Raw genomic sequence first — 72089 nt, forward strand, 5'->3', positions numbered from 1 at the left:
AGTATGTTACTTAAGGGGGGACAAAGCACTGAATGGCAGTGAATGGTGAAATGTTCTAAATTGGCAGAGGAAGGAAGAGACGGGTTATGTTGAAACTGACAAAGTGATATCGAGTCGTCTAACAAGCAGCATTAATCAGTTGTATAAAATTGTGTTTGTATAAAATTAGATGCAAAGGAAATTGTGCTATTTTATTGATGCCCCACAGCAGTAGCACTAAGCTCATTATTTAACAAAACAAACACAAAACTTAAAAACATGCATTTATATAGTGTATAGCACAGAAAGAAACCAACGCAAGAAAGAAGCAACGTTTCATTTTTAACAAAGTAAAATTAGTTCCCATTATTTTATTTTCAAACATCATTTTAACACCAAAATTAACTTCATTTGATGCTGATAGTTAATATTACCATTATTGCTAAAACAGTCCCTTAGATCTTATATATTTCTCAGTGGTATTTATTCTAACTGATATTCATTACATCTATTACCGTCTGCTGTTGGAAGATGATTTTATTAGTTGTTTTCATCTGCCTGTCCAAAACTTCAATTATAAGGGATGATTAATAATGATACTACCTCTAGTGAGCATTAGGACAAAAAGGAATTCTACTTCTAACTACACTAGAAGCAGGAGACTCTTTTCACTAGAGACCTTTAAAAATAAGCCACTTGCCTGTCATCTCCTCCAAGCAGACCAGTCAGTTATCACCCTGATCTCAGAAGGTACAATGAGGACTAAGTCGTCTCAGAAGGCTTTGTCCAGCATCTGCTGTCTGCAGCTGTAAGATACCTTGTTTGCTCCTATGCTCAGCCTCCACTGTTCAAATAGCACACTTTCAGTTAAGAACACTGCAAGAGTGTCGGCACAGCCAAGAATTGAGCCGCCGGTCGCCAATGTCATTATACTGTTAGGTATCATTTATGCTTTATGTGGGTGCCTGTTAAAATGCACAAGGATCTGATTGTCATCAGCCCTTTTCTGATTTATGGTCTTACTTTCAGAAATGTTCTCTCTTCTTTCTAGTTGAAGGTCAAATTAAAGGATTTGCAGTTATTCAGATTTTGAGTTTCTTAAAGCCCAGGTCCCAGGTGTCTTTGTGGGTTACTCTCAGTCGATTTTCGATCCCTGAGCAGACGTAGATTCCTGCAGGGAGCTGTTGCTCTTTCTTTGAAAGAGCCATGTAGTAACATTACCTTTGAAAATGATGAAACAATTTTAAAAATAAATTTCTAGCACATCTATTTTATAAGTTCTACTTTTGCTTCTGTTGATATCTAGCCAATCCGTATAGATTTGCTCTGTTATTTAGGTTAAGTAGGATTCAAATTCAAATGATACGTTATTTCTTTGAATAACTTTTTTCTTCATATTATCTTTGGAGACACTCCCCAGGCACCTAATATCCTCAAAGACAGAGCCTTCTTTTGAAGAATGAGGCGATGAATGTTCTCTGTCAACATGTATCATTCATATGTTCATTCCACTATTCATTCACCCTGTGAAATCTTGTTAAATTCCTACCATTTGTATGATACTCCATGTAATGCTCTAGTAAGAGGGTTAATTCAGAGATAATAGGACATGATCCTTGCTCTCACATGTCTCACCAGGTCAGCAGGCGTGGGTTTTGAGTCCTAGATGAAAATGAGAAAACAAATCTAGCTAAAGTCTTGTAAGTCATCTCTGAAAGGCAAAGTGCAGGTGTGGGCTATTATTTGAAACCATCCCAGATGACTCCTTCTCTTACATACTCCGCATTTAATCTGTTGAAAACCCTATTGGATGTATTTTGAAAGCATTTAAGGGTCCCAGCTCCCTCTCCCCCCTCCACTGCTACGTGTGGTCAGAGCCACCATCCTCTCCTGCCTGGATTAAAGCAATAACCTCCTAGCCGGGCTCCCCGCTTCTATTTCTGCTCCTCTATGATCTTTTTTTAAAATAGTATTTTATTTATTTATTTTATTTTTGGCTGTGTTGGGTCTTCGTTGCTGCGCGCGGGCTTTCTCTGGTTGTGGCGAGCGGGGGCAACTCTTTGTTGCGGTGCGCGGGCTTCTCATTGCAGTGGCTTCTCTTGTTGCGGAGCATGGGCTCTAGGCATGTGGGCTTCAGTAGTTGTGACTCACAGGCTTAGTAGTTGTGGCTCTTGGGCTCTAGAGCACAGGCTCAGTAGTTGTGGCGCACGGGCTCAGTAGTTGTGGCTCGTGGGCTCTAGAGCGCAGGCTCGGTAGTTGTGGCGCACGGGCTTAGTTGCTCCACAGCATGTGAGATCTTCCCAGACCAGGGCTCGAACCCGTGTCCCCTGCATTAGCACTGCACCACCAGGGAAGTCCCTGCTCCTCTGTAATTTATTTCCAGCATAGCTGGGCTGATTCTGCTACAAGATAAAGTCAAATCATGTCACTCCTCTGTTCAGGTCTTTCCGGTAGTTAAATCAGAGCAAAAGCCAAGAGCCTCACAAGGGCGACAGTCTGACACCCCATCACCTCTCTCACCGCCTGACCTCTTCGTCCACTCTGTCCCCTGCTTGCACTGTTCCACACACAGACCTCCTTGCCATTCCTCAGATTATCCAGGTACACTCTGGCTCCCCCCTCTGCCTGGGATGCTCTTCCTCTAGGTGCTCACGTAGCTTACTCCACTTATCAATATCCTATCCTGACTATCCTCCTTCAATCTGCCACCTGCCACCACACAGCCATCCTGGCCCTACTGTCCACTCATCTCCCCGACTCGCAGTTTTTTCATACCACTAATCACCTTTTAGAATTAGTTACTAATTAATTTGCTTATTATGGTTTTTCTTATAGTCTGTCTCCTACTACTAAAATGTAAACTCTACAAGGAGTTTTTATTTGTTTGCTTAGTTTTGCTTTTATCTGTTTTAGTCTGAGCTATATGCCCAGGCCCAAGAATAATATCTAGATTCTAATGGGTATTTAATAAGTTTCTGTTTAATGAATAGACTCATACCTTTACACTCTGAGAAAGACATTCAAAGAGCATATCGCTGTGATTTGCAGAGTTACAACACTGGAAAAGAACCATGAGTGCACAGTGGAAAGAGCAATGAAATGGAAGGCAAGAACCCCAAGTTCCAAATCCTCCTTCAGAGTTTTGGGCCTTTAGCAAGATACTTAATCTCTGGAGCTAGACCAGTTTATATACATTACAAAAGTATAAACCAAAAATAAACGCAGCAATCCATTGCAGTAATTAGTTTTCAGAAAGTACTTTCTTAAATTATTTACTTCTTTCCAGGTGAGGCTTATCCTTATGGCTACACATCAGAGCAGCTTGTATGTCATATACTAAAGTTTGGCTCTAGCCTCAAGATGACTTTTTTCTTCCCAGGTTAGCTTTAAAAATAATAATCTACCAAAACTTATCCTTCTCATCCCACTCCTAGCTTTTAGACTCCAGCCTCGTTCTCTGCATGTTCCTTTTCATCAGTCATCTGTCACTTTAAATTCTAAGTCCCAGAAGAAGACTCAGTAGGGCCCAAGGTTATAATAAACCATTCACTCTTTGTAGTGAGCTCTATGGGAACCCGGTATGTTGACATTTTAGTTAATGTCTTAGACGACTTCTATCAGACCCTTCATTCTACCAAGGTCTGTCTGGGTTGAGTGAAGTGTTAGTAGATCTGCCTCTCTGCTTGGACTTGTTTATCAGAGACCTGTCACAGCACAAGCAAATGAGACCAAAGCAAATGTTTCCAAAAAACAATAGAACATTTCTCATAGCTGCCACTTAACTTGTCTTACACTTAGAAATTAACACTGCAGTGTCTTTACTTCTAGTTTATGACAGCAGGGTGTTTCCTTGCTGAAAATTAGCAAACTTTTTCCACATGATTGTTACTTAAAATTGTATAAGATGACTCTTGTTCTTACTGATTAAGCATATAAGCAATTTAGACTTACAGGTTTTTATTTTTAGAGGAAAGGAAAATTTCAAGAAAGGGCAACTTAATTACATTAGGCTTTATTTAGTGAACTGCTGACAGAATTTATAGTAGTATTTGTTTGCTAGGGCTGCTGTAACAAAATACCATAAACCAGTAGCTTGAACAGCAGAAATGTAATGCCTCCCAATTCTGGAGGCTAGAAATCTGAACACAAGAAATGATGGCGTTGGCAAGTAGCTTCCTTCAAGGTCTGTGAGGAAAGGAGCTGCTCCAGGCCTCTCTTTGTGGCCTGCAGATGGTGTTCTCTTGTTGTCTTCTAAGTGTGTCTGTGTCACAATTTCCCCTTTTTATAAGAACACCAGTCATCTTGGATTAGGGACCCACCCTACTCTAGTATGACCTCATCTTAACTAATTACATCTGCAGTGACCCTGTTTCCAAATCAGGTCACATTCTAAGGTTATTGGAGGTTAGCACTCCAACATAGGCATTTGGGAGGAACACAGTTCAGCCCCTAATAGTACACTGCTGTCAAGGTTTCTAATGTCCTCCAAGGCAGAGAGCAAAAGTGTGTTTTACTTTTTGTACAAAATGAGAAGACTGAAAGAGAAGTGAATTAATTTTTTTAAGATGGTGGACTCCCCAAGAGCTGAAAATCATACAAAAAGACGACTACTCCTTTGCTCTACCCACTGAACCAGACATCATCTTCACAGAGTTGTATCTTTGAACCTCATAGTATCCTATTCTGTAGAAATGTAGACTTTTAGTCTTAGAAGGGAACCAGAGAGAGGAAGGATGCTTCTTACCATTACCCAAGTAGTAGAAGAACCAGCCTAGAGTGTACACCTCTTCCCACCAGGCTTACATTCCTTCAGCTATACTGGTGGTTGCCATTGTTGGTTGTTAGTAATTCCTTTTCTTCTGTATTTGAAAAATAACTGTGGCTACTCTAAAAATGAATGTTATCACTGATTTTCTTTTCTTCGTGGTGGAAGGCACGTAGCCGATGTGTTTGCCTGAATTCCTTTGTTTATCCACAAGTATTTATGTACTTATTCTCATCTCTCATTTTAAAACCTGCCCTGATAAGGACTGGATTTGAGGCACCCTGGATTTTCCCAAATTATTCTTGACTCAGCGCCTACGTCAGAATAATCACAGAAAGATACGAGCTCCTTCCACTTTCCTATGAGCTGATTCTTCAGATGAATGAACTTGACTTTGTTCCCAGTCCACATTTGGGGGTGTTGTTGTAGATAAGAAAGGTCCACTTATGAGGAACTGTTGTTTGTACACATGAACTGCCCATCTGTGCCGTTTTAGTGTTACTGTGTAGAAGAGAGCTGATAATTGAACCTTGAATATGTCCCATAACCCTACATCCGATTAACTCACAATCTTTTGTGTTTTTCCTCCCATTTTAGCAAATTGATGGAGAAGCATTTCTGCTTATGACCCAGACAGACATTGTGAAAATTATGAGCATTAAGTTGGGCCCTGCCCTCAAAATTTTCAATTCTATCCTGATGTTCAAAGCCGCAGAGAAGAACTCCCACAATGAACTTTGAAGGTGGTGAATTTTGAGCACCATCAGCTTTCTGCTTTAAAGCTCATGTTTTACTCAAAGCACAAAGACAGCAGTAACTCCTAAGCGAGAAGTCTCCAAAACTCTAAAGAGCAACGCTGTCAGATTGTTTATATTCCTTAAGAGACAATATATACGAGTTCTTACGAAAGTGCTTGAGCTTTTAACCAGGTACTGTCTAACAACAGTACAACAGTCGTCTTTCGGTTCTGTTCACTGAGCTAAATTTATCTTTGTAAATCTTTTTGAGGCTGGGGGGGTGGGAGGGAAGGGGGACTTCATTAATTATTTATGGAAAAAGCGGGGGTGGGGGAGGGCAGAGTAAGAACTTTTGGCATTTTGTAAACATTGTTGAATTCTCTTTCATGTACACTGTTTCTTTTTCAACACTTTCAGGAACCTTTTTATATAATCAAACTTCAACTTAAACCAAATTTGTGAAAACCTGGCTAACTTTAGCCAGTGGGACTGTTATCTGTCTTGTTAATTCTGTGCCATATTTTGAATTGCAACATTATGCTAAGTATAACTTTGCAAGTCATGATATTGCCTAACTGCTTGTCATAATTTGTTGGGGCTGAATAGTTGTAAAAATTACCTTTCTTTAAATCAGTGTTTTTACTTTTGCACGCAATTATGAAATGTTAAACAAATTACTTTTCACCAGCATCTTGACTTAATTACCAAAAACATGTATATAAATAATGGAATTGAAAAATAAAATATATAAACATAAATGAATTAGGTGATGTATTTGAATGACATCAGTCTCATACATCGTGGTGCCCTGTGTGTTTACAGGACTCCAGTGATATCAAAGGAATATGCAGTTATATTGGGGGGCTGTTTGTATGATCTTGAACTATTTATGAGATGATCTTGAGCTTCTAATTGTCATTGAAATAACTGTGGTGCTCTTCAGAGATGAAGGGCTCATTCTATTGATATAAACACTAACCTGGAAAGAGCTCTGTCTCAGACCTTGCAGTGTCCTCCAAACCCAAAGGTTTTTTTTAGGATTGGCTGAAGAGAGAGTGTATAGATTTTACCCAAGAGGCAAGATTTGAGGGAGCAGCGCCAGTCAACACAAAGATTCTAAATGCTCACAGATGAGGGAGGCGACCTTCCCAGAGCAGTTATTCAAGGAGCTCTGTTTTGGAGAGACTCTTTTCTCCTCAGTATAGAAGCATACAGATGCACTTTAAATGAAAGCCCTTGATGACCTATAAACTGATAGCTGGTAGTGTTACTTTTGCAAGAATGCATCTCCAACGCAAAAGGTAAATTATTTTATCAGCCTATGTATGTAACTTTTAATTCCAGGATTGGATATTTATTTAAGAACTATTTTAAAAGTAGAAAGTAAGTTTGTAGCATGTTGTCTGAATTCTGGGGAAAGGTCCACCTCTTTCCTTAGTTGCTTTCATTTTTTCTCATGTAGGATTCCCTTGATATTCCCCCCTGCATTGGAAGTCTATGAGTGGTCCTTTGCTTTTGTCATAATTCAAGGTAAAACAGGGCCCATGACCCCCCCACTTCATTTCTTTGCATAAATCTGCTTTAAAAAAAGTTTTTTGTTGTTAGTTCTTTTCTCCTTTTTTGTTCAGAATTTGTACATTCAAGTTGCACTTGTTATACCTGACATGAATGAAATAAAATCTTAATTGCAGATACTTTTTTATATATGTATGATTCTTAAGAAACCTTGTCAGATAGGAGGGGCGTATGAGAGCAGGAACAATATCAAACATATGGGCACTAGATACCTGTGTAATGAATGAATCTGTAGGATTTGGAATTGTTTGTCAAACTATGTCCCAGATGATGTGAAGAGTGACAAAAAGGAAAAAAAAATCAATTTTATGGTTATGTCAAGTAGGATTCACACGCATTGAGAACTTTTCCCTTCTAGTTTAAAGCACATATTGTAACAGAGGAGCCTTTTAAATCTTACTGAAAACATCTACTCATTCTAAGAAGCATGTTGTTGTATGTTAGAGGCGAGGCATTAAGCATCCCTATTAGGGTGGAAGAGTCTTCCACAAGAAGAGGAAACCTTTCACCATTCCATCCCTGGGATATAGTCTAAGTATAGTCTAAGTTTTAACAGAGGAAACAGGGAGCCGTGATGACAGGGAGGTCCCTGAAATGAGAGAAGCAGGCTTGGAGTAAGACAAAAGGGAGGGATGGGGAATGTGGAACTTGACAGAACCTTCCCATCTCTAAAGGCATTTTAAAAAATTACAAACACTCTGCAAGCCAAAGGAGTCCGTCCTGTCTACCGGTTGAAATATTACCCCAGGTTGCTATTTTGCAACTTCTAGATTCAGTGGACTCAGCTTCCAAAGAAAATAGGATTAGGTTGGTCAAGAAATATTGAATATTTGCCAAGTGGCATGGCCATGCTGTCCACTGGAGACAGATACACCATTGAAAGAGACAATAAAGCTCATGGTCAGCGCATGTCTGAGCCAAACTTCACTGCAGTTACCTTGCAGCTCCACCCCTATCTCTCCGCCCCCGCCCCCGCCCCCTGCCCCCCCCCCCCCCCCCCCCGGTCCAAAGGAACAAAGAGAGGCTTTCTTTCAAGGCTAACCCTAAAAAGAAAGATGATACAAATGAACTTATTTACAAAACAGAAACAGACTCACAGACTTAGAAAACAAACTTATGGTTACCAAAGGAGAAAGGTGGGGGGAGGGATAAATTGGGAGTTTGGGATTGACATATACACACTATCATATATAAAATAGATAATCAACAAGGACCTACTGTATAGCACAGGGAACTCTACTCAATATTCTGTAATAACCTAAATGGGAAAAGAATTTGAAAAAGAATAGATGCATGTATATGTGTAACTGAATCACTTTGAGGTACACCTGAAACTAACACAACATTGTTACAACTGTACTCCAGTATTAAAAAAAAAAAAAAGCCAGCCGTAGAGACTGTGGACCTCCAAGAGAAAGGACTCTTTAAGAACTTGGTAAATTCATTTGGGAGAAGAGAAGTAAGATTTTGAAATTTAAAAAAACAGGAGGGGCAAGTGTAAGCTGGGACGAAGTGAGAGAGTGGCATGGACATATATACACTACCAAACGTAAAACAGATATAGCTAGTGGGAAGCAGCCACATAGCACAGGGAGATCAGCTCGGTGCTTTGTGACCACCTAGAGGGGTGGGATAGGGAGGGTGGGAGGGAGACGCAAGAGGGAGGAGATATGGGGATATATGTATATGTATAGCTGATTCACTTTGTTATACAGCAGAAACTAACACACCATTGTAAAGCAATTATACTCCAATAAAGATGGTTTAAAAAAAACACAAAAAACGGGAGTGGGGAGAGAATAATTGGAGGAAATAAAAGAAACTTTTTTTTGTAAGGAACTAAAGGCACATTGTAGTGAAAGGGAAGAAATGGAAACTGTAGAATTGGGACTAGTTATTCGAAAATGAAATGTACCAAATTGTTATTGCCTGTCCATTCTCATGTAAGGAGCGAATAGTCATTGCAGAGGTGGGCAACTGATCTTTCATTTTCTATTATCTCACTGACTTAAGCATTTTAATGAACAGTTAGATAGTATTTTGCAGTATTTCTAGAGACGTGCTATAAAAATATTTCTTCAGTAATTCATATGAGCCCTTTTCTTATTAAACTTCAAAAAACATTTTATTTGATGAAGTAACCCAGGAAATGTCCATCGCATTGTGGTGCAATATTAGCATACTTAAATTCTTCAGTCTCTAAACCCACCAGTTCTGGCAAAACTAATGTTGAGATTGTGATGATGACAAGGGGCACCTTAAAACTAATGTTGGATGAATTTCAACATGGGGCTTTGGGCTGGGTGAGGCACCAGGACTAGGGCTCCTGAGAGAGGCTGGAGAGCCAGTCTAGGAAGGGTCCTAACCTGGAAGCTAGAAGCTGGGGCCCAAGTGGTGCTGGGAGTGAAAAGCAAGATCCTTATCACAGATCAAAACAAGCCCAAGGGGCAACTAGGGCAGATGAGGTCAAGGTGAAGGAAAACCGGAAACCGTGTGGGGAGACAAGAACCAGGCACATCACTGTATCTCAAGGGAGGGAAGCAGAGAAAGATGAAGACGGGTCACAGATGATCAAAACCTGTGCCAGCGAGATTGACCAGAAATGAGACCTCAGGAATGCAGCAGCCCGGGTTCTCAACAGGTATGAATGAAGGAAACCAAAACACTCCCCAGGGCGGGTCAGCTGAGGGAAAGAGGAACTGGGGAGTGTAAGCATCTTCTTAAAATGCTCAAAATGTTTCCAAGCAATGTTCAGACCAGAGGCAGAACCACAGGCCCCAAGTGTGCAGCTCCTGGACATTAAGTCTTTCAAAAGTGGGCACGTTGACTTAAGTGCAAGGTCATATCCTAATCTGAAGGATTTAAGAAAATGTGAAGCGTAGTGTCTTTTAAAAACTAATGCACCCTTGAAAGTGTTAACTTGGACTGGAATTGCTTAGAACTCAAAATAAACATCTCTTTAAGTAGTATTTTATTACAGAATTTCAAGAAAGAAAGTATTGAAGATGTAAAGATAGAAGGCATTGATATTCATTCAAATCCTAGAGACAAGATGATTTTCTAATACCTACCTCTACTAAATCAAAACAATCTTTAATAGTTTCAGCCATCCCAGAGATCAATTCTGATAAAATATTTGGCATGCTATTAAGTGACTGGGTGTTGAAATCCTACTTCCTTTTCCTTTCCTTTCACAGAAGGAAAATATGGACTGTGCGTGTCAAAAATCAGTGTCTCTAGGAAGTTGAGGGTTTGGGACAGTCTTCTTGGACACTCGATCCCAAATACATGGAAGGCAGCTATGAGAGTGGCCAAGGCTGTAATACAGTCATCCACCTTTGTGAGTCTCTCTTTTTCTAAATACAAAGAAAATTCACAGACATCCATGTTGAAAGCGTTCTTAACCTCTAACACGGGTGTGGACACTTGCACCTGAAAAAAAAAAGATTACAGTAGTCACCACCCCATGATGTGTAAACTAGCTAAATAATACAAGATGCCTCAATCTAACCATGACATTACAATATATGAGCTTGTTGCAATTTAGCATTATTTGTAAATATGACAAAACATAACTTCAAAATAGGCCACCATCCTGCTTCAAATAAATAATCATATAAAGATATGAAATCTCAAACCAGTGATCATTGAAATACCGCATACCTTCTCATTCACAATGACAAAAAGGCTGGGATCCTCCCCGAAAACATCTGGTAGGAGTAAACAGGTGGCTGTCATCTTCATATCTGTCAAAGCAAACAGGCTCACAGTCCAAGTAAAAATAAGCTCTTACCAATTGTTGTAAGTAAAGCCAGTATCAAAACATGTGGATTATTTTTTGTTACCTTCTACAGAGAACAAACGAGACTTCTTAGATCAGTGTTTCCCTACCATTTTTTAAACCAACATCCCCTTCTAATAAACATTCAAGATCTCCTGTTCTACCCTCCAGATCACTGCCAGGAGAAGATAAGAGTTCTGTACTCTCTGTCCCTCAGCCAGGGTGATATCATTGTACTCTTGTGTACCTTGTGGCTTGTAAATTACCTTGTGTATGAAATTAACAGGTTACTAGTTTCCTAAATATAATTTTACAATATCAAGTGTACTTTTAAAATCTACACCTCAACTCCTCCTAGTTGAGAAATTCTTTTTTCTTTCCCACATGTTGTTTCACTGAATTCTACAAAGCATGGCTTTCCTAATTACCCTGAATTACACAGATAACTGAGACCAGATCACCCTATCCCTTAGGTTTACTAACGTTTCAACATGTCTTCATCCATGTGCTGTTTCATTTTTTCTTGCAATGCAGTATTGATTGGATTGTCCACCAAAGAAAAAGAAGCCAGTATATTTTCTGAATAGGATTCCAAAATGTGCCTTGTTTTCTTATAAATATCTGTTCTTGTAAGAAGTTGGAATTCTCTGAACAGCTGAAAAAGATCACAAGAAAAGCTAATGTATAGAATGTAAGGAAGTAAATTACTCTTTAGAATTATATTAAGCTCTGAATGTTAGTTTATATACTAGATATTTGATTAGCTTTAGTGGAGAAGTATAAAGACTTAGGACGGAGGAGGAGAAAAGAACGAAAGCTGTCAGATTTCAGGAAGCAAACCTTGAAAAATTCCTGACCATGGTATCCTAAAGGGAAAAGAGCTTTAGAAACTCTGTAAGATCAGACAGAAATAAAGGGTGAAAACCAAAATGAGTCTAGGAGATTTGACTACAAGGTGAAAGCAAAAACAGTTTACCTGTGTGGAAACCCCTTTACTCAAAACCACCTTTTCTTGCCACTGCCTAAGTTCTTCCCTGCGGAGAAGTCCACCACCACTGTCCCCCTCCCAACTTTTCTGACAGAGTGGCATTATAAGAAGACTGTTCGTCACCCACACTAGTAGGAATTATGTAATTATCACTTTCCTTAAAACACTGTAAGGAACAGTTATATGCTACCCACTGGGTCTCATCATTTCCTGAGTATCTTGGTGGATCCTAAATTGCCCAAAGATTAGGTCCAAAAGTTAAGTTATTGGAAAACTGGCATTCACATTCTCATAAAGACACAGCGGCTCTACTATCAGGCAACACTCAGTGGACGACTAATTTAGATTAATACCCTACAAAGAACCTCTCTCAGCAGGGAGATGTGAAGTGAGGCATGAGGAAGGTAAATATTGTCCACTTTCCTGGGCGCACAGCTTAGGAATTTTTTTAACCTTTTTCAAAAAAAAATAATCTCAGGTCGACCTTAAAGTTGCAGAAAGAGTAAACAGAGCTCGCAACTTCCCCCAAGGCTAACCCTTCTGATCCATTTGAAAGTACGCTGTACATATGACGCCCTCTTACCCCTTAATTCTTCATTGCATATTATTATTCCTTGTACTTAGCTAGAAGTACAAGGATGCTTTCCTATATAACTACAGCATAACCATCAAAATCAGGAAAATCGAATCCATTCAAACTTGCCAGTTGTTGCAGTCATGCTCTTTATAAATCCAGAACCTAATCCAGGAACACGTGAGATTTAGATGTCATGTTTCTTTAGTCTCCTTCAATCTGAAGCAGCATCTTGGTTTTCTTCAATTCCCTGACATTTTTGAAAAGTAGAGGCCGGTTACTTAGCAGAGCGCCCTTCATTCTAGGTTTGTACGATGCTTCTTCATGATTTATGAATCATGGCAAGAATGCTGCCACCCCTCCATCAGAAGGTGGTAACTGGTGCCAGTACTGACGACACTAACTTATCACTCGGTGGAGATGGAATCTGACGGGTTAATTAATATATGTTATTAACATATAGTTGTAAGTGTTTTAAGGGGGGTTTCCCTTGAGTTGATGTAAATATATTGTTTTTCCTGTCTTTCAGCCATAAGATTTCACATCCACCAATGATTCTTGCCTGAATCAAGTATTACTATTGAATATGATAGTTGCCAAATGGTGATTTTCTAATTCCATAATTCTTTCGAAATTTATTGGCTTTCTACTCTACAGTGTAGCTTTCTCTTCTCCTACATTAATTTATTCATTTATTTGTATCACTACAGAATAATAAATCCCTCTTTACTCAAATGATCATAACTCTAATCCTTTCATTATTTACATTAATGCTCAGATTGTCCACATTCGGCCAGTAGGAGTTGACCCCTGAATCCTCTTGACACAGCCTCTTGGTCTGTGAGCACTTCCTTAGTTTCTGGCACTACACAATATTTCAGGCTCATCTCGTATTTTTTCTGCCTCAGCCTTGGAGTCAGCTATTTCTCCAAAAGCCCCGGGTTCCTTTTAATGGAGAATGATATTTAAAAACTAAGATTTCAGCCCTTGATGTGCTCATTGCTTCACTGGTGTTCTAGGATTTCTTACAGAACAAAGCTAGGAAATACATATTTGTATATACATGCACACATACAGACATACATCTATCTGTTTAAATATCTATATATACGTATTAAAAACCATGAGTTCACACTGATACCTTCAATTCCAACCCAGCAACACAGGCCTTATTCCAACCTCCCTGCTTCCCATACATCCTCTCTCAACAGCGAAATCCTGGCTCCCATTATCCCGGATGTACTGATATTTACTTATTTGCCCAAATCTTCCCCAAACATCATGTAGCCAAACCCCCAGCCACGAATGGTCAGTCACAGAATGGCCAACCCGATATTTACTTATTTGCTCAAATCTTCCCCAAACCTCATGTAGCCAAACCCCCAGTCGTGAATGGTCAGTCACAGAACAGCCCCTCTTTCTACAACCCCAGGTTTTGTCCCAAAGGTTATTAACCTTAATCATTTTTCCTTTTCTATTCAGATTGGATCATTTCTATCTTCAAGTTCACAGACCCTTAGTTTGCATTTCCCAATAAGCATTTCCCTATCCAATGATGTTTTCATTTCAGATAAATGTTCTTTTCAGTTCTGAATTTCAATTTGGTTCTTTTAAAATATATATTCCATTCTCTGCTAAGATGCCCCGCAGTGCTGCTGCATGGAATTCACTGGTTTTACCGTGTTCCTACCACCCTGAAGCAGCTGGCTTGATAGAACGGTGAAATGGCCTTTTGAAGACTTCGTTACAGCACCAGTTAGGTAGCAGTTCCTTGTAGGGCTGGGGAAAGGTTCTCCAGGAGCTGTATATGTGCTGAGTCAGAGCCCAATATATGGTGCTGTTTCTCTCATAGCCAGAATTCACAGGTCCAGGAATCCAGGGATGGAAAATGGAGCGGCACCACTCACTATTACCCCTAGTGACCACTAGTAGGGAGTCTGGATTAAACTGTGTTCCTTTCAAGGGTGTTAAATTTTGTTGTGGCAGGCAATTAAATTTCTGGTTGATCCTTCTGGTTCTGTCAGACTTAATCTTATTGTTTGTTTGAATGAGTTTGTTTCGGTTTATTTTGGGGTTTGTCCTTAGTTCTAGTCAATGGCCCCAACTCAAATCTAGGACATAAAGTATGGACTTCCTGGAGTCTCAGATGGACGCCCAAGACTCTCAGCAAGGTCTTCCCACTCTGACTGGGCCGGAATTCTTATTTTTCAACACCGTGTCACCTCTGCTTTCAGGTTGCCGTCCTGTGGCAGCCCCTCTTCGCAGCTTTGTGGGGTCTTGTCCTGTGCAGTCCAGCTCTCAGCCGAAGACCTCTGGGGGATCCCTCCATGGACTTCTGCCCTCCATCTTTCCTCTAGGACCTTCTCTCGCAAATACCAGCTACTTCATCATTCCCAAACTCCCACCTCTAACTATTCAACTCTGTGAGACCACCATTCTGCTTGGCTTTCACCTTTTTGTGCCATGATCTAGAAAGTAACCCCAAGGAAGAAAACTGAGGCATATCCTGTATGTTCCCCTTTAATCAAGATCAGAGTCCTACGGATACAGAGAACAAACTAGCGGTTGCCAGAGGGAAGGGGATGGGGAATGGGTGAAACACATGAAGGGGACCAAGAGGTAAAAAATTACTAGTTATAAAATAAATAAGTCACAGGGATGTAAGGTACAACACAGGAAATATAGTCAATATAATTGTAATAACTTTCTATAATGCATAATCTATAAAAATATCGAATCACTATGTTGTACGCCTGAAACTAACAATGTTGTAAGTCAACTATAATTCAATTAACTTATTAAAAATAATCAATTTCATAAAACAAACAAAAAAAAGAGCAGAGTCCTGCGATGCCTACTCTCCAGTGCCTGGAAGCAGTTGCCTCATAGATATTTTTCCCAGTTTTATCCATGTTAATGATGGGAAGGTAGGTCCAGGACCAGTTTCTCCATCATGGCCAAAAACAAAACTCAGATTCTCTTGTTTTCCTTTGAAACTTTATATTAGCTGGTGATTCTTAGGCACTTCACTTAAGTTTTAAACAATGATTGTTGAAAGTTTCTCAGTAATGTGAAAACTATAGCATTTCAAAGGATTTACTGGAAATTTGAGGAATTATTTAAATTTGTGTTTGGTATTGTCCCCTCTTCAACTTTTCTTACTTGTCTTGTGCCACATCCACCAGGTCCCAGTAACAAATTCCTAGTTGATAATATTCTACTCTCAGGAAGTACATTTTAAAAGTTTAAATTTTTAAATTTTCTGTTGAGAGAAAGTTTTTTGAGAGGAGGACGTTGATGAGTACAGGTGGTAATTGAGGGTCCTGGGACCAGCTTCCCACACTGGCTGCTTCTCTTCAACCAACCTGCGTCCACCAGCTCCCTAAGTGCCAAGTGTTTTCACATTGGTAATAGAAACAAACAGGTGATGAGGGAGGTCTGAAGCAGAGGCAGCTGTCCTACTATAGGGATTGTTTGTTAACCGGGTATTTGTAAGCAAGGTCGAACTTGCTTTTATTTTCAGAAGCACCACAAGGATTTTATGAATTGTTAATCCCAGCTAGCTACCCAAGGCTGAGTTAGGGACGTACTTCCTGAAGAAGCCTAAAATGTTTAATCCTTTTTTTTACAACAATAAATAGGGCAACTTTATTCAGTAAGTACAGCCATTACCAAAACTATACCCCAATCCACATTTTGAATATAAAGGTGAAAGACCTGAGGGAATAGGAAGAAAAGACTTACAGATGCCACAATGGGAGACTTAAACAAAGCAGGAGAGATACAGCCTTAGGTCTGAAATGTCTCTACTCTTCATTAGAGCTATAATGAACCCCAGATTTACTATCAACTATAGTTCTTTGAAAGGCCACTGAACCATAGCTCATCTGTTTTAATCACTAAAACTTTGTAGGCTGCAGTCCAGTGAAAACCTCAAAGGTTGCAACATCAGTGACCAGAGCAGCCTTACCAACCACTGTTGTAAGTGGGGAATGGGGAAAATACATGAAGGGGACCAAGAGTCCCCTTGGTTTGTGTCCCCCACCAAATGTTTGTGTTCCCCACCAAATTCATATGTTGAAACCTAGCAGTGTGATGGTATTAGGAGATGAGGTCTTTGGGAGGTGCTTAGGTCATGAGGGCAGAGTCCTCATAAATGGGGTTAGTGCCTTTATACAAAAGCCCCCAGAGAGCTAGCTTGCCCTTCAGCCGTATGAAATTACAGCTAAGAAGCACCATCCATGAACCAGAAGGTGGACTCTCACCAGACACTAAATCTGAAGGTACCTTGATCTTGAACTTCCCCGACTCCAGAACTGGGAGAAATAAATTTCAATTGTTTATAAGCTACTCAGTCGATGGTATTTTTTTTTTTTTTTTTTTTTGCGTTATGCGGGCCTCTCACTGCCGTGGCCTCTTCCGCTGCGGAGCACAGGCTCCGGACGCGCAGGCTCAGCGGCCATGGCTCACGGGCCCAGCCGCTCCGCAGTATGTGGGATCCTCCCGTACCGGGGCACGAACCCGTGTCCCCTGCATCGGCAGGCGGACTCTCAACCACTGCGCCACCAGGGAAGCCCCGATGGTATTTTTGTTTACAGCAGCGAGATTGGACTAAGACACCAACCATCTACTAACTCATCCAGCATTCAAAAAAATCAGTACTTCATTTGTATTTTACACACAGTACTCTGCTAGGTACTTTGGGAACTACTACAATGTTCAGAACATGCTCCTTACATTTAAAGAGTTTACAGGCTATCAGTTTAACAGTTTTTTTGCTTTAAAAGTATATTTTGTACGTGTGTCAATCTGGCATACTCTTCTAACAGCTAGAGGCTACCGTATATTACTGTTCCTAGCAACCCAAAGATTAAGGAGAAAGCAAGCAATAAATAAGGTAGGGTTGCTGAGAAAAAATTAAATAAAATAATCCATGTAAAGCACTGAGAACATAGCTGCTATGTAGCAAACACTCAGATGTTTGCTATAGACATTATGTTTAAAATAAAGCATGTAGGCAAATTCTTATTTCCGTTTCTTTTGGAAGAAGAAAAGCCTGTAAAACTTTTCATTTCCAGTTTGGTTGACTGCACCTACAGAATTCCTCCATGAAATGTATTCTCAGATAAAAACATTGAAGAGTCTTTCATTATACACTACAGCCAAAATTACACTAAAATTGTACCAGGACCCTTTAATGTCCACCTTAAATAAACTAAATGGCAGGGTGTCTGATCTACCCATAAACTTTGTGTATTTTAAGACCACTTTATGAAATGATTTAGGATCATAAAGGAAATAGATTTTGAGTAATGTTGCATGCTAACAGTTATCTCATAAACTATCTTGATTGTCTAAATGCATGCAAAGGGAGAATGTTGCCCACTGTCAAAATACCCCAAAGTAGTGGTGCCCCTGCCTCCACAATGTGTCCAGTGATGGAGAACGCTTCAAAGCTGAAGGCAGCCAGTGTGCGTTATCAGAATATGATTCCAGAAATTTTTACCAAATGGTCCTACTTGTACCCCTTGGACCTCGCACATTCTCCTGAGATTCATAACCACCATCTTGCTGCACAGTCTTGTTACCACTCCAAGAGGAAAGAGACAAAAATCAGTTTGGACATTATAATCAGACTATGATAAGCAAATAAAAATACCTGATAGGGGCACTTCAGGAAAGGAAACATTTTAAGGATGTCCTTGAGAGGTGTTCTGCCGCCGATCAACTTTCTTCTTATTTCCAAAGTCTGGCTCATCCTCTTATCAATTTCACTCCAGTCCTTTTCTGTTTTCACATATTCTTGCTGGAACCAGTTAATATGTTCATCTACCTCATAATCTAAACAAACAGCTTCCTCCTACAAAATATTTTCACAGTATTAATATGTTCCATGTTTCAAGTGGCAGTATAATGCTTCATGAGAACCTGAATTATGGGCTGTATGACACACTCAACGATTCACTCATGTGGTGAGCACTACTATGTAGCATTACGCTTGGCTTTGAATGTGGTTAACAAATGTCTTTGATGCTGTGAACAAATCAAAGAGTTAATTACTGACTCTGGAATTATAATCTGTTCTCTTTTTTAAAAATTTTATTTATTTATTCATTTATTTAATTTTTGGCTGCATTGGGTCTTTGCTGCTGCACACGGGTTTTCTCTAGTTGCTGAGAGCAGGGGCTACTCTTTGTTGCGGTGGGTGGGCTTCTCATTGCGGTGGCTTCTCTTGCTGCGGAGCACTGGCTTCTAGGTTCACGGGCTTCAGTAGTTGTGGCACATGGGCTTCAGTAGTTGTGGCTCGCGAGTTCTAGAGCTCAGGCTCAGTAGTTGTGGTGCACGGGCTTAGTTGCTCCGCGGCATGTGGGATCTTCCCAGACCAGGGCTCGAACCCGTGTCCCCTGCATTGGCAGGTGGATTCTTAACCACTGCACCACCAGGGAAGTCCCATAATCTGTTCTCTTGACAGATCTAAGAGTTATTTCATTTCCTACATATCTTTTTATGTGGAAACCTAGATTACCCAGAATGTTCACACTGAATAGAAATGTCATTTATTCCTATGCATTTAAATTTTAGAAGACAAAATATTAAGAAGAGATAAAAGGTTTTAAATTAAGTTTTTGTTATTGTTATTGCTTGTACTTTTCCTTCTTAAATGCTTTTTTAGGGCTGCAGTACCATGCCATATAATCCAAGTTCAAAATAATTATGGTGGGTATTTTGTGATGCTGAATCATGAAGCTGTCAATTATATTCGCTATGCATTTGGGTACACTGGATGGGGTGGGGTGGCTAAAAGTACCTCACATATTCTCATTAAAAATCTAAGGTAGGGACTCCCCTGGTGGCACAGTCGCACCTACTGCCCGCGAGCCGCAACTACTGAAGCCCGTGCACCTAGAGCCCGTGCTCCACAACAAGAGAAGCCACCGCAATGAGAAGCCCATGCACGCAATGAAGAGTAGCCCCAGCTCACCGCGGCTAGAGAAAGCCCACGTGCAGCAAGACCCAATGCAGCCAAAAATAAATAAATAAATAAATGTATTTTTTTAAAAAAATCTAAGATAATCAACAGGCTTTGAGAAGACAAGAAAAAAAATCTTTCTAGAAAAGTTAGTTGAGCGGACATTTGGCTGAACTATACTTGAATCAACAAGTTGACAAACTGTCTAGCTGACATGTGAGCAGATGTTACCTGTAAAAGATGGAAAAATGGTAAAGAGCCTAAAAGGCTCCTATATCAAGACTTTTACAAGCATTTTAGGAAAGCGTCAGGTAGATCCACTATCTGTGAACATAGGATGATTAGCAAGACATAGACCAAGTGAACAGATTCCTAGAAAAATATACAGACTAAAAAGAAATTCCTAGAACCTTACATAAATTTAATTAGAAAACAAAAGTCTTTCCACAAAGAAAATACCAAGACCTGAAGTTTTCATAGACAAATTCTACTAAACTTTCAAAACAGAGGGCATACCAAATTTACGCAAATTTTTTCAAGGAGTCAAAAAAAAAAAGAAATTCTATGAAGAATTCCAACCCATTCTATGAAGCCTCTATGTCTACGACATTGATTCCCAAACCTGAAAGAACTGTATGAGAGAGGATAATTACAGGTCAATCTCATTCATGAACAAAGTTGCAAATATTAGGAACAAGGAACAACTAACTTGGATCTATCCCAGAAATGCAACAAGGGTTTGACGTTAGTAACTGGTCATGCTCCCTGCTAACTATGGTGTTCCCCAGAGAGTGTCTTTAACCCTCTAACTCCTCTAAGGGGGTATTTATCTGAGTTATCCGGTCTAAAAGCCACTAGCCACATATGGCTACGGAGCATTTGAACTGTGGCTAGACCAAATTAAGATGTGTGCTGGCAACACTGAATTTCAAAGACTTAGGATGAAAAACAAGAATGTAAAACATCTCATTAACAATTTTTCATAATGATTACATGTTGAAATGATAATATTGGGTTAAGTAAACTATACTCTTAATGTTATAATTCCGCCTGCTTCTTTTTACGTTTTTTAATGTGGCTGCTAGGAAATCTTAAATTATATCTGTGGTTTGTATTATATTTTTATTGAACAGTGCTGTGTTAGATGCTAGAGTTTTCTTCATACCAAATTCCAGTCATCCCTGTTTCCACTTCTATTGTCATCGGAAACGATGTTTCCCTGTGTAACTTGAACAGTCTCTTTCCTTAACATTCAGTCACGTGTCTTAGTCAATCAGCAGGGAAACTGCTTTGACTTTGCCCCGTGTTTCCAAGTGCACGGCTGACTTGTAAAACTTCACAGTATTAGCAAATGTGCCACCTGCTGATGGCAGTAATTGCATTATATCCAGAATGCAATTAACTGTCAACGTTTTTCTTCAACTTTTGCTTCTTGTTCAGTTTTGCACCATGAGAGAAACATCTGTGGAAAAGGCTGCAAAAATGATTAGTATTTATACAATAAATCATTATGTCAGGTGCAGTAAGAAACAAACAGTAAATGCCCTAAAAGAAACCTAGTGTTATGTCCTTAGCATTGACTAAGCAGTTTTTGCATGACTTTCAATTCCATTGTATTTGTAAGCCAAAGAAAGCTAACACACAAAACTGTTTCATGACTTTCAAAGTCACTGGGTACATATATACCCAATAAGTAGGAAAAGAAATGTTTTAAGAGAGAAATGAATTACAGTAGCCCCCTACTTATCTGCGGGGGATACGTTCCAAGAGCCCCAGTGGAAGCCTGAAACCACAGATGGCACTGAACCTTATATATACACTATGTTTTTACGTACCTATGATAAAGTTTAATTTATAAATTAGGCACAGTAAGAGAGTAACAACAATAATAATAAAATAGAACAATTATAACAATACACTGTAATAAAAGTTATGTGAACTCTCTCTCAACTTAAAACTTATAAATTCTTTATTTCTAGAACTTTCCATTTAATATTTTCAGAACACAGTCGACTGAAGGTAACTGAAACCCCAGAAAGTGAAACTGTGGATGTTGGGGGGGGGGGGGCTACTGTATAAGTATAGTGTTAGTAATTTAACACCCGGCAGTTTGTTTGTTTATTTATCTATTTATTTATTTAACAAAAGTCTGGAGGACTTTGGATGCAAGGACACCCCACAATCATTTATTAAATCCCTGTGTTCCTGTCCTAGATATAGCATAAGTTTAAAAAAAAAAAGCATAAATTAACCCCTCTACAGAAACTGCTGCAACATTCCCAGTATATGTTTGATAAGATATTTCACATCAGAATCGGGCAAAATATTGTGTTTTCTTCATGTTTCAGAGAAACATGAGAAAAGTCCATAATACTCCATCACTTGATGAAGCCTGCCCTGGAACAGGAGAATCACTGAGATGTGGATCCAAAACCTGACGTGCTGTACTTGGAGCCGCTGGTATTACTCAGGATAGGCAAGATGCTGCTGCTCTATCTAATAACCCCCAAATGTCAGAGCAACAGACGTTTATCACTCATGTGAACGTCCCTCTCGGGGCCCAGCTTCTCAACCTCTTCACCCAAGAAACTGGCTCCACCAGCTAGAATATCAGTCATCATTGCAAAAGCAAGGGGAAAGATGGGGCACTGCATACTGGATCTTCAATGCGCTTGACATTTCTTCTCACGTTCCATTGATCAGTCGGTCTCATGGCCGCATCTCACTTCAAGGGAGGGGAGATGTACCAACATGCTGATTGTCTGGAGGAGATGAGCTGATTAAATTGGTGAGCAGCAATCACATCCACACTCATCCACCTCTGCGCTTCTTACTATGTGAGAGCACAGCTCTCCTTGTAGCTTTAGCCAATTTCAGACAGGGTTTTCTGGTAGCTATAGCCAAAACCATAATAATTGAACACTGGAACACCCAATTCTCAAACCAGAAATCAGTTCCCTAGATGAATTCTATGTCTAGCAATAAATCCTTCAAATACCAAGGAGAGATTTAAGATATTCGCAGATAAATAAAAAGTGAGAGGATTGATCACTAGCAGATCTGCCCTACCAGAAATGCTAAAGATGGTCTTTCAAGCTAAAATGGAAGAACATTGACTGTAACTCAAATCCACAAGAAAAAGAGCAGTGGTAAAGGTCACTACATAGGTAAGTACAAAAGACAGTATCAATGTATTTTCAGGTTGTAACTCCTTCTTTCTCCCATCTTGTTTTAAAAACAATTGCATGAAGCAAGAGTTATAAATTCTGTGTTGATGGGCATACAGGGTATAAAAGGAAGACAAGTGTAGTTATACAGGGGCAAAGTTTTTACATGCTGTTATAATTAAATGGCTATTAATCCAAACTAGATTATTATAAATCAAGATGTTAGTTGTAATCCCCAGGGCAACCACTAAGGAAATAACTATGAATGTTTATTTACTAAAAGAAACAATAGGGAAATTAAATTAATACACTAGAATATATTTACTTAACACAAAATAAGGCAGGAATTAAGGAATAAAGTAACAAGAAAAAGAGGACATATAGAAAACAAATAGCAGACATAAATCCTAACTTACCAGTAATCACATTAGGTAACTGACAAAATGGATTTTAAAAAAATGATCTAAATATATACTGTCTACTAGAGACACACTTTAGATTCGAAGACATAAGTAGATTGAAAGTAAAAAGATGGGAAAAGATATACCAGTAAGCAGTAACCGAGAGACAGAATAGCTATACTAATATGCAACAAAATAAATTTTAAGACAAAAATTGTTCCTAGAGACAAAGGAAGATATTTTATAATGGGAAGAGGGCCAATCCATTAGGAAGATATAACAATTATAAACTTATATACACCTAGCAATGGCATCTCCAAAGTCACGTGGCAAAAACTGATAGAATGGAAGGGAGAAAGAGACAATTCAGTAATAACAGTAGCTGGAGATTTTAATATGTCACTTTCAATAATGAATAGAGCCACTAAACAGATGGTAAACAAGGAACTGGAAGACTAGAGTGACTGCTATTCCTGGAGAAGACATGGATGGTAAGAACTTGAAGCTGGATGTAATAAATCATGCATGAAATGAAAACCTCCAGGAAGATGGTATCAAAAGGAATTTTGAAGAAACTGATTGATAGGATTAAATTATTTACTTAAAACTCTTTACAAAAACCAAAATATAGACTACATTAACCGATAAAGATAACATAATCTGTGCACTTAAAGATCACATTAATAGCCTCCAAACTGAGAGAACTTCATTGCAATTAGGAAAAAAAAAAAAAAAAAAAGAAAGAGAGAAAAGCAAAAGCCCCTGTGGAAAATTCAAAGTCCTTCCTGTACTGCTTCAAGAAACCAAAATAAATGTTCACCACATATCCATGTCAGAGTTAATCTACTCCATAAAGACAGAGGAGAATCTTTTCAAAGTGGATGAAAAGATCAGGCATAAATGTGAAGGACTGGACACATGAAAGATTCAAGCCAGGTTTTTATCAGAAAAATTTGAAAGAAGCAATGACTATTATTAAAGTCAGCTTATATCCCAAGAGTGAAAAGTTTATGGTAGTAAGTCGAAGCCTCTACTGGCTGAAAGAAACCTCAATAACTTAAGAAAAGAAAATGCGTGCATTAGTCAAAAAGCATTAAAGACGAGTTTAAGCATTTCAAAGTATGTTTGCATCCTGATGTTTCAAATGGGGCATGGAGGGGGGAGGGATAAATTAGGAGTTAGCAGAGGCCCAAAGGGGCCACCAAGGAATCCTCTGGATGGAGAGATTTCTGAGAAATGATGTGCATCAGGCTGGGTGAGTGTGAAGATCGGGGTCCAGGGCCCTATGTCAACCGGCTGCCATCCCCACCCCACCCCAGGGTCAGGATGACAGGAGCAGGATGCCTCCACAGGCCCTCTCCATCCTGCCACAGCAGGTTCTCCACAAGGGCAAGACAGAGCTTATCCTGGTGCTCCTTGCACTGGCAGAGGCTCGGAACCTTCCTTTGGTCCTACCCTCCCACCTGAGCTCAGCACCCCTAGGCCAGGCTCTAGTTCTCCTATGAGAAGGCAGGTGCTACAAAGGAGTCCCAGGTTGGTTCTTGAGACAAGGACTCCCTGTCCTTCCCCTTATTCCAGAAACTGAGGGTGAACCACCCCAGAAATGTCTGTACACTAAGTGCTAAGTGATACTAAGTAATAAACACTAAGTAATCAAATGTAATGTGACAATGGCATAAGAGGAGACTGAGAGACCAGTGGAATAAGGGACAGTGCCCAGAACACACCTAAGTCTTTTGGGGGAACTTAACATACAATAAAAGTACCACCATAAACAAATAAAAAAAGGATGGATTGTTTAGTAATTGGTGTTGTAAGAGCAACTCACCCTATGGATATCCTTACTTAATAGCATATACAAAGACAGACTCCAGATGACTTAAAGATCTAAACATGAAAATGCAAACTATAAACTTAATAAGAAAGAGTAGGAGAATATCTCTGTGACTTAGGGCATGGGAAGGACTGCTTCCTACAAATTAACAAGAAAAAGATGCCAACCCATTAAAAACTGGGCAATGGATCTAAAGAGGTAATTTTCTAAAAGAAGAAACTCAAAAGTCTAACAAACACATGAAGAGATGCTCAGACTCATTAGTTATCAAGGGAAATGCAAATCACAAGAATCAGATTGCACTTTATACCTATTAGACTTGGCAAAACTCACAAGGCTGGCTAGTGCCAAGCAATGGCAGGAAGACAAGGATATGCAGTATTATGGGAGTGAGACTAACAAAATCATTCTAGAAAGTAATTGGTCAGATTAACTACATGCATGCCCTCTGCCCCATCAGCTCCACTTCTTGGTGGACAAGCCAGAGGAATAACACACAGGTGAGTCCATAACCAGACAGGTATAATGGCGTTCTCTGCAGTACAATCCGTTGAGGGGCTTGAGGCAAGGGCTTGTAATAATCGTTACAATCATGGGCTAGAAATATACATAGTAACGTGAATGAGTCTTAAAGAGTGTCGGTGAAAAAGTGAAACACGAATGAGGTATAGAGTACCATTTTCACTGGGTCAAATATGTATAAACCCAAAATCATAGTACACATTTTAGAACACCTTACAAACAAAAAGATACAGATGAAACACAATAGGAGGATTGCCCAAGAGCAGAGGTGGGGAAGAGGGCAGAGAAGAACGAGCACAAAAAGAAGTGAATAGGGCTTCCCTGGTGGCGCAGTGGTTGAGAGTCCGCCTGACGATGCAGGGGACGCGGGTTCGTGCCCCGGTCTGGGAGGATCCCACATGCCACGGAGTGGCTGGGCCCGTGAGCCATGGCCGCTGAGCCTGCGCGTCCAGAGCCTGTGCTCCGCAATGGGAGAGGCCACAACAGTGAGAGGCCCGCATACCGCAAAAAAAAAAGTGAATAGAACAAGAGAAAGGCCTGGCACAGAACAATGACAATAATGTGCCATGAGGTGAGGAGTTTGATTCACTCAACTTTAACACCTGAGGTTTTGCACAAAACATAATACAGTACAAAGTTAATCCCACTACTCTGCATGCAGCTCCACACAATTCCTGTAAGCTTTTATTTAAAACCAGTGTGTCTTCATCATTTAAACAGGACAGTGTTTTCAGCAACTTAAGAAATTACTCAGTTAAGATACAAATGAACTTATTAACAAGACAGAAATAGATTCACAGATATAGAACACAAACTTATGGTTACCAAAGGGGAAAGGGGGTGGGGGAGGGATAAATTAGGAGTTTAACAAATACACACTACTATATATAAAATAGGTAAACAAGGACCTACTGTATAGCACAGGGAACTATATTCAATAGCTTGTAATAAACTATAATGGAAAAGAAACTGAAAAAGAACATATACATATGTGTGTATATATAAATCATTTTGCTGTACACCTGAAACACTGTAAATCAACTATACTTCAATAAAAAAAGAAATTACTCAGTTAATTCTGTTTTGAGAATCTAATTATGTCTCCATTTATAAATACTAGAAGAAGTATAATAAAAGGCAATTAAGCAAAGGAAACAGATTTATCAATTCACAGGGCTACAAGTTGCTTGGACCTAAAGCTAAAAGTCAGATGCATAAGAAGCAATGTCACTTATGTTGCATTTGACAGCATGATTTACAAGCAGCAGTGACATGAGGCCGTGAGGTTGGCAAAGGATTTTTAAACATTGCATTTAAAACCAGTATTTTGTAGGACTGATCTGGAAACAGTCTGGTATTCTGACAAGTATAGCCATCTGCATACCATGGTTATAAGTTTTTTAAGAGCAGAATATGAGGAACCCAGGCATTTTTAAGACTCACGGGTGGATGCTTTGATGCTGCTGAAGCTTTGGGTTTTGTAGCACAGTTTAAGCAGTGCCACGCTGACCTTGAAGACTGAGGGAGGAGGAGGTTGGGGACAAAAGATCTGTGACCTAGGCTCAAACTCACACAACTTCTGCAGCTGCTTGGTTATCTGCAGAAGCCCACGTGACAGGACTAAGAAACACACTGTCCTTCGCTGAGGCATCTACCATCAGTTCTTTGGTAAATTCCTTCCAACCACCAAAGGACAAACAACAGAAACAAAACAAATGAAAAATCTCTTCCTCTCCCTTACTCCTTCCCAAAACCTTCCTCCAGTTTAGCCAAACCCACTTCCCTGCCTTTGAGGGAACGGCCTGCCTCCTGGCTTCTTGCCTGCATCAATATTTTCCATCTCTACAGCACAGGAGATAACTTTTTTCTACATTATGGAAATGCTGTGCCCAGTCAAGAAATTTTAAAAGATGTGAAAGTTGTCACAGTGTATCTTAATCCAACTATCTTTAATTTTCAGAAATCATAAAGACATTAAAAAGGAGCTATCAGAAATTCAAAATGAAGCCCAAAATAATTTAGGCAATTCATCTGAAGTCTAAAATCCCATGAGATAAGTGGTATATTCAATGGATTTGTCCCTCTGCTCTTCTTAGTGTTTTTCCATTTGCTTAATCACCATGGAGGGTACAAAACACAGAAACACACTGTAATGTAATATTCTAGTGTAAAATCTTCTCCATCCTGTAAAGCTTTTGGCTTTACAGAACATGAGGTCATAAACAGGGATGCTACAGTGTTTAAAAGAATCAGCAATTTGTAGCTCCATTTGTAAGAGGGAGGAAAGTAAATCCTTACGAATTAGATTTGCTTGGCAGGAAAAATGTTGCCTCTTCAGATGTGAACAAGGACCTCTTTTTGCCCCAGTTGGCAGGAAGGTCAAAACTAAATTCTGTTGCAACTTAACTCATCTTGGGCCCTGGTACATTCAATCCCTGTTCTTTTTGTAGCAAAGACCCCTGCATGGGCCTTAGTAGGATTCAATTTAGAATTCTGGCACGTCTGCGAGACTCCAAGATAGGAACAACAAAAGGTGCAGTTACATGAAGAATTGAGGTGGTTTTGAGAAAGAACGGAAAGATGATTGTACAAACTGGGTCAGTGATGATGTGTCAACATAGGAGAGGAGCTGCCATTTAGCCTGTGTCCCTCAGGGTGGCCTGTGACCCCCTGGGCTCACCCTTGCTGGGGATACGTGCTACTTTTCCGATTTTACCATTCATCCATTCCAATGAATTTTGGTGGGACGTGCATCAATTTTGGTGGGATGTGGTGGGAAAGAAAGAAAACTGAATTTGTAAAATTTTAATTCATTTATAAAGGAACTCCATTTGTAGTATATGGAAAATCGCATATTTTGAAAATATGCACAATATAATTATGTTCCTTTACAAAGTGGCTTTTTATTTTAAGAATATAAAAGATATTTTAAAATGAACGTAATTCTATCTTATCATGATTTTAGTTTATAATTGCAATATTGCAGTTAAAGTTTCTATAAAATTACGCTAAATTTAGGTAGCTTTCATCTGTCTTGTCTTTTCATCAAAGAGCAGACATAAAATTATATTATCTTAACTGGCTGTCATTTGAAAATCTCTTTGATTTTATAATTATATATAAAATTATATAAAAAAAACTATAATAAGGTATTTCTTTTTATTTATTTATTTGGATCTTTTAGTTGCAGCATGTGAACTCTTAGCTGCGGCATGTGGGATCTAGTTCCTTGACCAGGGATTGAACCCGGGCCCCCTGCATTGGAGTGTGGAGTCTTAGCCACTGGACCACCAGGGATGTCCCAATAAGGTATATCAAAATACTCCTTCATCTAAAATTTTTCTTACTTCTAATGTTGGGATGAACGGTTTACAAAATATGTTAAAAAATATTCCCGTCCCCTGGTGCTTATAAGTAGTGATAATAAAATTGAGATGATCTGACAGGTTGCTCTATTAATATCAAATAACTATACCAGCTGAAGAAGAAAATAGAATATTTACACCAAGTACATTCAGTAACATAAATGTGTCTGTAGTGAAAAATTATATTTACATATTCATGTTCGATTGATGTGAAAATAGATTTTGGGGAGGACATGAGATTTAGCTTCTATAACTTGATAGTTTGGACATCCTTCCTAAGGAGCTCAATCTACTTTATTAGCAGGGGACATTTTTGTTTCTGAGAACACTTGGGGGCTGTGAGGTAGATAAGGAATATTTATAGAATTTCAGATAATTAGGACCCACGTGAACAGTATGTACAGCAAACCCACTGCAGAGGGAGGAATCTCCAGGCCCTGCCTGGGGCCCTTTGCCTGTAGCTCCTCATGGCCGCCTCTGTACACAGCGAGAACAGTATGGGGTTTTGGACCCATGCATGTGGAGTAGCTTCCACCCTGAAACCTTGAAACCAGAAGCAACTTGACCCCTACAATATGAGTATCAAAAACACTTTCTGTAGCAATAAGAACAGCAAGAATACAGGATACATTTTAGGATGAGAGGAAAAGAAATTATTCAAAGATCCAGAACTTTAGGGTTTCTCCAGGTTTTTTGAAGATTGTGAAAGAATAAACTTGCGATGTTCAATAACACTCTCTGCTCCGTTTTTGGAAGTCCTCTTTTGGAAATATTCTCATTCACAAAAACAAAACAGATTTTTTTTTTTTGGTTTCTGACCCACACCTCAAATTTTCAAAAGGATATTTTATTTTGTTTTAATTCTTTTAAATGCTAGTATTTATTATCCCTTAATCAATCAACCAACCAATACATTGTCAGAACAATTAAAGATTCAATCTTACTTTTATCTGGACAATTTTAATTTCATCAAATCTTGTATCAGCAAGAGATTTCCTTGTCTGGCCTCTTCGGTGTCCAAATTTACACTTATTTCTCATCACTTGTTCATCATCTTCTATGGGTCTTCGAACATATTTAAAACGATCTTTGAGGGCTCGTTTCCATAAAAACTGTGTAAAATTATAAAACAGGGCAGTTAATCTTCAAAGAGATTGGAATAATCCTATATAAACAAAATCTTTGTCTACCACCTTTGGGCTTGAAATTATTTTCCCATCACAGTAATAGAAATAATATATCTATTCTTCTATTTATCCTCACAATAATCTTGTGATAACACTATAAATATATACATATATTGATATTTTGTATAGTACATAGCTATATATGTGTGTGTGTGTATGTGTGTAGTTATATAAAATGTCATATAGCTAAATATACTAGCTCTTGAGTCTAGATTTCTTAATTCCTAAAATTGGATACCTTCCACTTTAGTGTCTCCACAATGCACTCCACTTTCCCGTCAGATTCTAGAAGAACTGGTACTGGCTCATGCATATATGGACTGACACGCTTTCTTTAAATGCATCATCAGATGAAGCAGCCTGTGCAACAGAGGAGAGGAAGAGATGGTGCCATTTGGGGAACTGCCAAGAGTTGTGCATGGCAGGAACAGAGAGCTCAAGATGTGGAAGGGTAGAAGATGCAGAAAATAGAGAAGTCAGCCCCATCCTGAAGGGCATGGTTACCCCAAAAAGAGCTTCAAGGTAATTGGGAACCAGATCCTTTCAAACCCCTCTCTGTGGACAGAGAAGTTCTCTTCTAGAGCGATGGTTCTCAAACTTCCGCCTGAATGACAATTCTTGGAGGATCTGTTAAAACACAGGTTGCTGGGTCCTACCCTCAGAGCCTCTAATTCAGTAGGTCAGGGGCAGGGCTGAGGATCTGCATTTCTTCCAAGTTCCCGAGGGGCGATGCTGACGCTGCTTACCCAGACTCTAGAGGTTCTGCTTCAGCAGGTCTGAGAGGAGCCCAGATGTCTGTAGCCTTTAAAGCTTTGTAGAAAATGGCTGCAGAGCTGGGTTAGGAAGTCCTCTTAGGCCACATTGAGTGGGAAGTGTGGATGGTCAGACTGTGCTCTGGGAGAATCTGTCTGGCATGTGGACAGCTTGGAAGACCAGAGACATGTTTAACAACTTGGGGACACACCTGGGCTTCTTCCTCAACACACCAACACTGCTAACATTCTTTCCCTCTGCTGGGCCTTTGGTTTTGGCCTGAAAAGCTCTGTCCCTCTCCTCACCTACCCTGCTGGTATCTAGGTAAAGCTTGCTCTGTTTCCAGATCTCAGCTCAGCCATCACTCCCTTACAGCCTCCCTAACAGTTCACTTCCCTTGGTTTTCAGGCTCACCTTTCCTTGTCAACACTTATCACACTGGTAGTTTACCCTCATCTATGTGATGTTTTTGTTTCTTTTCTTTTTTGTTCTTTTCATTCTTCCTCTATTCAAGTTTCACCTTCCTTTCTTCCTTCCTTCCATTCTTTCCTTCCCCTAGGCTGTGAGCACATGAAGAAGGTCTTGAGTCTACTTTGCTCACCAAACCCAGCACAGTGCTTGGGGCATCTTGGAAACTATAAACACTAGATGCCTTGTGTCTGTCCTCTGTGAAGCACATGGGCCCAGGTGTTGAGCAACAGACTAGAAGCAAGACTCTGAGTCTTGGTCTTGCTTGGTAAGTATTTCACTGTGTGAGGAGTGGCCAAATCTAGCCTCAAGGCTTCTTTTCAGCCCCTCATCTTCCCTGCAATGCCATGCACTTGAATAGGCCCAAGAGTGGGTGCAGGGAAAGAAACGGCCATTTGTAGCTACACAGGCCCATATTTGCCTCCTAGTCTTGGCCACTAGATGGGTTAAGTCACTGGGTGACTTTGGGCATATCTTATGAGCTCGGGCAAATGGGAATGCCACTGAGATCATGTTAGTCCAGCGTCTGGCACTTAGATTTTGTCATTCCCGGTTCCTCGGTTTAAGTCTCAATAAGAGCTATTCCCTGCCCCTGAGAAAGCACTGGGACCTAAGTTGGAAAGACCCAGGATCCTGGACTAGCTCCAGTACGTATTAGCTAAGAAATCTTCAACAAGTAATCCCTCAGCCTTAGTTTCTTTAACTATAATGGAATAAGAAGATTAGTCCTGTCAACTGCACTGGGTTAGGGGGAGACTCAAATGAAGAGCTACTTCATGGAAGACATTTCTAAACTAGAATGTAAAACCCTTGGCAGCCCTGGTGAGGAGGACTGGGGCTTGGGGGTTGGGAAGGCAGCTTCGGCCCCAATTAAGCGCCTTGGTATGTATGAGTCAGAGATGCTTCCTCACCTCCCACAGGCTTGTGGGTCTGGACACTGACGCTGCTGTTTTACAACAGCACAGAAATAATGGATGGCTTGTGTTTTTCTTAGCCCTGAAATCTGAACTAGTACAAATACATTTTTTCCCCCTCATGTTTCCCACAGCTCTTAAGGGCCTCTACACCTGCGGATTTGTTGGGAGGTATCACAGCAATCAATTGCTAGGACAGTTTTAAATTGCCAATGTCTTCTTTCCAGCCTCTCCCTTCTCTCCTTAGCAAGTATCGGATAGGAACAAAAAAAGGGCCAGTCAATGCAGTGGTCTACATGAGCACTCGATCAAGGGGTGCGCCCTGAGCATCTGCTACCTGCGTGGCACAGGGAAATCCTGACACAGATGCCACAATAGAAAATCTTTTTGTCATTGAACAGTCATCCTTCTTCTCCATGCTTTTCCAGCTAGAGAGGGTGTGGAAAGAGCTACATAGACACAGCTCTCCTCCAATCACTCTGAAATAAAACACAACCCTGAAGTTATGGCCTCCTGAACGGATATGTGAAAAGTCCACATATCACCAGCAGATCTTCCCCTAACATTGTAAACCCAAATATAATCATTAGGAAATATTTAGACAAACCCAAAATGTGAATCATCGTACAAGGCAACTGGACTAGGCTTGTCCAAAAAAAGAAAATATCATGGGGAAAAAAAAAAAAAAAGGTAGGGGAACTATCCTAGAGACAAAAAGAAATTAAAGAGACATAGTAACTACATGGAATGCATAATCTTTGATTAGATGTTATAGCCAAAAATCCATTTTAAAACTTTGTTTCAATAATTGAAGAAACAGGGATATGGATTGTATATGATATTATGCAATTATTGTTAATTCTTTTGGTATAAAAATGGTATTGTGGTTAGGTAGGAGATTGTCCTTATCCTTATAAGATATATGCTGGGGTATTTAGGAGTGGCAACTGTGACTTGCTTTTTTTCAGATGCTCCGTCAAAACAAACAAATAAATATGAGAAAGGAAAAGTAAATGTGGCAAAATGGTAATACCTAGTGAATCTAGATCAGTGATTTTCAATCATCGGAGATTTTGCCCCCCGCCCAGGATACATCTGGCAATGTTTGGAGACACGGCTGGTTGTTACATCAGTGTGGGTGAAGGGGTGCTATTCACACTTAGCGAGTGCCAGGGATGCTGCCAAGTACCCTACGAGGCAGAGGACAGCCCACACCACAAAGAAGTATCCACCCAAAACGCAACACTGCCCAGACTAAGAAACCCTGAGCTACATAAAGGGTACATGGCTGTTCACTGCAGCAGGCTTTCAACTCCTGTGTAGATTTGAAAACTTTTGAAATAAAAAGTTGAGAATATCAGTATCTTGTAATAACCTATGGTGGAAAATAATCTGTAAAAAATATATATACATATAAATATAACTGAATCAGTTTGCTATACATCTGAAACTAACACAATATTATAAATCAACTATACTTCAATTAAAAAAAGTTGAGAATAAAGTTAGTCCTAAAAATGACCAAATGCTTCCTTGCTGTGTGCATGCTCTCTCTCTCTCTCTCTCTCTCTCTCTCTCACACACACACACACACACACACACACACACACACACAGTGTGTATCTTGAAGACACACACTGTGTCTTCAAGAAAGTACAGCAAAAAATTCTTCTCAGAGATATCTGCTATAATAAGGTGCAAAAGACATCTATCTTATTTAGATAAGACTACCAATGTATGCGCATACAGCATATAGAGATATAAGGACTAATAGACAGCAAATCTTATGTACACAAAGCTATAATTCCCCACAATTGTCCCTTAAATCATATAGTTCCAGTGTCACAATACACTCAATTTTTTTAACCATCTTAACTATTTTTAAGTGTACAGCTCAGTAGAGTTAAGCATACTCACATTGTTGGGCAATGGATATCCCAGGCTTTTAAAGCCAAGAGACTTGCAGACCCAGAGAACAAAGCTTGTATTGAAACCTCTAGAGCAGTGTTTCCCAGCCCTGACTGCACATCGGAATCATCTGGGGAACTTTAAGGTGCCAGGGTCTCTTCTCCAGACCAACTAAACCAGAATCTCTGGGGATCCTGATGTGCAGCCCGAGTTGAGAACTGCTGCCCCAGAACACCTCCAGGATCTGTTTTTGTCAGAACAGCAGAGATGTGAGAGGGCCAGGTGAGGCTGCAAGTCAAGACCTCAAAAGCAGACCACTTCTCCACTGGGTCTAAACAAAGGCAAGAACCACTTTATTGATGAAAGCACTGATGTAGGTGCAGTCACAGCCTTCTCCTTCCACGCATCGCATCTCTTAAAACCCTTCCTAGAGACTCATCTTTACACATGAGATTCCAAACAGCTTTCAGAGAGAGACAGAACGATGATGACAGAGAGAGAGAAAGAAGATGAAGAAGGATGAGGAGGGATGAACAGGGGCACACAGCGGATTTTTAGAGCAGTGAAAATAGTATAGATATACAGGATACAATAATGATGGATACATTTGTCTAATGGCAGAGAATGTACTACACCAAGAGTGAAACTTAACGTAACCTATAGACTTTGGGTAATAACGATGTGTCAGTATAGGTTCATCTACTGTAACAAATGTACCCCTCTGGTTGGGGATGTTGATAATGGGAGAGGCTGGCATGTGTGGGTCAGGAGGGAGATGGGAAATCTCTGTACCTTTCACTCAATTTTGCTGTGTACCTAAAACTGCTCTAAAAAATAAAGTGTTTTTTTTTTTTTAAAGAAGACAAAGGAACACAGAGAGACACAGAGAAGTCATCAAAAAGAACAGAGCTAGAGGGGATAGAGAGAGATAGAAAGAAAGACCAAAACTTAGAACAAAACAGGGACTGACAGCAAGAGACAGAAGAGACGGCCAAAGGAACAGAATCAGAGAGAGACCAGACACAGTCAGAGAAATTGACAGAGAAAGAGAAACAGATAGACCCAGATAAACAGACAGAAAGAGACTGAGCAAAGGGGAAAGAGGCATGAGAATACTGGACAATACAAGGTTCTTATTTTAAGAAAGGTTGAGAGAAACAGAAGGGCCCCACGCTGTCACTTACAAAGCCACAGCCGTCCTCATCCAGGAAAGGGTGGGCCTGCAGCAGGGCGCTGACCACGTCGTTATACTGCTGGGTGGTGGGGTACCTGTTCGGTGCGACAGGGAGGATATTTTTCATTTCAAGAAGCCCACGTTCCTCCTCCTAAGATGAGTCTAAATTACATTCACTTTTCTTCAAATCGTTCTATATGACAATGTAGACATTCAAATGTTGGGCCATGTTGGACTTACTACCAATATGTCATGCAAAATCTGAAGACAATTGGTTCCAAAGGAATTCAAGTCTACTCTGAAAACACACCCTCTACCGAAGCAGCAAGTCTGCCCTGTTATTACTCACAGCGAGCCTTCCAGATACTTCGTCATGTCAGCCTGGAGAAACTCAATGATCCGTATCCTCATGCTGTGATCAGGACACTTCTGTTCTGCTCACATGCATTTGACGTCATAAGGAAACTCTGGTAAAACATAGGACTTAGTCCATTGTAAGGCTTTATTCCCTGTTAGAACCTGTTTCACATTCCTTCTGTTAAATAAGAACACACAAAGAGTGAAATTCTGCTTCAAATATATGCAACTTATTCTCTACACCCTGAGAACTTATGATAGAAACCACTTTCTTGAGACCTAAATATATGGAAGTCATCAATCCATCTTCCATCCAATCATCTACCTGCAAATGTTTGAGGCCTCATCGGGTATCTCTGTTTTCTTTCCCTTTGCACACACATGAATACTTGTCATCCTGGAGAAAAATGTCATAACAGTATAGACTATAGAATAAAGTCTGAAGTTGGAAAGAATATTGATCCATATATCTTGAAGAGTTAATACGTAATGCATAGCTCAAAACTAAACAAGGTATCTAACTAAAAGAGAGTAAATTGCAATTCAGCAAAGCAAATGAGGCATACGATAAAGGCTTAGCACCTGATTCAGAAAATTCTTCTAATTAACTTATTTGGCTTCTGTTTGTAGTGAAATACAAGGGTCACTTAATTTAGTTGTTCTTGGCTATTTTAATAAGGTAAACTTGGTCTCTAAATTTAAAATAAGTATCAGATATTCTGATCCATTCAGAATAAGTTGCTACAAAAGGCTATAGAAAATGATAGCTACAGAAAGCAGATCATTTTGCAATCCATGGTTGCCTGGGGCTGGGAATGGAGTGAAGATTGACTGAAAAAAGGACACCAGGGAATTTTTAGGGTGATGAAAGCATTCCAAAATGGATTGTGACAATGGCTGCACACCCGCATAAATCTGCTAAAATTAACTGAGCTGTATACTTTAATGGGTGAATTTTATGTTATGAAAATTATACCTCAATAAGGTTTTTTATAAAATTAAATATCAGAACCACTTTAAAACCTTAAAGTTAGTGATTGATCCAGTGTATAAAAAGTAAAATTTCCAAGCAAGTTACCAGAGATAATAGATAGCTTTTAATCCATTTCACTAATAGGATTGATTGGAATGGAAGTGAAGTAATAGAGGCAAACCAAGCAGAAGACAAAGAAAGATTTCCTAAGTTAACTTAAGCAGGTTAATTTCCTGGTACAGGCGTGGAAGCCTTAGTAGTCCAAATAAAATTCAGATGAGCTTTGAAAGGCCAGGTTTCCTTTAGAATTTTAGGTCATATTTTGTAAGAATGCAAGAGGTATAATGAAACATGGGGAATAAAGAAAAGAGGAGAAAGAACTCTCCTCTCTTTTAATGATAAGCTTTCTCCTTTTTTTCCCTCTTTGGCAGTAACTGCATCAGCAATGAAAATATGTCCTGGCTAAATGAGCACACCGATAATTTCAACGCTGGCTTCAGTACAGCAACAGGCCGTTCCCAGAAGAAATTTTTGCCTCAGCCCAAATTATTTTCCAGTGTTCCTCTCTCATTTCATTCATTTACTCAACCAATATTTATTGGGGTGTACTAGGTGGCAAATACTCTTCTACAATCCCTATTTCCTTTCCTATTCTATTCTATTATTTCTTTCTCCCATGATCTCTCCCTTATCTACTTAAACCGAGGGTGTAACGTAATGGCAAGTTTTGTTTGCTGTATTTTGTGCCTTCCCAAGATTTCTGAAAGGTGCTGCAACTGTGCAGGTGTTAAACTTGGCTTCAGTACAAGATTTTAACATCTATCTCCTTTTCCTCAGGAGTTTCAAGCTCATTTAGCTGCATGACCCCTTTAGACTTGTGAGGTTGCCATGTCTTATTCAGTACCACATCAATGGATAACTTCCACATTCCAATGCTATAAAATAAGGCTGGAGGCAATTTTTACCTTCTTGTTCTATATATTTTTTCTGTATGTCTTTTCAACATCAGGGTAGGCACTATATAGCATGGTCTTATTTCTGTCCAATACCTAGAATGTAACTAGACACATACAAGCTCTATCAAAGCCAGATATTCCATCTTGCTCCTAATTAGACAAAATCAGGGGCATCAAATTTTCCTTTTCTTTACATTAAAACAATTTAACAAGATATTTGGGGAGTGAATAGAATACAAGCTATGCTAACTAATACAAGTCAAAACTAGTATTATACAGAATACTAGAATCAGAAATTAAAAATACACTCTAATTTAGGTGCAGATAACTGCAGGCACAATCACTTCCCATCCATAAAACAATATTTGCACTGGATTTCAAAAACATTACTATGAGGTTAAGATTATTCATATCTTTATTTAGGTAGAGTTGGGCAGAACACCCTAGAAGTCAGCTTAAAGTAAGTGCACAGAGCGGAAAAAATTCCCAGACTAAGAGGATGCTGATATTTCTGTTCCTACCTCAGAACCAGTGCCCTTCAATAAGATACCACCACAGAACAAAGATCTTTAATCCAGTGGGTCTCAACCCTGGGTACACAGTACAATCATCTGGAGAGCTTTTAAAACATGTTAATGGCTAGGACTGATCCCAGTCTAACTAATCAGAGTCTATTGCACTTAACACTCAGTATGTATGTAGAGTTTATATTTCTAATAAAATAAAACTTACAATAAGGTTAAGCTGACACATATGATAATTAATAGTATTATTACTGCAGTATGTGCTAATTAAAAAAAATTATGAGGTGGAGGTTCTCATGAAAAAGCTCATTGACTGAGTTGAGTCAAGACGGTGTACTAGGAGGACGTGGAATTCGTGTCTCCTCACAACTAGGGCACCTACCAGGCACCAGTGGGGGACCACAGACACCTAAAGGGATGGGAGGAACCCCCAGTGTCCGGGTAGGATGTGGGGCGTGGGGGGAGTGCAGGAGGAGTAGAAGTGGAGGCAGGATTGGACTGGTGCCCCTGAGGGGCGGCTGGGGGAGGGGAAGGGATCCCATGCCTGCAGGGGGAAATTCGGGAACCACTGGGAGGGCAGAGGATCAAAAGGGAGCGTGGCCAGGTTTCCCCTGCCCACTTGGACCCCCAGGAACCTGCTAAGATCCCAAGCCTGATCCTCTGCCCACGTAGACTCCCTCCAGCCACATGGGTCCTAAGGGAATGGGAGGGAGGGAAGGGGGAGCAAAATTAAAGGCCGGACCTCCAGGACTGGCACCCTGAGGGGTGGCTGGGGGAGGGGAGGAGTTCCTACACCCAGCGGGACCCACCCATGGTTAGGGGTCCAGGGTCGACAGGGGAGACCCTGGTGGAGACTGTGGGGGAGGCATGTGAAGAAATGGAAAGGAATGGGGCCAGCGCTTTCCCTGTCCACTTAGGCTCTGGGGAGCCTGTTGGGTCTAAACCCCACCCACACACCCTCACCCAGGGCCCTACCTCCAAACTCGGAACTCCACACTCCAGAGGCCCTCCTTTCCACGCACTGCCTCTCCCCTCCCATTCTGAGCAGGTCCTAAGCAGAGGCCTGGCCCCACACTCAAAGGTCACCCCCCACCTGCCTAGGTCCTGCCCCACCTTAAACCCCACCCCCTGCTTAAATTCCCCGCCCATAGCCAAGGTTTTATTTGTTTCTTTATTTTTTCTTCTTTTAGACTGGGGTTCTGTTATACCTTGTGGATTCATTGTTGTTGATACTTTTATATTTTTATTTTTCCTAATAAATCTCTTATTTTTCTAATTTTATTTTATTCTTTTTACTTTGTTAGTGATCTCTCCTTTTGGCTTGTTCCCTGCCCCCCCCCCACACACACCTTTTTTATTTTATTTTTTTCCTTTTTTCTGTTGTGGTTTTGTTTTACCTTGTTGTAGTTGTTTCAATTATAGTTTTATTTTTCCTGATATATCTTTTATCTTTCTAATTTTATTTTATTTTTATTCTTTGATATTGCACTGGTCCTTTTTTTCTTTCATTCTTCCTTTTTTTTTTTTTTTTTAACCATGCCAGGAAGCTTGCAAGATCTTGGTTCCCAGGCCAGAGGTTGGGCCCGAGCTCCTGTGGTGGGAGCTCCGAGTCCAAACTGCTGGCCTAACAGAGAACCTCAGACCCCAGGGAATATCAGAGTGAGGCCTCATGGAGGTCCTCATCTCAGCACCAAGACCCGGCTCTATCCAACTGCCTGCAAACTCCAGTGCTGGACGTCTCAGGCCAAACAAGCAGTAAGAAAGGAATACAGTACCACCCATCAAAAAAAAAAAAAAAAATGAAATGACAAAAAAATTTGTAACAGATGAAGGAGCAAGGTAAAAACCTACAAGACCAAATAAATGAAGACAAAATAGGCAACCTACCTGCAAAAGAATTCAGAGTAATGATAATAAAGATGATCCAAAATCATGGAAACAGAATGGAGAAAATACAGGAAACATTTAACAAGGATCTAGAACAACTGAAGAGCAAACAGTGAGGAACAACACAATTACTGAAATTAAAAATACTCTAGAAGGTATCAATAATACAATAACTGAGACAGAAGAATGCATAAGTGAGCTGGAAGATAAAATGGTGGAAATAACTGCCAGGGTGAAGAATAAAGAGAAAAGAATAAAAAGAATGGAGGACAGTCTCAGAGACTCTGGGACAACATTAAACGCACTAACATTCGAATTATGGGGTCCCAGAAGAAGAGTTAAAGAAAGGGTCTGAGAAAATATTTGAAGAGATTATAGTTGAAAACCTCCCTAACATGGGAAAGGAAATTGTCAACCAAGTCCAGGAAGCACAGAGAGTACCATACAGGATAAACCCAAAGAGAAACAAGACAAGACACATATTAATCAAACTATCAAAAATTAAATACAAAGAAAAATATTGAAAGCAGCAAGGGAAAAACAACAAATACCATACAAGGGAATCCCCATAAGGTTAACAGCTGATCTTTCAGCAGAAGCTCTGCAAGCCAGAAGGGAGTGGCAGGACCTATTTAAAGTGATGAAACATAAAAACCTACAACCAAGATTACTCTACCCAGCAAGGATCTCATTCAGATTTGACAGAGAAATCAAAAGCTTTACAGACAAGCAAAAGTTAAGAGAATTCAGCACCACCAAACCAGCTTTACAACAAATGCTAAAGGAATTTCTCCAGGCCAGAAACACAAGAGAAGGAAAAGACCTGCAATAACAAACCCAAAACAAGAAAATGGTAATAGGAACATATATATCGAGAATTAACTTAAACGTAAATGGATTAAATGTTCCAATCAAAAGACATAGACTGGCTGAATGGACACAAAAACAAGACCTGTATATATGCTGTCTACAAGAGACCCACTTCACACCTAGGGACACATACAGACTGAAAGGGAGGTGATGGAAAAAGATATTCCATGCAAATGGAAATCAAAAGAAAGCTGGAGTAGCAATTCTCATATCAGACAAAATAGACTTTAAAGTAAAGACTATTACAAGAGACAAAGAAGGACACTACATGATGATCAAGGGATCAAGAGGAAGATATAACAATTGTCAATATTTATGCACCCAACATAGGAGCACCTCAGTACATAAGGCAAATGCTAACAGCCATAAAAGGGGAAACTGACAGTAACACAATAATAGTAGGAGACTTTAACACCCCACTTTCACCAATGGACAGATCATCCAAAATGAAAATAAATAAGGAAACACAAGCTTTAAATGACACATTAAAGAAGATGGACTTAATTGATATTTATAGGACATTCCATCCAAAAACAACAGAATACACTTTCTTCTCAAGTGTTCATGGAACATTTTCCAGGATAGATCATATCTTGGGTCACAAATCAAGCCTTGGTAAATTTAAGAAAATTGAAATCATATCAATCATCCTTTCCGACCACAACGCTATGAGACTAGATATCAATTAAAGGAAAAAAACTGTTAAAAATACAAATACATGGAGGCTAAACAATGCACTACTAAATAACCAAGAGATCACCGAAGAAATCAAAGAGGAAATCAAAAAATACCTAGAAACAAAGGACAGTGAAAACACGATGACCCAAAACCTATGGGATGCAGCAAAAGCAGTTCTAAGAGGGAACTTTATAACAATACAATCCTACCTCAAGAAACAAGAAACACCTCAAATAAACAACCTAACCTTACACCTAAAGCAATTACAGAAAGAAGAACAAAAAAACCCCAAAGTTAGCAGAAGGAAAGAAATCATAAAGATCAGATCAGAAATAAATGAAAAAGAAATGAAAGAAACAAACTGAAAACTCGTTCTTTGAGATGATAAACAAAATTGATAAACCATTAGCCAGACTTATCAAGAAAAAAAGGGAGAAGACTCAAATCAATAGAATTAGAAATGAAAAAGAAGTACAACTGACACTGCAGAAATACAAGGATCATGAGAGATAACTACAAGCAGCTATATGCCAATCAAATGGACAACCTGGAAGAAATGACAAATTATTAGAAAAGCACAACCTTCTGAGACTGAACCAGGAAGAAATAGAAAATATAAACAGACCAATCACAAGCAGTGAAATTGAAACTGTGATTAAAAATCTTCCAACAAACAAAAGCTCAGGACCAGATGGCTTCACAGAAGAATTCTATCCAACATTTAGAGAAGAGCTAACACCTATCCTTCTCAAACTCTTCCCAAAATATGGCAGAGGGAGGAACACTCCCAAGCTCATTCTACGAGGCCACCATCACCCTGATACCAAAACCAGACAAAGATGTCACAAAGAAAGAAAACTACAGGCCTATGTCACTGATGAACATAGATGCAAAAATCCTCAACAAAATACTAGCAAACAGAATCCAACAGCACATTAAAAGGATCATACACCATGATCAAGTGGGGTTATCTCAGGAATGTAAGGATTCTTCAATATATGTAAATCAATCAATGTGATACACCATATTAACAAATTGAAGGATAAAAACCATACGATCAGCTCAATAGATGCAGAAAAAGCTTTTGACAAAATTTAACACCCATTTATGATAAAAACCCTCCAGAAAGTAGGCATAGAGGGAACTTACCTCAAAATAATAAAGGCCATATGTGACAAACCCACAGCCAACATCATTCTCAATGGTGAAAAACTGAAACCATTTCCACTAGACCAGGAACATGACAAGGTTGCCCACTCTCACCACTATTATTCAACATAGTTTTGGAAGTTTTACCCACAGCCATCAGAGAAGTAAAAGAAATAAAAGGAATCCAAATCGGAAAAGAAGTAAAACTGTCACTGTTTGTAGATGACAGGATACTACACATAGAGAATCCTAAAGACTCTACCAGAAAACTACTAGAGCTAATCAATGAAATTGGTAAAGTAGCAGGATACAAAATTAATTGCACAGAAATCTCTTGCATTCCTATACGCTACTGATGAAAGATGTGAAAGAGAAATTAAGGAAGCACTCCAATTTACCACTGCAACAAAAAGAATAAAATACCTAGGAATAAACCTACCTAGTGAGACAAAAGACCTGTATGCAGAAAACTATAAGACACTGATGAAAGAAATTAAAGATGATACAAACACATGGAGAGATATACCATGTTCTTGGATTGGAAGAATCAACATTGTGAAAATGACTATACTACCCAAAGCAATCTACACCTTCAATGCAATCCCTATCAAATTACCAATGGCATTTTTCACAGAACTAGAACAAAAAATTTCACAATTTGTATGGAAACACAAAAGACCCCGAATAGCCAAAGCAATCTTGAGAAAGAAAAACAGAGCCTGAAGAATTAGGCTCCCTGACTTCAGACTATACTGCAAAGCTACAGTAATCAAGACAGTATGGTACTGGCACAAAAACAGAAATATAGATCAATGGAACAGGAGAGAAAGCCCAGAGATAAACCCATGCACATATGGTCACCTTATATTTGATATAGAGGTAAGAATATACAATGGAGAAAAGACAGCCTCTTCAATAAGTGGTGCTGGGAAAACTGGACAGCTACATGTAAAAGAATGGAATTAGATCACTCCCTAACATCATACACAAAAATAAACTCAAAATGGACTAAAGACTTAAATGTAAGGCCAGATACCATAAAACTCTTAGAGGAAAACATAGGCAGAACACACTATGACATAAATCACAGCAAGATCCTTTTTGACTCACCTCCTAGAGAAATGGAAATAAAAACAAAAATAAACAAATGGGACCTAATGAAACTTAAAAGCTTTTGCACAGCAAAGGAAACCATAAACAAGACGAAAAGACAACTCTCAGAATGGGAGAAAATATTTTCAAATGAAGCAACTGACAAAGGATTAATCTCCAAAATTTACAAGCAGCTCATGCATCTCAATATCAAAAAAACAAACAACCCAATCCTAAAATGGGCAGAAGACCTAAACAGACATTTCTCCATAGAAGATATACAGATTGCCAACAAACACATGAAAGGATGCTCAACATCACTAATCATTAGAGAAATGCAAATCAAATCTACAATGAGGTGTCACCTCACACCAGTCAGAATGGCCATCATCAAAAACTCTACAAACAATAAATGCTGGAGAGGGTGTGAGAAAAGGGAACCCTCTTGCACTGTTTGTGGGAATGTAAATTGACATAGCCACTATGGAGAACAGTATGGAGGTTCCTTAAAAAACTAAAAATAGGGCTCCCCTGGTGGCGCAGTGGTTGAGAATCCGCCTGCCGATGCAGGGGACACGGGTTCGTGCCCCGGTCCGGGAAGATCCCACATGCCGCGGAGAGGCTGGGCCCGTGAGCCATGGCCACTGAGCCTGCGCGTCCGGAGCCTGTGCTCTGCAACGGGAGAGGCCACAACAGTGAGAGGCCCGCGTACCGCAAAAAAAAACAAACAAAAATAAAAAATAGAACTACCATATGACCCAGCAATCCCACTACTGGGCATATACCCTGAGAAAACCATAATTCAAAAAGAGTCATGTATCACAATGTTCACTGCAGCTCCATTTACAATAGCCAGGACATGGAAGTAACCTAAGTGTCCATCGACAGATGAATGGATAAAGAAGATGTGGCACATATATACAATGGAATATTACTCAGCCATAAAAGGAAATGAAATTGAGTTATTTGTAGTGAGATAGATGGACTTAGAGTCTGTCATACTAAATGAAGTAAGGCAGAAAGAGAAAAACAAATACTTTATGGTAACCTACATATGGAATCTCAAAAAAAAAAATGGTTCTGAAGAACCTAGGGGCAGGACAGAAATAAAGATGCAGACATAGAGAATGGACTTGAGGACACGGGGAGGGGGAAGGGTAAGCTGGGACGAAGTGAGGGAGTGGCATGGACTTATATATACTACCAAATGTAAAATAGATGGTTAGTGGGAAGCAGCCATATAGCATAGGGAGATCAGCTTGGTGCTTTGCGAACACCTGGAGGGGTGGGATGGGGAGGGTGGGAGGGAGACACAGTAGGGAGGGGATATGGGGATATACGCATTCGTTTAGCTGAATCAATTTGTTGTACAGCAGAAACTAACACAACACTGTACAGCAATTATACTCCAATATAGATGTTAGAAAAAAAAAAGTCATTGACTAGAAAAACTTTCTTTAACCTTAATAAGCAAGAAAATTCACCTAATTATTTTACTCGCAAGGAACAGACAATATGGGGCTCGCCTAGGATAAAGAAGATGGCCCTATGCAGAACAGGGCCAGTGGAACTCCAGTTCTCCTAAGAAAAAATCTCAATGTACGGAAGGCAGATGTTGAGCCATGGCAGGGAGCAGAAGAGACATACATGAGGGTAGGGATTACTTGTTTTATCTCTAGTTTCATAGCTTACTTAATAATTAGGACAATTCATAATATGGTCCAATTTTGTGTGCCGTTTTATTATCAGCTAGTATCCAATGTGAGTTCTGAGATCCAGCCGAGGTTCAAGCCTACTAAGTCTCCAGGCCACACTATGCATGTTTAGCAGTTGTTTCTCTCACCCCAATGCCCTAAGTTTCCCTCGATCTTCTAGGCTCGTCTTAGCCCCGTCCCCAGGTGGATTCTCTTCCCCACTCTCCTGCCTCGTGGGTGGTCTTTCTTGTCTGAATCTCCCACGTGGCCTGGTCCAACACTGGCCCTGTGAGTAGTCATCTTATGTCTTGGCTCCTTATCTGTTTTGATTTCCCTGTGTCATTGTTGAGTGGAACAGTTTGTAACAAAAATGTTGTAGAAAGTTTCAGGAACATTTGAGAGAGATATAAAACATTAAATGTAACATTTAACATCACCAAGTCCAGAAGTTTGAGATATGAAAACCAGTGGGACCCAAATGCAAGACAGGCAGATCTAGGGATTGGAGTAGAGTCCTCTGTATACACAAAGCGTACCTAGGAATTAGACTGTGGCTGTTGAGAATTACAAAATGATCAAACACCACCGAAAAAAACGTCCCAAAGATGTTTTCTCAGTTTCTCACCAGGCTTCAGCTGCATCGCATGTGGATTCTTTACAGAACAAAGGGCAGAGTTCACATCACACTCAACTGACTTCTGGTTGACTTTTGGAGTCGTTATGAATCATGCCTGCTTTCCTAGAATTTAGGTAACAAATGACACCTTTTTCTAGCGGCCCCAGCTTGGAGATAATCTGTTATCTTGAGGGATTGTGATGCTTTTCTAGTCTTGTAAAATGGTATTGCTTTCTGGTCCTCAAGGAAGAAGGGCAAGAGACAAGTGAGGACTTTGCTGTGAAGAACAGCCTTTCTTGCTACTGGTCTGAGTCTTCACATCTAAAGTACCACTACCATCAGCAGTAGTACTCCCACCCCTGGAAGAGAAAGCAGCGACAAATACCATGCTCTCCAGGGACCTAACTGAAAGACCGTGTTCCACAAGCCTACATTCATTTTATTCTTTTCCACACCCAAGCTTGCAGACTTTATACACTGAAAATGGTATATATTGGGATGCCCAGTTTTTATATTATCAACTCTGGAACTAAATGGCATGTAACCACAGCAAAATCTAAAAGTTTCAGTGTTTTAGGAACATAGAAGAAGAGAAAGGAAGCTACAGGAGGCTTAGACATTTGTTTAAAGAACTTGCTATCATCTTACCATAGGACAGAAAAGGACCTCATCATACATATCTTCAAAAGAGGGACCAAATTTCACCAAACTACAAAGTTAAACAGAAATATTGCTTCTGTGTTCTGATGCCAGTACTCTGAGGATTACCTGCTTTGTTTTACCTAGGCAAGACTTTCCACTGCTAAGGAAACAAAGTAAACAAGAAGTTCCGAAAAGCCCAGTAAAGAGATACATGCCAATGAGCAGGGTGAGACGCCATCTCTGAAAATAGTGAACAATGTCACTGCAAGACATGCAAGGACCATGAAGGAAATGCTGCTTTCTTGCTGCAACTGATGGTAACGACCACTACTTCAGACAATGTTAGCTCCTCATTCTCAGCATTTTGATGATTGCTTTTAATTTATGTTTTACAGCTCTGGGCTATCACAGCTGCTATTTAATCTATGAGACTTCCAGAAGAATTTAGTTTCTGAAAGGCATGTGTGAACACATAATCAGGCACAAAGTAGAGGTAAAGATGTGGACGGCATCAGGCACTCTGCTGTGGCACAAACAGGCACCTCTCAAATCCTCCCGGTCCCTGCTTGCCAGCGCGAGATTCAAGACCCCAGGAACTTTTTGGGCCCTGACTAATCAAGCAAAGAAGCATAAAATACATAAATCTTTTATTTCTTCCTATTCCCCAATTCTTCTTGGTATTGAGAGATGGACAAAGACCCAGAAACTTCTGGCCTTTACCCTCAATATTTACACTTATTAGCATCAGAGTCACAAAAACAGATCTCATGGAGCTATCATGTCTGAGTCCCTCTTTCTTTTTAATTCCTCATTCATGAAAAGAAAAATTAATGAGACACTACCTACACAGTTGTTGCAAAATGGTTGAGTACTACTATTTTGTAGTTCGGATTTATCAAAATCTGGTAGTTCAGGGTTGAACGGATCTAGGGCAGCTTTTTATTAATCCACCTGTATACTACTAGATTTTGAATCCTGATCTCACAGTGAACAGCATACATCCTCAGAGCATCTTCTAAACGGAGATGGAGGTGTAAAATTCACTTCTCAAATCTGGCCCAGAGTGCTGGTTTTATGTGCCTCATGGAAAAAAAAAAAAAAAAAAAGACTGACAGTCTTCTCCCAACTGTGTGTCACCTAGGCTGTGGCTTGCCAGTTCCTCCACTATGTAGCATCATAAAAATAAAAGTTTCCTATTTGTAAGGATTCAAGTAACTTGATTTATACCAGATTACCATTAAACTGGGCAGCTTAAACCATAAACATTAATTTCCCACAGTTATGGAGGCTGGATGTTCCAGATGAGGGTGACAGCAAAGCTGGGTTCTTGATAAATGCCCTCTTCCAGGTTTACAGAAGGCTGTCTTCTTGCTGTGTCCTCATGTGCCAGAAAGAGAGCTAGCTAGCTTTCTGGACTCTTCTTATAATGACACTAATCCCATCCAAGAGGGGTCCACTTTCATGACCTAATTACCTCCCAGAAGTCCTCTCCCTCCAAATACCATCATATTGGGATTAGGGTTTCAACATAAGAATTTTGGAGGGACACAAGCATCCAGTCTATTGTACACCTCCAGAAATGACTTGCTACTACTACACAGGGTAGTCCTAGGACAGCTTGGCATTTCTTAGGGGGTCTGTTAGAAATGCTGAATCTTGAGGCCCACCCCGACCTACTAAGTTAGAATCTGCATTTTAATAAGATTCCTAGGTAGCCTTTAATTACCTTTGAGTTTGAGGAACACTGGTCTAGGGCCCTGCTATATTTTGCTTAAGTCCTCCAGGAGAATCTAATGTACAGTCACAGTTAAAAAGCACTGTCTTGTCCATTGACACAGCACTGAGGTTCCTTACCTCCCTAACAGCACCTCTCATCATTCCCAGAAAGTCCATTTCCTCTGCCTCTGTCTCTCACATTCCAAAAATACTTATTCCAGATAGAATGCCCTATTCCGTTTCAGGTGCCTGTACCTTTGCACATCCTGTTTGCTTTGCTGTGAATGTCCTTTGCTTATCTTGCTCCATCTTCCTTCAGATACAATTCTAATCATGTTTCAAAATCCTCCCTCAGTTTTTGTGCAGACTTCCCTTCTCCATACTCACTTCCCTGAAAGTCTTATTTATCCTTCTTCTGTGCTTTTTCTGTACCCTGTGCATATCTATTTCTGCATCTCTTTCTCAATATCGCAGTTATTAACTTATGTATCTTTCTTGTCAGACTCTGAGTTCCCCTAGGCAAGGATAAAATTGCCCCCGCTTCACCCACTGTCTATATAATACCTAGCTCATGGGATATATTTAGTAACTTTTGGACTGAACGAAAGGGAAAAAGAGACTAGAAATCCAGCTTATTTTGATCTCTCTGAAGACGTCCCATTAGATTTAATGGGAATGGGCAGCAGTCAGAGAGTTATTTAACAGTCATGTCAGCCCAACTGTCCCTGATTTTGTAATTGCTGTTTGGCTGGGTCCACAGATATCTTCCACTGAAGGAAATTTCGGTTCTAGCTCATTTCATTTGAGTCTCTGCTCAAGCATTACTTAGTCAAAGTTGAAGGACTTAACTGAAAACCCCATCTGAAATAGAACCCTCCTGTAGCTAACACACACATATGCACAAACACACACTGATCACTCTCTATCCCCCCCCCTTTTTTCTTGGCATTATCGGCCTTCATAGCACTTAAACATATTTACAATGCAATATCATATGTATTTGTTATTCCCCCCACCATTAGAACGTGAACGTGAACTCTGTGAGCTGGGAGGCTTGGTCTGCTCTGCTCACCCCTGTACCCTCTGTGTCTACCACTGCCTGGCACAGAGTAAGCACTCAGTAAGTATCTACTATGGAATGAATGAATGAATCCTGACTTAAGTAAGACAGCTTTAAGTCGGTATTTCCTAAGGTGTTTCCTGTAATGCTAACAGTTGTTACACAAATAAAGAATTCTGGGCCAGACACAGTGAAAGGGGTTTTCTTACTGTAGGACTCCTCATAGCATTTACTATGTTAATGTACACTGGGAATCTCCAATCAAGGACTAGAGTTACAATATAACACTTCCAAACACACAACCCTTAGGTGTGGGGTGTTCTATACACCTGTGGGGTAGGAGATGTGGGATCCTGCACTTCACTCTGAGGGATCCTTGTTGTTTCACGGACCTGGGATTCAGCATCTAAATGTGACAATTTATCACCTGTGTTGTCTTTGGTGCAATTCACTGAACCTCCCTTTGTTACCACGTGCTGGATAAGACGTGCTGCCCCTTATCTGAGCTGTGTGTGTGGCAGTGACTACAAACGATACATTAAATGCGGACCCACTGACATTCTCCCTCCTGAGCATAGGCGGGCGGGTAAAACCACTCCACAGCATCTTACAGCAGTAGCCAGACCCAGAAAAAAATCATCCTTAAAATAATGTTTAAATAGGAGTGAAACTGTGACTTATTTGTAATTACACCCAAAGGCTGAAGCAAAATCTCTGCATGCATGTATTAAAAGTTCAAGCCAAGTGTTTTTAAAGTGACACTTAGGAAACCTCTACCTCTACATTTATCTGATTTCATGCCTTACTAGGTACTAAAAGGGGAGCAATCAATTTCAAATAGTGTAGAGGAAAAATGAAGCATAGCATGGAAAGAAAGTCCTTCTAAAGGACTGCCAACACATGCTGAGGATGGGACCTTATAAGCCTTCCATCAAGAAAGGGCATTTAAGCAATTCAGTAAAGAGCACGGGATCACCTATCACCAAAGAAAACGGCACTAGGTCACAGCACCGTAGTGTTTCCTTGGGACTCGGAATTCATCCACTGGGACACGCACATCTTTTCAAGGGCCAAAGTCACGTGAATGTCCTGCCTCTAGAGCCTTCTTTGACTTCTTGTCTGCAAATAATCTGGATGGAAAACACATGTTCATTTTAGGGAACTTGGGAAAAAATATCACAAGAATGATGACGGCCACCTTGTAAGGTGTGATAACAGCTGCCAGGTACCTTAATTGTCATCTCACGAGCAGGTGGGTGTCCCCATCACACACTGTTCAGAGACCGCCTGGAGAAAAGTGAAGAGTCGGGATTCCCATCCAGGTGTGTGAGACCCCAAAGCTGGCACTTGGTCCACCATCCCTCCCTGCCTCGTGCAAGCAGTGGCCAACCATCAGCTTTCTAGCCTGTTATGTGTGAGTGGCATAAACTCCTGGAGTTTAATTCTGCTTAAAAAATTAGCATATTCAGCAGGAATTGTATCAGAAAGGTCTAAAAAGAAATTGATGCTATTCAAGTATTTATCCTGTCCCATGAAGATACGTTCAGTCTTTCACTGGAACATGCATCCTCATTTCAATTAAAAACGCCTATTTAGCCCCTGTGTGTCAGGAACTACGCCAAATGCTGTGTTTACAAGGACAAAAGGGTATGGTCTTTGCCCAGGAGGTGCTTCTAAGGAAGGAATACAAACTTTAAAGTGATCAATTCCATTATCTAGTTTTACAAGGGAAGCAAGAGAAACGTAGAGGATAGAAGAGCTCCTTGCCTGACCTGGAATATCAATGGAGGGGCTTCCTTCCAAAAGAGGGATTTTGCGCAGAGTCTTCAAAAATGAGCAGGTAAGGAAGGGAAGGGAACAATACAGCCTGACCCAGGAGCCATGCAATAGGCTCTTAATCAACACCTGTTGAATGAATAGCACCCTAGGCAGAAGGGCAGGACGAGGGGATCAAGGGAGGCTCCAGTGATTTTTTTTTTTTTTTTTTTTTTTTTTTTTTGTGGTACGCGTGCCTCTCACTGTTGTGGCCTCTCCCGTTGCGGAGCACAGGCTCCGGACGCGCAGGCTCAGCGGCCACATGGCTCACGGGCCCAGCCGCTCTGCGACACGTGGGATCTTCCCGGACCGGGGCACGAACCCGTGTCCCCTGCATCGGCAGGCGGACTCTCAACCACTGCGCCACCAGGGAAGCTCGACTCCAGTGATTTTTAACTCACACGGCTGGATGATGGAGCCACTGTGTGAGATAGGACTTGGGAAGGGAGAGAATCTTCTGTCCCGCTCCATTCCGCAGCCCTGGACAAAGGGCAGGACCGCAGTGAAAATATTTAAAACAGGTTCCCCTGCCTTGTCCTCATCTGCCCACACATAGCTGATTGCCCAGGAGGGGACATCTGATCCACAACAGACCCCTCAGGTCCTCTTCCCCAGATGCTGAACTAAGCAACACTGAAAGGCTGAGTCTGTTGGCTGGAACGACCTGCGCTGTTTTCAGGGAGAACTTCCTCTGGAGGCAGTGCTATGGCCAGCCAGTCTGAACGGGGCAGAGCAGCCATGAGTAGTAGGGTAACCCATCCTCACGGGAAGAAGCAAGGTGAGGAAGGCAGAAGGGAGACGGAGACAGCCATCGTGTGGATCCGTGAGAGGCGGGACGGCTTCACCCCCGGCTTTCTCGCCCCAGTGCTTCTGTACCCAGGGCACTGGGTTTGCGTACATTTGCATTTCTTACGCCTATATATATATGCTAAGGCGAGGGACATGAGCTCATTTCTGGGCATGTTTAACTCTGCGGTGCTTGTGGATAGTGATGGGTAGAAGGGGGTCATATAGATTAGGAGAGACTTTAGGATTAGAAGAAAGATCCCAGAGTATTGGCTCTGGTTTCCAAACCCTCTTACTTCTCTCCATTTCTAACCCAATTCTGTTTTTTTCCATGCCAGACACTATAAAGAATGAGAAATACCCTGAAGCACAGGCTGTGTTTGATCAGCCTCGTGAAAAAAAGGGGAATAATAACCCTGCCTGGCCAGCATCGCAGGACCGTATGAGAACGGAACACCATCAGAGGGCTGAGGAAGAGAAACGACCTAGAGAACTTGTAGAAGGTGGCATCCTCATTTCCCACAGGCAGCAGCAGGGAGAGGAAAGAAGTCCTCAGGCAAGTAGGATTACTGCCTGGAGGAGTGCTGTGTAGATGGCGGTACACTGAGTGCTTTCCAGGTGCTCCCACTGTGCTTAGCACCGAGCAGGTATTATCTGTTTTTAGGTAATGGTCCTCACAGAAGCACCATGAGGCATGCACTGTGTTCATGATTCCTGTTTTGCTGTTTGGATGCTGATTCACAGCGGTGTTAGGGCTGGACCACTGGGACGAATCATCACTCCTCCCGTCTCTGCAGGACAGTCAGAGAAGGCCCGGCTGCTTGGGCAGCTTCCTGAAGGGGTCGCTGAGGACACGTGGCTGACTCTGCACACCTGGATCCACGTCACAGACAGCACTTGGGACCAGCAAGCAGCCATGAGTAGAAAGGAGGTGAATGAAGCCACCACTGAAATGTATTTACATCTTCTGAACCATAGTTCAGACCAGGAAGACCACGTAGGACATCGCCCTCTACCTCCTTGCTCACCACCCCAAATGGGAACCAACGGCACGGAGGAAGATGGACCCTAACACTGGGACATCTTGGGCAGCTGGAGACTTTGAGCCCGGGGGTGAGAGTGCGAGGTTGAAGGTGGTGGAGAGAGAAAGAGAACAGAGAGGACGCCCAGAGCTGAAGCCCATTTGCAAGAGCTCCTGATCAAAGGTGCGGTGTTTCCTGCACTCACGGGGCCTCTGGGGGCAGGCAGCCAGGGGCTGAGGCTGCTGCCGCCTTTGGTCCCCTGAGCTCCCACACTGATGGCGGTAGATTCTGTGCTGAGGTGAGAACAGCCCATTTGGGGAACCTAGCTAGAGGCCCCTTGACTTCTCTAAATCTCAGTTTAACTCATTCACATAAAAGAGAATATTGCCCACCTTGCAGGACTTCTGCGTGGGCTAAACGAAATGATAAACTATAAAGGACCACACCCTGGCTTGACTGTTGCCTGACTATTCTTCTACGGCAGCTGACATCTCTCCTTTCAGTGACAGTACATTTAACAAAAAGCATTTGCTCATCAGCTGCTGCAAACAATAGGTATCACGAGTGATGCATGAACTGCACAGGCCAGGTGGCTGGAAAATGCTGTATAGGCCACCATGACTCTCGGACCGTATCTTACCTACAGTCCCCCTCAGAACTTTGTCTGAGCGCTACATTTCTGGGTCTGGTTGTCTAGGTCTATAGTTTTCCTCTGTTCCAGCATAGCCCGTATATTGAAATACTACAGCCCAAAATCCCAGTGTAGGAATATGAGGAAATGCTTACCAAAGCAGTGCTTCCATCAGGAGCCGTCGAGTTAAGACACCAACTACAAAATTCAAATCCGAAACAGACTCCACAAAAGGCATATTCTATAGGACACTATTTACTGAATAAATTCCATCTTTGTGGCTACTGCCAATCACTCCGGACAGCGTAGGGCAGAGAAATCATCTTTTTCCTTAACAACGTGTAATTGAAAGATGCATGATATCATCTCAAAACTTTACTTTTTCAATGTGAAGATCAAAAAGTTTAACCTTCATCTCTTACCAAATATCTTCATCACTTGATTTACAAAAATCCCTTCCAGAAAAACAAATAGCTTCCACTCAGAAATACATTTAAACACACGAAACCTCGTAAAAATATAGGCAAATATTATCATTTGGATTTCAAGTGTTTAGAAGTTGTCAATCCCACCTCTGTTTCAGTACTCTTTGGTCAATCAGGTCATTATTATGGTTTTCAACTGGATAGAAAGATGGCATCTGCTCCCCACGACTGGCTGGACTGGAGGACTGTTCATCCCTGTCACCAAGAAAGAAAAGGTGGGTCAGGGGCTATTCAACAGGGGTCACAACTACTGCTTTCACAGAGAGTAGGAGTCAGCCCGTAGAAACACTACGATCTGTGTCCACTTTTGTGTGTATGTGTGTGTGTGTGTGTGTGTGTGTCCACTGTTAAGCTCCACTTTAGAATCCTGACTAAGAGAACTGAAAGAGAAATCCTCTGAGGTCATCTCACTCAGTTCATACATGCCAGGAGAGAGACAATGCCAGTTCACAGTGCTGTTTTCACCAATCCGTCACATTTATAAATGGTGTTACGATAATCCTTTCCTTTATGAAATAATAATGATGACAGAATGTACTTTTATTGGTTAATATTCTTATTTGGCAAAAAAAAAAAGAGAAAAAAATGAACTCTATGTCAGATCCTTTCTCTATTCCCTGTCATTTTGGGGGACCTTTTATTATCTGTAAAATTTCATGATCTTTGAACCACACTTCACTAACACCCTCATTTTCTAAGTGATACGACTAAAGCCCTGAAAGGAAAACAACTTGCTCACCACTGCAAACTACTCAGTAGCAGCACCAGTTGAGCTCAGTTTTCCAACTTCCAACTTTCCAACTTCCTGTCCAGTGATTTTTCTACCAGCTTCAACAAGAACGACACCAAAAAGCAACTGCAGATACTCCTACCTATTACATATTCCTATCATTTGCCTAAGTCTGAATAGGATGCCAAATAGCCTGTCCAGATGTGGCCTGTAAAGTTTTTTTCGAAATAACATACCAGGCAGCCATTAGCCATTAAATGAAATTTACATGCAAGTTGAAACCCATCTGCAGTCTCTGATCTAGAATGCCATTTTATAAACCATTTAGAAGAAGGAGTCTTAAGCATCATTTATTCTACTCACTTCATTTTACAGTTAAAACTAAGAAAAGTCAAGCAAATCTCCAAGTTTAGATGACTAGCTAATATCAGAACAGGGATTTAAAATCAAGTGTTTTAATACCTAGCTTCAGGGTTCTTTTTACTACGCCAAGTTTCCTACCTTTATTAAGCACTTCCTAAAAGGGTTTAATTAAGTAGCACATTAAATAAATAACATATTCTCATACCTTTTTCTATTATCATGATTCCCATAGGACAATATATTTGTCAAGTGACTATATATTTGACAATAAGCAAATATAGCCAATAAACATTTTAACAAACTATAACCTATAAACCCACCTGCAATTGTGATTTTGCACCAGAATAATTTAATTTGAATGCAAGACAACACAAACCTTAGAGTCAACTATTTACTGGGTGAAAAGCCCTCACTCGGTCCCTGGAAAACCAGTGTTCCAAGTCTTGGTTACATTTGAAAATGGCTTTCTTAACCAGGTTAACAAAGCTTAATATTTAGCAAAAGACTGTTTTGGTCTGGGAGAAGGAGGAGAGGTTTTCTCAAAGACTGTGATACTCCTAAAATCAGTGTGAATTAACAGGGAGTTAAGTACTGTATTACTTTTCACAACCTACAGATGAAGCAACAGGAGTGTCAACATTTAACATAATCAATCCAAGTCAGTGGTGGAACCAGGAATGATGCCCGGGTTTCCTGGCAGTCCAGTTAGTTCTCATTTACTAGAGAACATTATAAACTGATTTGCAGTGGAAATAAGGGTGTCTGTTTTCTTCCAAGCTCTGCCTAAGGCAATATCAAGATTCCAGTCAACTGAGGAGAACTTCCAGCTCAAAAGTCCAACTCATCCAAGAATGCTGGGAAATTACTTTGAGCTCTATTTGAGGTTTACACCCTCCCTTTGCTGGAAAGGAGTAGAAGCATACAATGTGCACTTCAACAAAAGTCACGTATCTTTTACATAGATATGTCAAAACAATGTTTAGAAGAAATCCTCCAAATAAATCAAGTGGTAGAACCTCCAGACCAACTGTGGACCATTCCTTCAAGTCTACCCATCCCCCTCCTTGTCCCAAATATCCTAGAAGTCAAATTACTTAAGCCGGGTCACTCTAACATTGTATTGCTTATAAAAGAGCAAGACAGAAATATATAGTTTGACAGATAGAACCTGAAAAACTTAAAGTAAAAACTTAGAATGAATTTCACCAAACATCATAATCTTACTTTAAAAATTAATAATTGGTCTGCAGTAATTATTTAAACTTAGAAACCTTGCAAAAAGTCTCAAATACGGAAAAACCAAAACAGAATGCCGGAGATGATCCTGTAGCATAGAATTGCAAAGTGCAATTTTTAATTTTATAATTCCTGTTATTATTCCCTTTTATTGCAGAAGTCAGTGATAAAAAAACAAACAGAAACATCACTAAACCTCAAAGCCATCACAAATTTTTCTACATGACTTTTGTGGGATGCTATCATAGCATTCAGTACTCCAAGAATACTCTTGAGAAATTAAAAAATCCATCGCAGCAAGAGTCTTTAGCAAATTATATTATGAAGGCCTCTAGAGGAGAATATAAATTAGTTACTATAAGGAATCCTTGGCAAATAAATAAATACACAAATAGCTTTGGGAAAAGCAAAGGAGCAGAAAAAGATGCCTTTCTCAAACACTAGTTTTAAGACCTAAGCTGCAGGAGTTCATTTCTGCTGGTGTTATATGTGCAGTTTAACTGCTTGTTATAGAGCTTTCTATGTAGGAACTCTGGGCTTACAGGTCTTCCTTAACAAACAGAGTGTTTAAAAAACTGGTGCATTTAAAAATAAAAGTATCTTGACTCATAAAACTTTGCAAAAAGTTACACTGCACACACAATCTGCAAATGGCCACAATTTTCAAAGAGGTTTAAACCCCAGATGTCACGCTACAGCCATCATCAGGAAAACACAGCAAAAATGAAGCCATTCCTGAACACTTACTCTGGCGGTGCTTCTGTTTGCGTGACCGGGGCTGTTTCTCCAGGGGACTTCAGTTCTTGACTCTTCTGCTTATATTTTTTAATTAAATCCATTAGAACAGCCTGGTGCCCAATTTTCTTTACTAGTTGCTGAACCATCCGATCATTAAGCGCTAGAAGAGTGGCCCCACTTACTTCTTCCTCTGGGAAAAAGAAAAAAAAATGTCTCTACCTGTCTGCTGGGTAAAGCACTGTAAAACACAGCACTCTGCGCAGGCAGAATTATCTCCGGTATTAAAAGATGCATCTAAACTTGTGCTTTGCAGTTATAAAATTATCTGTGTTTTTGACAAAAATAGAACACTAATATTGCATAATTCCAAATACATGTTTGCTCCTAAGAAAGTACCACAACCTAGAGTCACAATAAAAACTTTTTACTTCCACATTAATGCCTCCCCTCTCCCGATTCGTTCTAACAGACACTGTTTTGATAAGGAAAAAATATTTTCGGAAAAGTATTCTTCATGCTACCTACCAGGTAACATTCCATACTTGTAAATCCAACACTACGCAAAACTGCACAAAAAAATGCACAAGCTGCATATTTAAAGACAAAAGCAGTATCAAATGCATATATCAAATATGATTTTAAGTTACTCAAGATTTATCTTATTTGAGATCTTTTTGAAATACTAGATTCTCTCGTGGATACCAGGTCAAATGCAAACTCTGCTACAGTCAGCAGAGAAATGAGTTTCCCACTGCAGCAACTCCACATCAATGTTCACATACATTAGGAAAAAAAAAAAATCAAGAACACAGGACACTCAATATCTAGGCTGCTCAATTAACATGTTTGAAAGTAAACAACTCACCTTGAAACCTATGAACTAGCTCTCCTAAGTGTTTCTCCACCAACCAACTGCAGACCTGATCAACTGACCAAGTTTCCATTGCTGTAGCCTGTAAATACACCTGTAGAATAAAAACAGGAGTCTTCAGTTTTTCTTTCTGACTGTTGTTCTATTTCTTTATTTTTACCAATCAGCTCTCTAATCTCAGCCCTTTCTTTGCCAGACTCTTTGAGACTCTCAATACTAAGCTTCTTTAAGATTATTCTTTTCCCAATACACATGTAAAAGTTGCTAATAAAACAAACACTCTTTTTAAAGATGAGACCAATCTGAACCTATTTCCTCGTCTCATTTCTCAAATGTCTTCACCTTCTCCTACTTTTTTTCCACAGGCATCCCTCAGCTTTACTCACAGACAGCCACAGAGTCATACAATGGTACCCAATCCTGTACCATTAACACCCAAGTTTCTTCACAAAGAAAAGGAAGGTGTGAAATTCACCTCTACCAGGCTCATCAGGAAGTTGTTGACATTTACAAAAGGGGTGGGCAGGGGAGGAAGGGAGGAAGGATCAGATAAAAGCCTGACAGATACTTAGTAAACCAAGACTGGTTAACCCCTTGCTGCTCCCCACGGAGGAGAGACAGCTTGCAGTTTCTTCTGATTGCTTTGCTTTAACAAGCTTAGGAAGTAGGAGCCAAATTCTCAGGAGAATCTGTTTCTCTCCTTCCTTTCAATAATATTCTTACATATTCTATTCAGTTCTAGAACTTTATTGAACACCATTATGATTGGTAAAATAACTTGTACAAACTAACGAGTTGATTAAAACCATTAGTCGGTAGATTCAAAATGTGAAGACAGGACTTCCCTGGTGGCGCAGTGGTTGAGAGTCCGCCTGCCGATGCAGGGGACACGGGTTCGTGCCCCGGTCCGGGAAGATCCTACATGTGGAGCGGCTGCGCCGCTGAGCCTGCGCGTCCAGAGCCTGCGCGTCCGGAGCCTGTGCTCCGCAATGGGAGAGGCCACAACTGTGAGAGGCCCGCACAACGCAAAAAAAAATGTGAAGAAAATTCAGTATGTCAATAACTGTAAGTGAAAGTAGTATACAAAGATACTAGAAGTATACAAAGCAACTAGTATATGTAAGGCCAACTGGCCCGAGGCAGGGAAATGCAATCAGACTCACAGGTTGCATCAGATCGAAACTTTCCGGACCACCCAGTTCCAGAAACTGACCTGGAGACTTTCCGGACCACCCAGGTCCAGGAACTGACCTGGGGACTTTCCCCCGGCCCAGCCTTCCCGCCTTTCGAGGGGCGGGACTAACGGTCCCAAGACTGATGCAACCGGCACCGGATATTGCCACGATACCCGAAGAGACCACCAAATAAGGAAAACCCTGCGCCCTCCCGGATTCACCACACCCCTTTCCCTTCTTCCCCTATAAATTCTGCCCAAACCCTCGCCCGGGCGCGACTTCTCTGGCCCCTTTCTCTCGGGCCAGTGAACCTCGCCCGGGAGCGTTCCCAAACAAAGCTTGTTTAAGCTCTCCTCCGTTTCTTGGTGCCGTTCCTTACATTTGGTGCCGAAACCCGGGAAGGGTACCAAACCCCGCGGGTTACGGCGCGGGCCGCTCCTCCCCTCCCCCAGGAGACAACCAGGGAACCTCTACTCATCCACCCGATCCGGCAGAAAACGGGGTAAGTCCCCCTCCCTTGTTTCCTCCGACCCCCAGAATCCCTGCCCACCGGACTCCCTGTCCCTAATCGCGGCAGCGTCAGGGACTCCTCCGTCCTCTCTCCGGGCCTCGGGCAACTGTGGAGACGTCCCAATTGCCTGACCGCTCTCCGACCCGCCGGGCCTCGGGTGATTGTGGAGACGTCCCAATCGCCTGACCGCCCTCCGACCTGCCGTGAATTGGAGACTGATACCAGGGACGCCTTTCTCGCTCTCCATTCACTCAGAGACAGACTGGGGGTCATGGGAACCTCACAATCGAAACCAAATCCTAAGACGCCCCTGCGGTGTCTCCTAGCCAATTTTACAGCTCTCGGTTTCTCCCAAGATCTCCGTCGCCGACGGCTCATATTCTATTCCACTGAGGCCTGGCCACGATATCCTCTAGACAATCAATCCAAATGGCCTCCTGAAGGGACTTTCGATTTTAACATCCTCCGTGATCTAGATAATTACTGCCGCAGGACGGGCAAATGGTTCGAGGTCCCCTATGTCCAGGCCTTCTGGCATTTACGCTCCCGCCCTTCTCTCTGCGTCAATTGTTCCACTTCCCAGATCCTTCTTGCCAAACAGACATCTCCTACATCCAAGCCCCTAGTTTCCTTTGACGATGACCCCTCTCCACTAGCCGACCCACCCGAATCTCTCGCCTCTCCCCCCTCCAGAGCTCCTCTCCAACCTCCACCCTACACTGAAGCGGTCACTCCTCCTCCCGAACCCGCTCCAGCCCCTCCCACCGCTCCCCCGCCTCCCTCAACGGTTTCTCCTCCCACACCCCTTGCTTCTCCAATTAGTGCACATACACGCTCTCACGACTCCCAAGATCCAAATCTCTTCTGCCCTCCGAGGGAGGTAGCAGGAGCGGAAGGATTAGTTAGAGTTCATGTTCCCTTTTCCCTCCAAGATCTCTCTGAAATAGAAAAGCGATTAGGCTCCTTTTCTGCCGACTCTTCCCGCTACATCAAAGAATTTCGCTACCTCTCTCAAACTTACGATCTAACCTGGCACGATATCTTTGTGATTCTATCTTCTACTCTGACCCCTGACGAGAGGGAAAGAATTCAAACTGCTGCCCGAAACCATGCAGATCAGGTTCACCTTACCGACAACTCCATGTCTGTCGGAGCGACTGCCGTACCTGGCACCGATCCAGGCTGGACTTATCAAGATGGCCGTCGTAAACGCGACCTCATGATCCAATGCCTCCTGGCTGGCATGCAGGCTGCCGCTCATAAGGTAGTCAAATTTGAAAAACTAAAAGAGATAACCCAAGAACCTAACGAAAATCCAGCGATCTTTCTCAATCGCCTTACAGAGGCCTTAACTCTTTACACCCGGCTGGATCCCGACACCCCGGCGGGGGCAGCAGTCCTAGCCACCCATTTTATCACCCAGTCAGCCCCGGACATCCGAAAGAAATTAAAAGGGGCAGAAGACGGCCCTCAAACCCCTATTCAAGATCTGGTAAAGATGGCCTTTAAAGTCTACAATGGCCGTGAGGATTTGGCAGAATCCAGCCGACAGGCTCGGATGCACCAGAAGGTGGCCCTCCAAACCCAAGCTCTTGTAGCCGCCCTAAGGCCGTACATCTCCCATGGATCACAGCATCCGCGGGATCCGCAAAAGGCAACCCCGCCAGGGCCCTGCTTCAAATGCGGAAAAGAAGGCCACTGGGCTAGCCAATGTCCCAATCCCCAACCTCCTTCTAAGCCCTGTCCCAGCTGCGGGCTAACGGGCCACTGGAAGAGTGACTGCCCTACGACTGGCCCTCCCTCAGCGTCTCCACGCTGGGGGCAGGCCGACCCAACGGCATTACCACCCGAACTGCTGGGATTGGCTGACGACTGACGGCGCCCGGACTCGAAGACCCCCCATTGCCCTCGCCGAGCCCAGGGTAACGCTACGGGTAGCGGGTAAGTCCATCTCATTTCTGGTGGACACGGGGGCTACCTATTCGGTCCTGCCTACCTATTCCGGGCCAGTTTCTCCTTCCCAGATCTCAGTCATGGGTATTGATGGCAAACCATCCTTCCCACTCCAGACTGGTCCACTCCCGTGTCATATCAAAGGACTCCCTTTTACTCATTTCTTCTTAGTCATACCATCCTGACCAGTTCCCTTGCTAGGCCAAGATGTCCTTTTCCACTTAGGGGCCTCCCTCCAGCTGGATAGACTTGACTCTAAGGTCCCCTCCTCCCAACTCCTGCTTCCTGTCTCTAGAACACTCCCCCTCCTATCCCGCTCTTCCAGTCAACACCGAACCCAATCAATCCCCAAGTCTGGGATACTTCTAAGCCCATAATAGCAACACACCATTCCCCCGTCCTCATCCACCTAAAGGACCCCTCACCTCTCCTTCCGCCGTTTGACAGGCCTTTCTCACCCTCCGTAACACTGATATCTTCTCCTCCCTTTCTCTGCCCAACCCAAACCGACCTTTTCACCTTTTCGTGGATGAACGGGCCGGAATAGCCACTGGACTCCTTGCCCAGCCTGTAGGGCCTTCTTACCGCCCCGTGGCTTACCTCTCCAAACAGCTAGACCCAGCCATTCGGGGATGGCAACCATGCCTTTGGGCCCTAGCAGCGGCAGCCGAACTGACCAACACTCAACTGACTCTGGCCCACCCACTGACCGTGTTTTCCTCCCACCGGCTGGTCGACCTTCCAGGCCACAAGTCTCTCTCCCTCCTGGGCCCCTCCCGCATCCAGGAGTTCCACCTACTGTTCACTGAAAACTCTGCTATCTCCCTCGACCTCTTCCCCCGCCTAAACCCGGCCTCCCTCTTGCCTATCTCCGATACCGGGACCTCCCTTTCCCACTCCTGCCGCCAAGTCTTAGAGGCCCTCCGCCCGCCGAGAGAGGGACTCTTTGACATCTCTCTTTCAAACCCGGACCGCACCCTCTTCGTAGCATGCTTGCTCCCTGTTTTCTTAGGTTTCTTTGCAGGCACATGGAGGAAGTCTCTCGGGTGGCCACAAACCATAATGCTCCTCGGCCCTTACACCTTGCTTCCTACAGAACCCCCCACTGGTCTCCTTAAGCCTCGGACCTCTGGTCGCCCGACTCCCCTTTCGACGCCCCCATTCAGCAAGAAGTAGCCAGAGATCAGAACGCCACCCCATTATACCAAAGATGTCAGGATGTAAGGCCAACTGGTCCGAGGCAGGGGAACGCAATCAGACTCACAGGTTGCATCAGACCGAAACTTTCCGGACCACCCAGTTCCAGAAACTGACCTGGAGACTTTCCGGACCACCCAGGTCCAGGAACTCACCTGGGGACTTTCCACCCGGCCCAACCTTCCCGCCTTTTGAGGGGCGGGACTAACGGTCCCAAAACTGATGCAACCGGCACCAGATATTGCCACGATACCCGAAGAGACCACCAAATGGTGAATAACCTGCGCCCTCCCGGATTCACCACACCCTTTCCCTTCTTCCCCTATAAATTCTGCCCAAACCCTCGCCCGGGCGCGACTTCTCTGGCGCCTTTCTCTTGGACCAGTGAACCTCGCCCGGGAGCATTCCCAAATAAAGCATGTTTAAGCTCTCCTCCGTTTCTTGGTGCCGTTCCTTACAGTATATATTTGCAAGATATATTCTTTAACTATGCACTTACGTTTGTATGGCCCTATTCGTCTCTACCACTTAGAAAGCTTAAAACAATATGCCAATTACAATAATTTTTCTAATTTCCCTTAGGTAGCTCATCCCTGTGTTTTACAATTCAATCCAAATGAGTTTCAGTGGACTGGGGAGAAACTGAAAAAACTTAAAACATTTAAATCTTTGTAACATTACTTTCAATTTCATCTTTCAAACTAAATTATATAGATTTACTTGTACAGTAAGATACTAACTCTCCCATAAAGACAGAGGGAAAAGCTACTCTTAGAGAAATGGAATCATAAGGAAAGCTAAAAACACTTATTAAATCATATATTTAAATTTTATTGCTAGAAGTTCTCAAAATAAATATTATTGTATTTTTCACTTTTGTGTGTTTGAATGTCACAATTTCCAACAGTTAGAATGGTGGAAAGGGAGAACCTGTTTACCTTTCATTATTGACAATCTGAAAAAACAGACTTCAAAAATCATTTCCTAAAAAAAAAAAATTTCCTAAAAAACAAGGACACTTCAAAGTAATAAGACACATTCTCATAAGTATTCACAAACACCAAGTTGCAAAATTGAGAACAGGGTTAAATGTAGACAAACGTCACCCCAAATTACAGCAGTGGATTTAATTTGCTACGACAGTAGCCTCAACACTCCTCCCCTAGGCTAAGCAGCAAGAGCAGGGTGTGAAAAGTCATTATTTGCGAGACTCTGGTGTAAATTAAAAATCACACCTTCCTGTCACACTTCTGGCTTCCTTGCAAAGAGTGGGACTTACAAAAAAAATAGAAGAGGGAGAACAAAAAGACAACAATTTTCTAAACTTCAAGATTAAAAGGTATGCAGAGCAGAAGATACTGCCCTGCAGCCATCGATGGATAAAAGGAAATTTGAAAATGAATCCTTGGAAACCTTTTGGATTTTTTAATTCCCAGATTTCTACAAAATCTACTGGGTAAAACAAAACAGTTATCAAATTATAACCTCATACAAAATAATAAAATAAGTATAGTATAACCCATTTGTTTTTCTGAATATTTCATAAAATAAAATATACACTGCCTAGGCAATGTAACATCTTTAAGTACCAACATTAAAACTTCCTCTCACATAAATAATGGATATATTATTTAGGATCTTATACATCATAAAGGAATAAAAGATATGGCAAATGTGGAAAATTGTATCCAGCAGCTTTACTGCGTATCAAGCAGTTTCAGAAACATCTGAAGATTTTGAAATGTGAGGGCAAGTATGATCACTAAATATTTTAAGACACAATAATAAAAAAAGAATAAAGATAATAATAGTATTCTGTTGGGATACTCCAACCAAACCAGTCTTATTATTATTATTTTTTTTATTTATTTTTATTTTTTTTTGCGGTATGCGGGCCTCTCACTGTTGTGGCCTCTCCCGTTGCGGAGCACAGGCTCCGGACGCGCAGGCTCAGCGGCCTTGGCTCACGGGCCCAGCCGCTCCGCGGCATGTGGGATCTTCCCGGACCGGGGCACGAACCCGTGTACCCTGCATCAGCAGGCGGACTCTCAACCACTGTACCACCAGGGAAGCCCCAGTATTATTATTTGATTAAATTATATTTCAATTAAATAAATTGGTATTAAATATTAAAGGATCTCATCTAATTAAAGCCAGGAGAGGCAAGACTTTACCTAAAGCAACCTGAATGTGGGCAAGTCTTATTTAATAAGTTTGTTAAAACTCCAAAGGAAGATGATAATGCAAACTGTTGTGGATGTGGTTTATAATCTTCAAGAGCAATGTAACATACAACAACATCAGCCACAAATAAACACTTTTTAAGAAAATGTAAAAATATTTTGTCTCTTTCCTTTTTGTTTGCACTTTTATTTTCCCAGAGTTCAAAAGCTGAGACAAAACAAAAAGATCTTTAAAAGCGCTAACTCTCTTGGATCAATTCATCGTCCTGCTCTGGGAAAGGACATCTCCTGCCATGGCTGTACTTGAAGGAACAAGACATCTAGCAAAAATCAGGTCCCGTTGGTGAAAAAGAAGGAAAATCGAGGGACAAAAATAGGGATGTGGCTGTCACATGGAGCGATGTCCAGACAGTTCTGTAGGGTAGCAGCCTTGCTTTGACATGAAGCAATATCATTGAACTCCATTGGAGCATAACATCTTATCTGCTTTGGGCAGTTGTTCATTCCAACTATCACCAGACCAGGAGGAATGAAAACTGGAATAGTCAACTAGAATACCTTGCATACCTTAGTCATCAAAAGGTTTACTGCCTAGATAGCTCAGAGCTAGGTGAATGGTGATACACCAAAGAAGTTAGAAGCCTTACCAAGAAGATAAGACATGCACATAAGCAGAATATAAACATAGAGTCAATTATAATGGGTGCTGTAAATAACTCTAGGGGCTGAATTTTCCCACTCTCCTGGAAAGGAATGCATCTTGATTTGGAATCTGAACAAAAGATACAGTTTAGGTAGTGAAAGAGCCAGAAGAAATGGGGTCAATAGAATGAACTACAGGTAAAAGATCAGAAATAAGCAAGTTATGTTTTGGGACCTGAAAATGGACCACACTGCAGAGAATGGTGAGCACATCGCAGAGAATGGTGAGTAGGGAGTGACAGCAGAGAGGGTCAGAAAGATTGCTGGAGAGCTTGGAATACTGAGTTCAGAGTTTATAGATATACTTAAGCTTTGAGAAAGAAGTCATTGAGCTGATCATATACACCATGTTTTAGAAAGATTATTTATGCAGCTGAGCCAGATAAATTACAGGAAAGGGTGTTCTTTCTTGAAGAAGTAAATTGCATATGAGAAGGAACGGTTTAACTTTTACTAAACATTCCCATATGGACCAATTTTTCTTCATTTTAGAAAGATAGATATTTATATTAGTCTTTCCAAAAAATTTGGAAGTAAAAGTTTTAATTTTTTTCATACATCGTGGGCAAAAAGAGAGTGAGATGTACAAAGCTAGCTGATACCAAGCAAGTGAAACACACCAAAAGGAACTGTCAGTATACATTAAGCTAAGCCACATGAAATTGACATTTTTGTACATACAAGAGTCTAAGATCAGTAATTTCTTATAGTTGAACTTATTGATTGAATCTTGATTTTCTGAAAACTACTAATCTTGGTTGGTTCCTTTTGTTCAGCAAATCTTATCAGAGGTCTCTGTAATTCACACCACCTCCAAAATTTGAGGGAGAGGAGAAGTGGGGAGCACAATAATAGTCATTTACATTTTTTGTTTTTACACTTATAAAGAAAATAAACAGCAATCTATCTGAGAGGTTTAATTAAATTAATGAACAAAAATAGCAATGAATCAGAATTTCAGGTCTTTGGGGACTTTTGAGTCACAAACACCCAGGTCTTTTGGCTTTTGAGTCAGACTTCTCTGGCATCCTTGCTTCTTCCTAGTTGACTGTCAAAGCTCATGGATCAGCAACATGAACTACATCCTCTGGGTTCTTGCCAGAGAGGGTAACTGTGAGCTGTGCTGTCAACTTTTATCAAAAACTGAATCTGTAACTGAGAAAAGTCTTCCAGAATTAATCTATAAATTCCAATTAATATTTAAATGTGTTTATATCCTGTTACTTACTATAGTAGTGGTACTGGATAAATAGAAAGAGCTAGAAATGCCTGGCAAAAGGACTTGCACTCCCAGATGTTCAAAAGTATAAAATTATAATAAATATAAAAGCATGCTATTGGAACAAAAGAGGACAGATTATTGAAACAGAATAGAAACCTGAAAACAGAAATATATGGAAGTATTAAGATGTTTTCTCAAGTTGGTGGTGAAAGAAGGGACCATTCAACAAATTTTGTTGGGACACTACCTTATATCACCTATAAAATAAATTACTCGGATGAGTTAAATAATTAAATATGAAAAATTAAATTTAAAAATTAAATGAATCTGAAATAAGTTTATAAAATAAAAATAAAAAATTGATAGATTTGACCACAAAAAATGAAAAAGTGTATATATACATATGTCATATAAAATTGTAGAGGCTATAATAATTCCTTAAAACCAACAAAAAGATAAATATACCAAAAGAAAAATAGGAACAGGCAATTCATGAACAAAATTTTAAGTAATTAAATATCTAAAAATGTGCCACGTTGTTTGAAATAAAATAATTAAATTAAATATCATTCTTATTTATTCTACTGGAAAAGGTGGAAAAAAAGATTAGCAAGGGCTTCCCTGGTGGCGCAGTGGTTGAGAGTCCGCCTGCCGATGCAGGGGATACGGGTTCGTGCCCCGGTCCAGGAAGATCCCACATTCCGCGGAGCGGCTGGGCCCGTGAGCCATGGCCGCTGAGCCTGCGTGTCCGGAGCCTGTGCTCCGCAACGAGAGAGGCCACAACAGTGAGAGGCCCGAGTACCGCAAAAAAAAGAAAAAAAGAAGAAGAAGAAGAAAAAAAAAAAGATTAGCAAGAGGTCTAACATTCTCTTACACATTGCTAAGGGAAGTATAAACTGGTACAATTTATTCTGACGTATTATTCTCATTTTATAGATGAAAACCTTGAAGTTTACAGAAGTAATTCACCTAAGACCTCATAGATGGTGAGGGGAAGAGTAGATTTGAACCCCAAAATATCCAACTTTAAAGGCTACTAATATACATCAAAAATCTTCAAAATACTCTAACGCTTTGACCCCAAAATAACATTTCTAAGAATTTACCCTGAGGATATTAACAGAATGAGCACAAAGATGTTTGCCAAAGCAATAGTTAGATTTGCAAAGAAATCAGACAAACAAAGTTTCAGCAATAGGAACTGACCAGTAAATTGTGGTCATTTATATTTAAGACGGAATATGTAGTGATTAAAGACTGTGTTTTAGAGAAATAGTTGTGAAATATATATAAGTGAAAATAGGTTTAAAATAGTATGATTCAACTTGTACAAAGAATAAAATAAAAATAGAATAACACACAAAGGTACCACAAAGACTGGGAAAACATACCCATAGGTAGAAGTGATTCTTCCATTTTGGTGGAATCAATGTATTTTATTTTTTGATTTGCTACTCTCAAAATCGTTCCCATTAAAGAATGTTACTGTTATTTTCAGGAAAGTTAGGGTTTTAAAGATAAAAGGTAAAAAGTGATATTTATAGATCATTGCTGGAGAGGCCTCAGTCCATCTGTTCTACACCAGAAAATTAAAAGAGAGAGCACTGGATCAGATGCAGCCCATCGAAGTGGTTTTGGTTCTTTATTCCACTTTAAAAATGGAAGATTTCACCTATAAATCTGGAATCTTAGTTTCTTTTGAAAAATCAGATGTTCTTGCAACACTGAGTTCATATTTCTGAACGGCAAGAATTTGGGTAGAGGCTGCTCCCTTGAAAGAAGAGTAAGACACTGTCTGAGGAGGTGTAGGGTATAGGAAGCATGTAGCAAGTTTGAAACAGGCTGGATCTCGGAAAGCTGATGACTGTCAGCTCTTGAAGGACAAAGATTTTGAGAAGAGTGATAAATACCTATATATACATGTATATATATATGTATGTGTATACATATATGTGGGTACATATATGTGCACAATAGTTATCTTTGAATACACTTAGTTCTTAATTAACTTTTTGTTAAGTCCTAGAAGAAATAATACCTATCAGAAAAACATGTGTCACAGCAAACTTAAGGCGGAGATGATAATACATATATTAGAATTTAGGCCTTGAATCAAAGACAAGGACTCAAAGCTTTGTGCTTCAGGAAGCCCCGGTATGTTGGGGCTTTTGTTTCCTGGTAACTATACTCTTGAAGTAAAAGGCACTTTATTGATCATAGACCCTGGCTTACTGTAATTCTTCTTACGTAGCTCAATGTGTATGCAAAAGTATGGGTGAGAACTGCTTACCTTATAGCTCTGTATGGTGGCAAGAACTGATGCTATTAAAACATTACAGTTATTAAACTGTTTCTTCGGAGCCACTCATCTGTTAGAGCACGTGACAGTTGATTTCTGCAGCCTCCTAGAAGGTTTAGCTGGTAGAGCCAAGCTGGGCTCTCTTGATCTGTCACACCAAGCATTGGTCTGACTTTTTAGGTCCCTTCTGGAGGAAGAGGACACAAGGTGGAGGGTCTTCTTAATGCGTTGTCACTGCAACCACAGGTGGGAGGTGTGGGGATGAAAAAGGCACAGGACTCTGTAGCTCTCCTACAAGATTTATGCAGGTTGAGAGACCAACACTCATGCTTCTGTCACCCCTGGGTTTCTCCGAAGACAGGCTGGAATGTTCAAACATTTTGCCGATACCAAGCTACTCTTCCTAAAAAATTGGCCGAAAAAGCCAAAGTGGTACCAATTGGTAGTCTATAGTTGACTGGCTAGTCTGAGTGTGTGTGCTTGAATTGTGTGTGAGGTGTGTGTGTGAGAGACAGAGAGAATGAAACCAAAACTGAACAAGGGAGCAAGCCAGCCTAGGGGAGAGAGTAAGGAGGAGAGGAAGAGATTAGCGTGAATGACAACAAATAAATGATAATGTTACCGAACCAAACTTGAGTCCGCTGGCTCACTCACAGTAAAGCCAATCTACTGACACCGGGTTGTGGTGAAGGCAAGTGCAGTGTTTATTGCGGGGCACTAAGCAACGAGTTCAGGGCAGCTAGTGCTCAAAAAGCCTGCACTCCCCATGGGTTTCATATATATGGAATCTAAGAAAAAAAAACAAAGGTCATGAAGAACCTGGGGTAAGACGGAAATAAAGACACAGACCTACTAGAGAATGGACTTGAGGATACGGGGAGGGGGAAGGGTAAGCTGGGACAAAGTGAGAGAGTGGCATGGACATATATACACTATCAAATGTAAAATAGATAGCTAGTGGGAAGCAGCTGCATAGCACAGGGAGATCAGCTCGGTGGTTTGTGACCACCTAGAGGGGTGGGATAGGGAGGGTGGGAGGGAGGGAGACGCAAGAGGGAAGAGATTTGGGAACATATGTATATGTATAACTGATTCACTTTTCTAAAGCAGAAACTAACACACCATTGTAAAGCAATTATACTCCAATAAAGATGTTAAAAAAAAAAAAGCTGAAAGACAATTAAAAAAAAACAAAACATTTTTTAAAGGCCAGGTGAGGGAGGGGTGTCCCAGGTCGTGTGATCAGCTCATGCACATTCTCTGATTGGTTGATGGTAAGGTAACAGGGCTGTGTCACAGGGATTAGTTATCAATCTTTAGGCTCCAGGGGGCTTGAGGGCTATGTGCTCATGGTCATCAGGTAGTTAGCATCTTCCAGTTGGTGGGGGGAGTTTCACATCTCTAAAACAACTGGTAAATGTGCATCAGATAGTATTATCTAGGTACTTCAGAGAGGAACTAGAGCAGAGGATATGGGGCAAGGGTCTGTCCCAGAAAGGGCCCATAGGGTCCTGCTCGGTTACAATAAGACAATCACAATAAGATAAGATAAGATAATCATATTGGAAATAAAGATTGTAGGAATATAATAAAGTTTTCATGTTAAACATGGTAAACACGTTTTTAAAATTTGTTTCATGGTAAATTTGTAAAACTCTCTACATTTTAGTCTTAACTCTTATCCTACTCACTTCTACCATTCTTTGATTGCATTTGAGAACAAATGTGGCACACCAGAGTAACGGTGAGAGTAGTTTGGGGGAAGAGGAAGAAAAATAAATTGGATTCAGAAATTAGGTCTCCCCCAAAAGACTAAAATATGAAAAAACAATCCATATTTCTGCAACCAGGCCTAAAACTAATTTGTCATTTCAAATTTCTTGGCATTTAGAATACAGCTTAAAAAATGCTTGCCTGGGCACTTGTTCCTAGTAAAATACTAAGAGATGCCTAAGTGAATTAAGCTGTCAGTCTGCTATTGGTTTAATCCTAGATTCATTGTCTACTGATCACATTACTCTTTTAATCCAATTGCCCAAATCCCCTGTTGAGTTATTCACATCAGGATGTTCTCTTCCTAATACAGTTTTCCATCCATTGTTGCAGAAATATTTGCAGTTATTCAGCACAGCATCAACTTTCCCGAGAAAGAGTATTAGTGAAGCTGTCACCTGGTGGGGTCTGACAGGCAGACCAGGGACGGAGAGGGGTAAGAGGTGCTGCTGAGGGGTGTCTAGGTGCTGCTGGTAACCTGCTTCTGTCTCAGTTGAACTCAGAATTTGATCTCAAAAATGTATTTCCCAACTTATCTAATATAGGATTCAACCAGGGGGACTTCATGAAAATATTGACTCCCAAGCTTTTTCCCAGAAGATTCTGATTCAGGTGGCTTGGGGTAAGACCCAGTAATAAGTATTTTGAATCATTTCCAGTGGCTCTTCTTATTAGACAAGTTTGAGAAGCAATTGAAATATGCATTATGACTTATTTCCAATTTTTAGGGCACAACAGGTCAAAGTTTACAAACCATCCTAACATGTCATTAGGCATAAATTATATCATAGAAAAACTTTTTAGCAATTTATAAAAATAATCATGTAAATATCACTGAAATTCATGTAGTGCTATTGTATTTACAAGGATTTTTCATAAAACTAAGAATGTAAAATAAATGTAGTAACCTCATTTTAAAAATTATTTTTTGTTGTGGTTAAATATATATATATATATATATATAACATAAAATTTACCATTTTAACCCTTTTTGTGTGTGCAATTCAGTGGCATTATGTACATTCACACTGAGCACAACAATTACTATGATCAGTCTCCAGAAATGCTTTACCATCCCAAACTGAAACTCTCATTAAATAATAACTCCTATCCTTCACCCT

The 72089-nt window shown here is 40.8% G+C and overlaps 2 protein-coding genes across 9 annotated transcripts in view; one reads left to right on the top strand and one right to left on the bottom strand.

Moving 5' to 3' along the window:
* L3MBTL3 (L3MBTL histone methyl-lysine binding protein 3) overlaps positions 1-5749 on the top strand; it is a 117132-nt gene extending 111383 nt beyond the window's left edge. For all 8 annotated transcript variants that reach the window (XM_079940004.1, XM_079940005.1, XM_079940003.1 and 5 more), the window contains one exon: positions 5342-5749. In XM_079940004.1, the coding sequence (XP_079796130.1) occupies positions 5342-5485 (144 nt within the window). In that variant the 3' untranslated portion in view covers positions 5486-5749. The remainder of the gene's footprint in view (positions 1-5341) is intronic.
* Positions 5750-10017: 4268 nt separating this feature from the next.
* Positions 10018-58396, bottom strand: SAMD3 (sterile alpha motif domain containing 3). Its single transcript, XM_079939666.1, is given in 12 exon segments — positions 10018-10488; positions 10720-10802; positions 11321-11492; positions 18059-18259; positions 29603-29770; positions 35073-35157; positions 35412-35500; positions 35504-35597; positions 54103-54210; positions 57092-57272; positions 57948-58047; positions 58340-58396. Coding segments are annotated over 12 exon segments (1584 nt in total). The 5' UTR covers positions 58358-58396; the 3' UTR covers positions 10018-10203.
* Between the last annotated feature and the right edge of the window lie 13693 nt (positions 58397-72089).

The sequence above is a fragment of the Stenella coeruleoalba genome (genome assembly GCF_951394435.1).
Source record: "Stenella coeruleoalba genome assembly, chromosome: 12".
NCBI lineage: Eukaryota > Metazoa > Chordata > Mammalia > Artiodactyla > Delphinidae > Stenella > Stenella coeruleoalba.